This window comes from Trachinotus anak, unplaced genomic scaffold, assembly GCF_046630095.1.
Source record: "Trachinotus anak isolate AG129_WGS33_773 ecotype Australia unplaced genomic scaffold, CSIRO_AGI_Tana_v1 ptg000009l, whole genome shotgun sequence".
NCBI lineage: Eukaryota > Metazoa > Chordata > Actinopteri > Carangiformes > Carangidae > Trachinotus > Trachinotus anak.
This window is the reverse complement of record NW_027273860.1, coordinates 16,912,736-16,984,824: the sequence shown is the minus strand read 5'-3', so window position 1 is coordinate 16,984,824 and position 72,089 is coordinate 16,912,736. Positions and strand designations below refer to the sequence as shown.

The 72,089-nt window shown below is 39.5% G+C and overlaps 2 long non-coding RNA genes across 3 annotated transcripts; one reads left to right on the top strand and one right to left on the bottom strand.

Annotated features, from left to right (window-relative positions):
* Positions 1-16,985: 16,985 nt before the first annotated feature.
* LOC139625751 (uncharacterized) lies at positions 16,986-20,347 on the bottom strand. The gene is made up of 3 exons (XR_011692006.1): positions 19,916-20,347; positions 18,742-18,955; positions 16,986-17,269 (listed from the first exon to the last, which is right to left on the bottom strand). It is a non-coding gene; the product is annotated as an uncharacterized lncRNA (long non-coding RNA).
* An 18,123-nt stretch (positions 20,348-38,470) lies between these two features.
* On the top strand, positions 38,471-69,010 carry LOC139625539 (uncharacterized). Of its 2 annotated transcripts, none has more exons than XR_011691915.1 (4): positions 38,471-40,183; positions 43,369-43,562; positions 55,537-55,751; positions 68,451-69,010. It is a non-coding gene; the product is annotated as an uncharacterized lncRNA (long non-coding RNA). The 2 variants fall into 2 exon arrangements; XR_011691914.1 differs by lacking the exon at positions 68,451-69,010 and adding an exon at positions 58,052-58,771.
* Positions 69,011-72,089: the final 3,079 nt, after the last annotated feature.

The following is a 72,089-nucleotide window of genomic DNA, read 5'->3' as shown; positions in this document are numbered from 1 at the left end:
TGGCCACATGAGACCAGAGCCCCATGCTCTGTTGTAGACAGTGATGTTCTCAAGCCAGCAATGTTGACAAAATTTCAACATGAAGGCTTCACTGCCTGTGGCCTTGGTGTAATCCTCTCTACGGGCAGGACTGTCTTTGAAAAGCCAGGCCAGACAGAGTCTGGTATCTCATTATTGTGCAGTGCATTATGCAGTATGTGTAATTCACATCATCCAATATTGAGCAAAGATTTGTTCACATCAATGAGATATTTGAATTAGATTTTTCCCTCCAGTCCTGCCAACAACTCATCTTAATAATTTGTCAATACCATCGCGTGCAGTGGTGGTGTAGACTGTGTACATACCTCTCCTCAATCCCAAATTTCAACATGGAAGTCCATCTGTTTCCATGGTTCAGTGACTCATCAAATAACACCACATATCTAGATTGTCTCAACATCTCCCTTACAAGAAGAGATCTGAAGTAAGCTACAGTTGAGGTATAATAGGTGGCATTAGTGGTCCCACATGTAAACTGACTTGCAAGCTTGCTTGTGTGGGAACACCTTTGAATGCAGTGCCGCAACAATGAGAAATAAAATGTTTGAATAGTAATAGACCATTTATGAATGATTTACAAGGGCAGTCTTATCATAAGGTGGTACCTACAATCTTTTGCAGTGTGGGTGCCCTGGTTCCCCACCTGGTAGAGCATATGCCATATGGGCTTACTCTGTGTCCCAGCAGTCTGTGGCCCTGTGATGCGTGTCTCTTTTTCCCTTTCACTATGATTGTAATACAGGCAAAAGCCTTGGAAAAAGTAACTTCAAAAAAGGAAGATACTATTGTTCTCATTTTAAAAGTAAGTACAGCTGAATATATATAATATAGCTTAAAATATTGTTTAACAACTCAATACCACCTTATTAGAAAAAAACATTCATTGATAGAATTTACCTGCATGCAGAAAGCATTTAGGTTTATCCCATTTCCTAATTTTCGGTCTTTTCACTTCTCGTGTCCCTTCATCACTTCCCCAGCCTGCACCGCGTGTGGGAGGCATGCGAGGGAGAGGTGAGAAGAAATGAGGATGGTAAAAGAATGGGGTGCACCATTATTTATACAACTCACAGACACTTACATTTAGTTTGATGTAGAGTGAAAACAAATCCACAGGTTGTAAGACTTATTTTCTGCAGATTGTAAGGCTGAACACCTAGAATATGGTTAAGGTTGTGACAGAGACAACAGTTAAATCTAACATTTAAATTACCGCACAGCTTAATTGTAAATAAGACATTCATCTAGATATGAAGTGTATACAGCCCTTTTATAAAGTAAATGGAAAAAAACAAAAAATCCTTCCAATATGTTCCTTTGATATGAATCACTTGATGCTGACGTCTTCCCTTCACTTTGGTGACTGATATTCAGTATGAAGACGTCCTGTTAGACTGTTGTAAGATGATTCATACACACACAGAATCTCAAAATGAAAAATGCTGTTCATTAACAAAATGATCATATCACCAAAAAAAGTGTTCTTATGTATAATGCACTGGGGAGAGAAGAACATCTGTCAAGTGGGAGTTTGTTCATTTAATACTCACAGTAGTCCTCAACTGAGGCAGACATTCATGCACCTATCCTCACAATCTATATGTATGTGATTAACTGTGATCCACCATGTCTTAACTCAAGTGTCTGTGTTTTACTGCGATTCAAAAGGTATCCACACTGTGAAAACTGAATGTTGCCAAATTAAGGAAAACTTAATGACTGGAGCAATATATTTTTATCCGGTTGTGGAGAAGGTAAACTGCATGGACAACGATGCCAGAAAACCACTTCAACTTCAGCTTCCTCTGATGAAAGGATGGACCACTGCTCGCAGGTCTTGCCTTAGACTACATTTTGGTCGTTGTGAGATAGCTGATGAATAGTAACACTTTGGAATTGTCACCACATTCACAGGTGAAAGGATTTCTCAAAGAGCAAGATTTCCCAAACAGCATGGACTGGCCAGCGTGAGGTGCACCATAGAGAAAAATGTGAGTGCTGTGATAGATGTGTACCTCTGTTACCACTTCAGAAGTATGTCCTAGCCATACAAACTCTTTAGAGTCTACTGAAGTTGTAATTGAAAAAGGTGTTTAATAAATAAAGCTAATCCTATTCAATGGTACTGAGAGAATTTTCCCTTAACTTCAGAAATTTGCTTTGTTTTTCCAAATGTACCATTTGCTGCATAATGACTCTAACAGGACTTTATGGTGAATTAGTGAATTAGTGTTCTCAGTGTCGTAATAAAGTAACATATAAAGAAAGCACAAACTCTAATATTTATAAATACAGAAACATTTAAGAATCATATTTAAAAAATCAAACATACAGTTGTGGATGAAGGTCACTGTTCACTGTCACAAGACAATCTGACATAATAAAAAAGAAGTTGAATCTCTAGTATAACATTTTTAGTGACAAACATAAAAAGTGTTGTAAACTATTTCAAATTTGTTACAGCTACAGTGGGGTCCAAAAATCATTGGACTGTACATCTAGTATGGAGGGGGGAGAGTGTCAAAGACCATGAGGTGGTGTGGGAATAAGACAGTGGGAATAGGTGTAGGTGTAGTGATGGAGGAAGAGCATAGCTGATAAGAACAGTGTTATGGCCACAGGTGTTGAATAAAAAAAAAAATACTATATTAAAAAAAAACACAGTCTTCACATACAACACTGTGGGCTGTGTTTGGTGCAAAAAAAAATCCATTAAGATTCGACTTCTACAGCGAACAAACTGTCACAACATTTCACCGTTTCTGAAGTTTTGGCTTTAATGGACTAAGCAAAACTTTTTGAAAATATAATTTCCCTAAGTCATGAGGGAAACTCCATCATGCAAAAATAGCCCAGGAGTGTCAAACCTTATGTGAGGATGAAGTACAAGGCTGCCACTTTAACAATGAACATATGAGACCATCGCAATGCTCACAAACCTGCAGCCTTGACAGTCTTCACCAGACTGCCATCATCCACCTGCATCTCCAGCCTTAGAAGATGGTCTTCATGTGTGGATACTGCAGCTGGAGGTGGCGCACATCCTGCTTCATTGCTGTGACAAGGATGTAACTGTTGTGATCCAGACCATGGCTGGATGAAAAAAAAACATTATAATGGTGAGAAATGTATCATATTGTAGGCTGTATAGAAGAAGGCAAAAGAAACAGATCCATACAGTTATCTCATAATGCATTATCCCCTGGTATAGTTGTAAAATAACAGTCTGCTGTATTGTTTTACATTAGATAGCAACAGAAAAGTAACTAGTATACAATTTGGTGGCTTTGTGTAGGTGTACAGGTCATTGTGGTTCCCAGCTCTCAGTAACGTCACTCCAGTAGGTGTCATGATGCCGATCATCAACTATGAAATAAACAGGACCTGCAAAAAATAGCATACAAACAGTTATTTAACACTAATGAATTATTAATGCATACTCACAAAACCCTAAACTGTAGCTCATTCATTTAACTGGGAGAATACACATTAATCAATAAGTTGTCAATGGTGTAAATGAGCTTATTTTCATCTGCTGATCTACTGGGGGCAGAAACGACTCAGTACTAAAGGCTGCTTCCCCCATCTTCCTAATATCAAAGGTCTTTTGACAAAGCTTGTGTAATACATCCAGCATCTTTATCACTGCAAAGCCATGAAATATTAAATGTATACTTGCCCGACAGGTTCAAACTGGCTAGGTATCCATTTTGGCTGGGGAGAACAGCTGGTGGGAGAGTTACCACCGGAGGCCGGGGTGAACATGAAGGTACGTTATGCCAACTGCTACAGAAATTCAGACCTTCACATCAAAATGTTATGTGGAAGATTCCTGTAACACAGCCTAGTTAATTTCATTACAGACAACAAAATTAAATTCTTTGGCAATTTTACTCAATTTAATGACGTTTCCAGGTTTTTCATGACCATGTCTGTAATATATAGCAGAATAAAATGATTGTATGTCTCCATGCCGGCGATAGCCAGAGGCAGAGGGATACAAACATTCATTAGGACTCAAGAATGAACTGATTAGATTTTGGTGGTCAAAGGTTAAGGTCACAGTGACCTCACAAAACTCGGTTTTGGCCTTGTGAATGCAATATTTTCGTAATGCCTTGAGCGAATTCCTTCAAATTTGGTAGAAATATTCACTTGGACTCACAGACTAAATGATTAGAGGTCAAAGGTTAAAGATCACTCTGACCTTAGTTTTTAGCAATTACAAAAGACTTTACACAGTAACTATGACAAAATTTTACAAAAATGGTTAAAATTTTACATGACTCTGGATGAACAGGGATGTAATCTGAAACTAGTCTGAATGGTGGAGGCATACAGCTGCAAGGCGCTATTCTAGTTTTGAGGATTACTGGATAACCATGCGAGGTAGCAGTTTCAAACTTTAAGAGAAAAATTCTCCACAAGACCGGATAAAGACAGAGCCCTAATTGGGTCTCATTTTATCCTGAGGTGTGAAAAAATACCTCTTGGAGTATAACTAGCTCTTCCCACCTCTCTGTCTGCCTACTGGCTCTCGAGAGCAGCAGAGTGTCCTCCTCCACCCCCTTCTGCTCTCTGCTGTAACCACCAACAGTAGAACCCACATAAAGGCCCAAGGCCTCATCTCTATGCTGTCACCAGATGCCTACACTAGAAGCCTCTCCTGTACCTCCAAAGCTAAATGCACACATGAGGAAACTCCAGGCGTGAAGCAGATGATGAGCCGAGGAGAACAAACACTTCCTAAACTCTCGCTCCACACAAGGGCACACAGACCCTGACCGTAAATCTTATATGTTATATTCAAAACTGATATCAAAAATTTTTTTTTCTGTATTTTCTTTCTTCTATATAAAGTGGTTTCAGCAAACTACATATTACAGTTTTGAAGTACATAAAGTGGTTTAAAATAGTACTCCACTGATGTAGCATTGCACTCCATCAACACTGTTGGCTTCATGACGGACAGTTTAAAAATGGATCTAGACTAGCACAGCAGAGCCAGATATATTGTCTTTTTTACTCTACACATTCTTCCTCCTCATCGAAATCTGGTGCTTGCAGTACCCTAAGATTTTTTTCATTGCCACATTTGTAGTCTCTAGCCCCAACAAATGCTAAACCAACTGACGCCACTTGGGACAATTCATTAAACTTCACACAGCTCCATCTGAAGATGCAAAAGGCTTTACACAACTTCTGCATTGTATCATAACTTTTGATACTGTTCGGCAAAAACATTACCTGGGAAACTCGAAAAAGTCCAGATTTGAATCTGTTCTAATGAAATGGTTTGAATCCTATCTACAAGAAAGGAATCAGTATGCTCTTTTCAGAGTGGCCCATCCAGCCTTGCCACGTACAAGGTGGTGTTATCAGAGGGATATGTAATTAGGCCTCTATTGTACAGATATTATATATGCAGACAATACAGTTTTTTCTTAGTCAGAAAAAAATGAAGCAGAGGTTTTGGAAAAAGCGCTTTAGTGATTCAGAGTCAATAAACTGTCCCTAAACCCTTAAACACCTTTGCCCTCTCAAAACCTTAGATGCACTAGAAATTTCATCGTAATTGGTGATGGGTTGAATATCTTCAAGAAAGTCCTCTCATTCACTTACTTTGGAGCGACACTGGATCTTGCCACCAGTGGGAGCTGCATAAAACCAAGATAATCAAACTTGAATTGCTCATCTTGGTGTAAGCAGAACAAAGATATTTTTTTTAAACAGAAAAGTTCTCATTACAACACACAATGCCATTCTTATTACTCACTTAGATCACACTTCTGCAGCCTAACACAACAGGTTAAGATCAGATTCAGTGAATGAGTAACAGAGCTGGACTTCTCATGGCATGTCCGACTCTGAAGGAACACTTAAACATTGATAAACTCTTGCAGATAACTGGCACTAATAGTTTGGTTTATAGAATTAAATCAGTGTCACTTTGACCCCCTTTACACGACAGAAGTGTTTGGATGGGCTTCACTAACAGCCTCTAATGATGGTAAAAAGTCAGCAGCAATGTTTTTGGAGAGGGGTAATTCCAAAACTTCCAAAAATCCTTAGTTCCAAACATGCTGCGTTCAAGAGCAGCCCCCAGTTGTCAAGATCTGCCCCTAAAATAACTCCCTGTTTGGATTTTGTTGTTATGATTTCCTGTTTTACTTTGAAATCACACACCTTGCCTGTCTCATGGTTGTTTTACTTCCTCTTTTTGTTTCTTCCCGCCTTTGTGATTGTCTGTCCCACTCTGTGTTTCACCTGTGTTCAATTATCCCTGCCTCCCTTGTGTATTTAGTCTCTGTGCTCTCAGTTCGTCTGTTCAGCTCTCCCTGGTTTCTAGTCGTGCTTCTCTCCAGTTTTGCCAGTGCTCCCTGTGTTTGTATCATCAGTTTTGTTCTTTTTTTTTTGTTTTTTTTGTTCTGTTTTGTTCATTATTAAAGCAATTTTTCACTGCACCTAACAGCCTACCTAGAAAAGTAAGTGGGCAGAACAGTCCAACCAGTATGATTAGCTCTCTAATGAATTTGTTTCATATATTTCCAGATTTCAACCAGTGGTGCTGTGGCAGATGAAGCAGCAAGAGAAGGTCAGCGAGGGAGAGTTGTAGCTAATGAAGAGAGAGATGTAGGAGAGGGGGAGGACAGCAGCCAACATGCTGCTGTGGGAGAGCCAGCTAGGGCAGAAGCAACAGGTGAGACTGACAGCAAACATAGGTGGAACTGTATTGTTCAGTTATTTATTTGTCACAATGTACTTGGCAATTAAAATGTTTACAGCTTAATATACAATGTTATTTTATAATTGATTTAGAAAACCCTAGAATTTAATTCAGTGGGAAACAATCAACACCTACTGGACTGTCATGAAAATTTGTACAGACATCCATGTGCCAAGAGGATACGTCATTCTGACTTTGATGATCTTCTGACTTTTCATCTAGCATCTAGACTCTTAGTCTTGCTGCGGCATGTGAGAACTCCCTAGGTATGTTGAATAGATGTTTATTCCTGTCTGCCCAAACCATCTGAAAGCCGTTGATGATGGGATCTAGAAGGACCTTCCTGTTGCATGTCTCCTGCACTCCACTCATGGAAGTACTTCTGATTTCTTATTAGGGCCTGTTGCACATCCATCTTTTTGTCCAGTGATCTCCTGTTGCCCATGGTGATAGACGGGAGATGCAGCTTATATCTCCTCTTCTCCATCAGTCTCTGTTGTCTTTGTTCCTCCTCTGCATCCTCTGCGTATACTCCTCCTGATTTCTGCAGGGATCTCCATTGTTCTGGTCACATTGCCGACTAGCTTGAGTGTGAACAGCAGGTCTCTGGTGTAAACAATACAGCCTTGGAATTGCTGCACAATGCATAGCTGAATTAAAACACAGACCACAATGAAAAGAAAAAAAAAACAGACCAGAATTCTCTGTGCTTGTATATTTGGAGAAGATGCAACATGCTTCATGAGAATGACAGAGGAAGAAATAGGAAGGAAAAATAATAAAACAAGCAGGAGCAACTGCAACTGGCTGCATGTACGCTAATCAGAGAACTATACATTTGCAACTCACATGGGAAATTATTGTAGAAGGAAAAAACATCATAAGAAGCAGCACAGCAAACAAATTCAGCACCATAATGTGGGCCAGTTCCTATCCTTAAGCCCTCTAACCATGCAAGATGTTTAGCTTTGTTCTACTTTGCAAAGCCATCCTTTAAGTGAGAGTGCCAAATAGGCATCAGGGGGCGTCATATGTAAATTCTATGTAAATACAGGGCGGGTGTAATACATTAATTTTCCTCAGCTGAATCCAATTTGTCAGTCTGGATCCCAATCACCTCTCATTTTGATGTTGTGTGACAGTTTTACAAGTCCGATGTGGAGAGTTTCATTCACCCCATCTCCCCATCAGATTTTGATAAATGAGTTCGTTTTGGTGTAACAAATAGAGCTGGATCACTGTAGCGGATACCAAGGCACTGAAGAATAATCCCCTGCATCATCTAAGTACCATGTGTTACCATATGTTCAAAGTGCAAGTGTAACTTTTGTGATGTATTATATTTACAGCCTGCTGACCCACTGAAACTAGACTGGAATCGTCCATTTCGTCCATCCACATAATCTCTTGTATCTATCTGTGTGTGCACTGTGCTCATATGATTAAATGTGCATGCAGGTTGATGGTCATTTATTGGAAACTGAAATATGTAGGCTACACATGCATCAGGAGCAATATGGGGTTCACCGATCTAACCTCTCTCTCTCTCTTTCTCTCTCTAACTGTGGCAATATACACCACTTCCACTGAACACATATCTGACCCAGGAGCACCGACATGTATTGGATGAAGGGAACACATGGACTGACACCATTTACCAGTTTGCAGTACATGACAATAGTCACATAAAACTTTTTATGTACTGTACAGTCTCTTTAAAGGAAAGAGCTTCAGCCATTGTTACATTTACAATGCAACTGGTTATAATGTGCCCTCTGAGAGGTGTTACTTCTTCTGGGCAGCTTGGATACCACAGTGAATCTGGTTAGCTTGCTAACTTCAGTCATGTTACAGTTACATCCATGTCTGTCCAGACTCCTTGAATATGGATAGTGGTGACTTTAACAAAAGATATTCGGTAGAACATTATGATTTAATGGTGACTTCTGACCTCTTTATTAGCGAATGAAATCTTGAGTTATGGCCAAAAACCCTTTTTTTTTTTTTTTTTTTTGAGTCTAAGTGAATTTTTGCGCCAAATTTGAAGAAACTCCTGGAAGGCGTTCCTGAGATATTGCATTCATGAGAATGGGACAGATTGAGGGATGGACAGACGGGCAACCTGAACCATAATGCCCCCGGCTGCAGCTGTTGAAGAAATGGACACATAAAAAAGACAGACCACAAGACAATGTTAACCCAACAGAACATACAACATGCAACATACACAACCAGTGTGACCGTAATTTTATATATGTTTAGAAAATATCCTACGACAATTTCCAACGTTAACAAAATTGACAATTCAAATGATGAATGCCTTTAAGTCCATATTTCATGAAACCGTTATATTCCTTACATTTGTACTACTCACATAGTCTTAACACTGTTTTTTTTTTCCTCTAAAGTGCCCACAGTAGGATGACATGATGGTTTCAGGAACATGACAGTGACTTTACTTTACCCTGGTGACCTGCACACTCTCCACATCTCAAGCCAACAGAGCACCTTTTGAAGTGAGACAGAATGATGAGGTTCACAGCATGAATGTGTGGCCAAAAATCTAAAAGGGGCCCAAGCACAAGATCCACCCTTATCTGCAGACTGTCTGCCTCCAGATAACAGTCTGAACACGTCCAGGACATCCACGCTGACAAATTCAGGCTGACAAAAGGTGTCCAGTCTGGTATTAGGGAGGTGCAGGGAATAAAACGGCCTGATAAGTGTACTCATCATGCTGGTTTTGTCATAATTAAATTTCCAGGTTTACATATGCTGGCTCACAGGGAGGGGGTGTGTCGCAGTTGCTTGTGTTATCTTTTTTTAATTTAATTTTCAGGTTACTTGACACAAAATAATTAAGCACGCCACATTGTTAACTAATTGGGCTATGTTCATTTACAGCTGTAGTAGAGAGAAAGTGTATGTGTGCTTGGTGTTGACACAATAATATGAGCTTTTATAAATGAAGAGCATGCACAAACCTTCACCACAATACTGGCCCGTCCATGACTTTTACCAGACCTCCTCTGAACATACAGTGTATATGGTGTTACAATATTTCACACTATCACACAAGGAAAGAGTCAGCCCATCCAAAGTGTGAAGAGCCTGAGAGTGGCTGGTGAGAGTGTCAGCTGATGGGATGGTTCAGCCAGAGGTTGTTAGCTTCCAGTGTGCTTACAGAGAAGTAACCACTTCATTCTATAGCTCAATCCTCTTCTAGCAGGTTCATTACTGAGAAACTGTGATCCTGTTTGAATTGTGGTATTTGGATATAACACACTCGACAGTCAGACAGGCAGCTGATAAAGGAAAATCAAAGACTCAGTCACCTCTTAATAATCCAGTGTGAATATACGGGTTTTGTCACTGGTTTTACGTAAAAAAAAAATTTTCATGATATGGATAATGTAATCAGAGGGGCACTCAGAGAGTGCAGACCTCTGCTAAGGCCAATGTCAGATAAAATACACCAGACTTCAGAGAATAAAAATCTTAATTTATATTAAATCATGCAGATCTGCCCCAAAATTTAATGGGTTCTTCCCTGATCTATGCCTCATCTGTCCACCAAGTTCAGTGCAAATCAGTTCAGTACTTTTTGCGCGAACAAACAATGCCCTGTCTAGCAATGTTCAGGAAAGTGATAGATGCCATTGTAGTTATATCCTCCAAAAAGCAGGGCGCAAATTTCTGCCAAAGCCAAACAATGCTGCACACGTCAGTCAGATCCAGATTGTACAAAGCCATAGATCTCAACCGGATCAGCACAAAAATACAACGGGTTCTTCCCTGGTCCATGCCCCATCCCTCCATCAAGTTCAGTGCAAGTCGGCTCTGTACTGCTTGTGTAATGCAGGTGACAAACACACAAACAAACCAACGAACAGACACTGGTGAAAACCTAACCTGACCAGTCTTTGAGTCCAGTCTCAAGACATTTTTCCCTACCTTCCCCACCCGCTCTCTTACGGGTGCCTTGATGGGTGTCAACATGTATAATCAGGTCGTATTCTACTTTAATTATATTTCCCACAGTAAATGTTTCACTTGCGGAGTGACACTGGGTTACACAGGTACTATTATGACTGGGTCATATCCTGGTAACTTCTATTTCACCTTGCCTCATTACTGAAAAAACAGTATAATTGCCGTGCTTTTGATGGAGAGCAGTGACCAGAAGGTTTGCAGTGGTGATCATGTCATGCATCGATGTCACTGAAAAGAAGAAAAGTAAGTCTTTTTTCAGGTTACATTAACATATTTTTCACTATCAACAACTTCCACTGTAAAAAAAAAAAAAAATCCTCGATGTTATGGAAATAACACAATCAGCCAGTCACATTTTACAGTCTTAACTTGGTGTCTGCCTGATTAAAACCTACCTCTGCTGACCACATGACAAGGTGAGGCTCAGTGCAAAAACCATGAAGCACATAAATAACATTATTAATCTGACCTCTGTCTTAAAAAACTGGTTTCTACAGCCACTATTTGAGCATCAAGGGTACATGCAAATGGACAAGTCCTTCAAATTAAGTGAAAAAAGTATGTTGTTTGTCCTCACCATCCAGAATGAAACACTAAGCATGTTCTGTGCTCAGCAGGATGAAATCATTTGTCAGTGCCTTCCAAAACCTTTAGAAATTGAAAGCTGGAAAATGAATCTTTATTATGTGGCAACGCTACAGTTACGATTTGGTTAGGTTTGTCTACATTAGTGTACATTGACTAGAGACCTAGAAAACAAGACAACATTTTGGTTTCAAACTAGATGTCTTTGGACCTGTTAACCGACAAAACCTGACAGGAATGACAAATTTGTGTAGATGGACCCTGAATCCCTCTCTGTCTGTCAGCCTGCCTGTCTGTCTGTGTTTGCCCGCTCATCCTAAGTGTCTGTCTGTCTCTCAGCTTCCTGTAAACTGCTGAGGATAACAGCTTTCGCCAAATGCTGAAAATGCTCATGTATCTTAAGTGACCTGTACAATCGCACGTTCTGCCCCTCACCCTCCGTACACACCGTTCACTATTGCTGACTAATGTTGATAAGTGGCCCAGCTGACATTGCTTGTTTGGCTCCTGCCTCTAATTAAAAAACATCCGGGTGTCGGATTTCCCTCCACTTCTTCCCCAACTGGCTGATCCATACGGAATTCCTACAAGATTAAAAATGTTAAGTGGTTGGCTTGAGGCAGCCGCAGAGCCCTCATCACTTCTAGTGGTGTGGTTTCATAAAAGTAATTCAGTTATTGATTCACCAGTCAAAAGTGATATGTGTTGGGAGACTTGAGGGCTCTGGCAAGGTTGATCTATAGACGAGGTAAAGCTAAAAGAGACACGAGTGGGCGATGCAGAGAGACGCAGATGGGAGGGAGGAAAGAGAGGAAGTTCAAATAATTAAGTCACAGATGTCACACTGACGACTCGGCGTAGAGGTGACATGACAGTCGCCTCTCTTTCAGAAAAAAAAATGTTGTCAGCTCCTCTAGCATGAATATCTGATCATTCCTACAGATACAGACAGAGGTGACACCAATGAATAATCTTGTCTCCCGTATTTGAGATCTGGCAGGGTTGTTTTGAGGTGAAAAAAAAAAATCTCTTTTGCCGTGAACTAACTGGCAAACATGAACTTACTGCCTGTAAAGAGCAGTTAAAATCAAGAGAAACTACGTTTGTGGATTCAAAGCTTTATCGATCAAACGTTCATCAAACTTTGATGTAGTCTCCATTTGAGACTAATGCCAAGTTATGAGCAAGAATGCTGTTAGGTCAGTAAACACCCATGGGTATTCAGAAAGAACTTGATGGAAGTAGCAGGGTCAGAGACGATGTGATGTAAATCAGCAACTAGGGTCAGACGAGAAAGTAACTTACACTAAATACACATTTTGAATTAATTTACTGTCACTATCAATTAACCATGAATAATTCACCGCTAGAGTATTTTATGGACTTTCAGGCGTCTGCGCCATTATGTTATCATTATGTTTTCAGGTTGTCCATCTGCCTGTCCTATTCTTGTGAACATGATATCTCAGTAAGGCCACAAGGATGAACTGATCAGATTTTGGTTGTCAAGGGTCAAAGGTCAAGGTCGCAGTGACCCTACAAAACATGGTTTTGACCTTATGAATGCAAAATCTCAGCAACGCCTTCAGGGATTTTCTTAAAATTAGGCACAAACATTCATCTGGACTCCAAGATGAACTCATTTGGTTTTGGTGGTCAAAGGTCAAAGGTAACTGTGACCCCACAAAGCATATTTTAACCATAACTCATGAATTCAGACACTTATTATGACACATTTCACTCAAACATAGAAATGGATAAAATTAATTGATGACAGTTTATATCCAAAAGGTCGAAAGTCAACCAAACTCAACCAAACTCACAGCGTTTTGTCAATTACTGTTTGAGGCCTCAAAGGGTAAAGAGGACATTGCTGGTTACAGGTCTATGTATAGTATCAGGATGAAAAAATTGATAGTTGTTCATCCTGATATACATACTTTATACAATAGCATATCAGTTACAGAGTCTACCAAAGCTAACCCAGCAGTTCAGACAAGTTGTGCTCATTGAAGGTGGAGACTCACCCCACTCAGACTGAAGTCACTGCTCTCAGTGTCCATGAATGAAGAAAACTGTGAGTTGCAACTGTTATGTGGCCATTGTAAACATTAAAGAACAATATTGTTACTGGTAAAAAAAAAAAAAAAAACATGTATCAAAACTAGGCCCTCTGGTGGAAAGGTTTAGGTCCAATGAAAACTGAGGAAAGGTCTGTGATATCACTCCAAAGAGGAGAATCCTAGATCAACCACAATCCCTTGCAAATGCCAGGGCACTGCTTTGATTGGGCATGTTTGACAAAGCCTCTGCTGCATGCTGCATTTGTGCGGATGATGGACGACAAATTCTCAGAAAAGCAGACTAACAAGTGTGGACCTGCCTTTCTGTTTACCCAGTCTTTGCTCCATGTACAGTATTTTTTGGTTGTTTGTTTGTTTGGTTGTTTGTTTGTTTGTCTAGTTGTACTGTACCAATGTGTGAGAATAACAAGTGAACGTTACAGAGCTTTTTGTTGCACTTTGCATTATTTGCAAGTAGATGCAGAGATACCTCAATACAAAGAGTGCACTTGGCCTTTAAAACAAGTGTCAGAATTAACTGTACCTACAGTTCTGTGAATTCTGAATCAACATCCAACGGTTTTCTAGTATTTAACTTGCTGAAATATATCTGTGGACAGGAGGGGAAGACAATGTGAATGGGCTGTCTTCAAGCTAAAACAAAACATTAGACTTTATACTTGGTGGATTGAATGATGCACCCCAGATGGATGGATGGAAGTCAGTGAAGAGTCAGTAAAGAAAAAAATAAGCAGAAATATTTACAGACAGATATGTCAAAAAGGCGCCCGACTGTGACACCAGCCGCATCCATCGACCCGGATTGTCAGAGCTGGTATGTTTGCAGCTCCACTTCCTGATAAGATTGATCCTGTTCTGTGTGTGACTGACATCCAAACGTGAGTCAGTGGTGTTTGGATTATTGATCATTTATGTCTGATAAATAATTGCCAGGGTCTGGATCTTTAGCTCAGGTTCTGCACAGTTTCATTGCACATTATTTCATGCAAGTGGAAAATGATTACATTTTCAGATGCATGTATGGTTTACTCTACAGCCTTTGAAAACACTACTTTGCCTATCCTAGCACAACCAGAGCCATTGTTTTCCATCCATTGTGAATCTGTGATGCAGAAACATGTCTGAACAATAAAAAGAATTAATGTAAAATGCAAAAACATCAACTCTCCTTTTCAATGTTTAAAAGGTGTTTTGTTCGTCCTCATGTTGCAGGAAGACAACATGGTGGGCCAACGCTGCCAGTGTGCTTCTCCTGCTGTGCTTCTAGTCATGTTGTGATGAAAGTGAAAAATAAATAATGCAGTATACTGTTAACCCAAAATTTCATCTATCCCATCTCCATCGTTTCCAGGCTTTTTTTTCCTCCGCCAGACATAAATCTACATGGAGCTGACATTTAGAGATTGCATAAAGAAGATACACCAACAAAGCACCTTTTGAACTGAATTGATAAAATACCCTAGGGGATCAAATATTGAGACCTTTTCTTGGGTGGAAGTTAGAGGAATGATGGAATAGAAAACTCTTGATAGAATATTTTCATTTTTAAGCAAACACTATGTGCAGCTGGTGTGAAATACACATTATTTATAATTTGTTTTGATGATTTATTCTCATATCGTCTAGTTATAGAAACAATATATCCCAATTTAATGAACCAAAATTGGCCAATCCAAGCAATGTTGATCCCTACAGAAAAGAGGGCACCGAAAAGCACACCTTAAGCCTCCATAACTAACCAATCCCCTGCTTACCTAACACAACAAACAACTTCTCCGTCCTGTATCTTGTTGTATTAATCAGCTGAAGCACAGTTACAACACACTCTGCCACTCCTCCCTGTTTGATTTTCAGCTCACGGGTCATCCTGGACATCTCAGCTGGTCAAGAGTCTTTATATTGTGCAGATTCACTGGAGTGCACACAGACAGAAAAGACAATCAGTAATTGTTGCCTCTACACAGGCAATCTCTCCTTTACATTTGGCACAGTGCTCTTTGCTTTTGGTGCACACATCAGTACACAGGTAGCTAAATGCTGTGTCAAGCTCCATCTGAGGCAGTGAAGTCATGTAAAAAGTGATTGCTCTTGTGATTGTTTAGACACTTAAATGCTAAAATCCCTCACAACCCAAATCCAAATCAATAATCTTGTGGTGCAAACCCCAAAAAGGCAACATTCTTTACTGTGTTTACCAATATCTTGATAATATCAATTTTTTTTGTGATTAGAAATAACTTATTCTTCTGTTCACAAATAATTTGCTCTGTTCGTGAGGTTTTACTGCTGTAGCATTAAGGGCAGGTCACACCAGCTGTGTATCTGCAGCATTTTTAATGTTGGTAATTCAACACAGCTCATACACAATGTAAAGACACTGAACAGTAAACAGCAAGGTTGTTTACTATGGGATGAAGATGAACTGGATTATATTATGCATGTGTTGTTTTCCTGTCTATCCCTTGTGTGCATGAAAGCAATTTAAATCCAGTGTGGAATGGTGGACTCCGCCAGTAATGACCAAAAACATATAGAGAGGTACATATGAAATGTAAATACATTTAATGAAAAAAAAATGCATAAACTGGGTACACAAAAGGATGAATCCTACAGCCATATTAGCATCTCTGTGCATTGAGCTCAGTGCTCATTGATATGTTTATCATGTTCATAATCTTCCCGTGCAAACATTTGCTAATTAGTGCAAAACACTAAGTACAGCTGTGACTAATGGCCATTAGTCATGAACCAACATATGAGACTAATTGAATGGTTCACATCATGGTGATCACCAAAGATATTGCAAATAATCCTGAGGGGAACACGAGTATTTGTACCAAATTTTATGAATATCCATCCAAAGTTGAAGAAATGTCACAAATGTTAATGGAGGTAACTGGAAGAAAAGTCAGATGATCACCAAAGTCTTTGGGATTCATCCTTTGTGCAATATGGATATCTCTACCTAATTTCATCACAGTGTATCCAATAGGAAAGAGTCAGGAGATCAACAAAGTCAGTAGGATTCCTTCTCTGGGGACCATGAATATCTGAACAGTCCTAAGGAAATCCACCCTATAGTTTCTTCTTGAGCCATGCTGAGAGCATGGCTAAAAAATGAGCACACCTTGCCAGGAGACTTGCGGCCTGCTGTTTCATATGTGGCCCCATTCCTTCCACCATTAAAGCAACTGACGCAAGAGAATATGAGGAAGTTAACCAAGATAATATTGGGATGTGGGTCACCTTTGGCAAAGATCTGGCAAAGGCAACAAAAGCTAATCAGATTCAGATTCAGATTAGATTTATTTGCCGTTTGCTCAGGTACAGGGCAGAACAGGGACACTGTAATTCTTGTGTGTGTCATACTATATATACATTCTGAGTTTAATAATGAAGAAATAACATAATAATTGCACATAAAAAAGAACTCTATGACATAGATAAAGGTAAACCAGGAGGGTGAGAGGGGATGAGGTATTTACATACAAAAACACAGGCTGTAAGGTGTGTGAGTTTTTGTGAGGTGCCCATAGTGTGAATGGGGGGGGGGGGGTTATTTCCTTCCAGCCTTCAGAGTGGTGATGCTCTCTGGCCTTGTGACTGAGGATCCTCTGTACTTTTCTCCTGCAGCTTTGTGTGCCCATGGACAGGAGGTCAGAGCTGATGATTCTCTCTTGATGACTCATTGACAAGTTTTTCCTTCAGTCTGGGTGGTTCGATGAAGCAGAGATTGTTTGTGTATCTGCATATTTAATTAGGAGATGATTGTCCTGGATGATGCCGGTTGTGAGCTCAGCAGAGACCTCACTTCTCATCCTCACCACCTGTGGTCTGTCTGTAAGGAAATCCAGAATCCAGTTACATGTTTGTGTTGGCACTCCAGGCACTGCCCGCTTCACAAATAGCTTCACTGGTGGAAAGGCGATGAAGGCAGAGCTGTGATCCTGTTAGTGTTCCCGTGTAGAGTGAAGCACCAGGGCCACCACGTCATCGACTGATCTGTATCTGCAGTAGACAAACTGCAGGGGATCCACCATGTGTGGAAGCTCAGAGTTTATGGATTGGAGAACCAGCTTTTCTCAGCACTTCATGGCAACTGGTGTGAATGCCACCGGCTTAAAGTCATTCATTGTGTATCTGATTTTTCTAGGGGCCTAAATGCTAAAATATTGATGGTGGATCCTTCAGCTGTGACACCTACATTCACCTCTACAGTCAGTGAGGTGTAAATCACCTTTCTGCTGTTTTTGATAAACCCTGTTGTGGCTGCAGAGCTCACTCACCTTACTTGGAGGAGTGAAGTGAAACCAGAGAGGCTGAGTGGACTGGTTATATTTTAGATTTTAGATTTGGAATATTTTCACTTTCACTTTCACAGTAGATTCATCAAGTGATGCCAGTAAAGCTAGATAGCTGATAGCTGATAGCTAATGCTATTTGAAGGTGACATCATCAAATGTGTTGTTTTGTCCAAAGTTTTTCAGTTTACCATCATGTGTGCTAAAAAAGAGCATTCATTGTGCTTAAAAATTACAAAAGGATAACATTTCAATATCAGTATCAAAAAAGTTGGTTAGCACTGTTGCCTCACAGCAAGAAGGTTCTGGGTTTAAACCCCAGGCCTGGGGCATGTTGTTTGCATGTTCTCCTCATGTCTGCGTGGGCTCTCTCCGGGTACTCCAGTTTCCTCCCATAGTCCAAAGCCATGCACGCTAGGTTGATTGGTGACTCTAAATTGCCCGTACGTATGAATGTGTGTAGTTGTTTGTCTCTATATGTCAGCCCTGTGATAGACTTGTGACCTGTCCAGGGTGTACCCCGCCCTCGCCCAATGTCAGCTGGGATTGGCTCCAGCCCCCCCCCCCCCCCCCCCCCCGGTTCGGATAAGCAGTATAGAAAATGGATGGAAGGATGGACATCTAATCTCAATTTTTGTTCATTTTAGACCAAATCCAATTTTGTTTATTTATCTGTATTTTTATTTAAATGAATAGTATGGTCTGCTAACCCTAACCCTAACAACCCATCTTGTCCACCCTCTAAACCCCAATTTTTATAAATAACCTACCTCAAACCTATGCCAGTATTCACTAATGTCATAAAATGTCATAAGTCTTAACATGAGAGATAATACTAGAATGACTTTATTTAAAGTAACATCAAATTCAGAACATTCTTCTGCCTGCAGCTATAAGAGCTGAGCTTCATGCATCTTATTACAACCATAACACAATGTTATTGTACCATACACTTGGCACTAAGATAGAGCAATATCAGAGAACTGAGTGCACAACATTTTCTACTTACTGATCCATGAATTACAACCGTTCCCTTATTTGAGTTGTGATGGAGTTGTAGACCTGGTTGTAGACATCTTTCCAACTGTGACTCCTGAGCACAGTTTCTGTGTGAGGTGCCTTGAGGCAGGGTTCTTTCTGTTCTCGCCACACGGCTGCTTTTTCATCTGAACTCCCCGGCCTGCAATAGAATCCTTTTGGGTTGAGGAACTGATGATCTGTACCTGCAATAAAAATCACAAATGACAACCTCCTTATTGATGAATAAATCATGCAGTCATAATATCTGGGTGGTTTATTTCTACCTTTTCTTCAACATTTTGTGGACACTGGAAAACCATGAGTTTCGAATCTGGTGATGTTTCCTATGGTGTGTTGTGAAATATGCTGGCTAGTTTTTCAATGCCGGAACATCTACCAACACTTACTTATGTATACAGAATTTTCAATCATTGTAATTTTACATTCATTACAGACCAAGTTGAAAAGTCTGTTTTTGGACAATCCAATAAAAATAATATCTGTATTTCATCATTGATGCAAAAATCTTACATCCAATATTGCCAAGTGATAAGTGCAGCTGCTGTGCAATATTGCCTACATTATGATAATATAGCCAGAAATGCATAGACAATCTGTCCCAGTCACCACATTTCTATTTCTTTATATTGTCCTATTTCCCAATCTTATCTGATACTACACTGTCTAGTCTGGATAAAGTATTTTATAAGATTAATGACTGAGGGCTACACCAATGTCATTGAATACCAGTGTAAGTAATATATGACGTAAACATAAATAAATAAGATGTAAAACTAAATACAAACTATAAATGAATGCTACAGAGTTGCCAAGGAAATGTATTACTGCAATGATTTTATATCATATTAATCTCCGTTTAATTTATTTGACCCATCCTAGCTAAGTCTGTGTGACTGCTAATCATGAGATAAACGAGTACAGGGAGGCATTGATGGGGGTGAAAGTGATGGGGCTTTATCATAACACGTTACATTCAGTAGTGAAAAATAAGTAAAAGTGAGGTTGTTGACCTTTTCAACATATTTTAAAAAGCAAATTCTTGATCCTCTTTGAAACGGTGCTTTTTAATACAGGTGATATACACAAATAAGTGACACATAAAATTGATGTGGAAAAGTAAGCACACCTCCAAATTTACTCACCTTCAGATCCATAACAATAGAATCAGGAGTTCCAGATTAGGTGCCAACTCCTTAAGGAGTGCAGGTGGAGCCTGTCTTATCTAAACTTCTGACATCTAGGCTCTGGTGTTCCCCTTGGTATTGAAGTGTGTGGGATCATCATCCCAAGATCTAAAGAGCTCTCTAAGGCCTTCAGAACAACATTGTGAATGCCTCTGGGGATTGTAAATGCAAGGGATTTTAAAAGATCTCCACATTATTTGAAATAAATCAATCCACTGTAAGGAAAATCATCAACAGGTGGCAAATTTCAAGCAACTGCCAACTGGTCCAGACTTGCTGCCCCAGCAAATTCAGCAAAGGAGCAGACTGTTTAATGCAAAAAGGAGTCTTCAAGAACCACGAAATTTCATCACATTATCTGCAGGTAACTCTTGCAGCTGTTGGTGTCAGTTTTTCTTTAAGTTTTAAGGACCAGTATTTAGGATTCAGTGGTGTCTAGCGAAGCCTGTCACAGGATGTGACAGTATTGTTTAAACAAAGAATTATTCCAATCGATAACAAAAAAGAAATATGGTCCCTGCCTTGACTCTCATGGGTCCAGTCAAGGAGGTCAATAAATCCCATACTTTCCAGGTGATTCCCAGCTGTAGCATTCACTGATGTCACTGCGTTGGCAGAAGAGTTTGTTTATCTTGGGTGAGCTAACTTAACACTACTACACGGCTAACAAAAATAAGAAAATAAATCTGCTCATATTGATACAAATTTAAAAAAAAAAACATCTCTGGAGTAGGGGAGCCTTACCTTGTAGCTTTTTTTTGCTTCACTCTTGGCTGACATGTGGCTGTGGTGGTCTGTGGACCAGATCTGGCAAACAGGAGTGCATATAAAAATGCTACCATTCCATGCAGCATGTGGACAATAAAAACATAATGTGTTTGGGCCGGCTTCGGGGTTAAATATAACTGTGGCCCAGATTAGGGCCAGTCTGGTTTATTTGGATATTCTTGGTTGACATGCAGAATTGTTATAGCTTGCTTGTGGAGGAGCAGAACAACCAAGTGCCAACATCCAACGCATTATGTTGGCAAGACGAGGATATGTGTTGTTTGCCAGAACAGGGCCAAAAGAAATTGGACCACCATGTGGGCCATATAAACATGACATATTTGGGCCAGTCCAGGGTTAGAATAAAAAATAACTGTGGCCCTGACTACAGCCAGGTCTGGTTTATTTGGTTTGTTCTTGGCATTGCTATGGCTGACTTGTAGCCCAGATCTGGCAAACAGAAGTGAACCGCCCAAGTGCCATCAATCCACACGGTATGTGGGCTGGATGAAAGTGTAGGGTGTGGGCCAGGTCTGGGCCACAGGAATTATGGTATCTGGGAGGAGGGAATTCAGTGTGTCATTACCCTTAAAATGTGTTTTTAAGTTACATCTCGCTGCTGTTTGATGACAGCAGAGCATTGATTTGATACCTGTGACAGTCATGTGGTGCATGCCATATGTTTCTGAAATGAAGGCACTGTGAAGAGGAGGAATGGATGCTAGGTTATAAGAGCTATAACGTGTTCCTCTGGCTGGTATCTGAGAAAAAAAAGGAGAGAATTCATGTAGTATTGAAGCTGATATCACTGGAAATGGGGTCTGAAGAGTCGACAATTAAAACCATCTCTTTCAAAGGCACAGCTTCAATCAATGAGCACTAATCAGAGCTGCCGGGAACCCTTCATGTCACTGAGACCCCGCTGCCTTCAGTGTGGCAAGAGAGATTTATCACTTGAAGCTGGTACCTGCCTTACCATATCTTTGGACAAATCACAGGCTAATAGCACACATGATAATGAACAAAGATGTGAAACAAGAGAAAGAGTGGTAAAAGAAAGTCAACTCATTAGTGATCAGAGCATGGCTTTAGGACAGTCAGACAGTGGCGGCTTGTTAATTGTACACTCACAACCCCAGGTACATCCTCACTACCCCCCACTGAGCTAATCTGATTCATCCCTGCCTCTGTGTGTCAGAGCCTGCTGTTCCCAACTCTCTATCATGCTGGCCCTGCCAAAAGTCTTGCCAGTTCTGCCACTGTGTGTCTGTCTGTGTATGCATGTGAATGTGTCTGATGCATGTGTCTATGTGTCCCCTTGTGTTCCCTACCCCTAATCAAGGCTGTACACTGTTACAAGGACAACTCTGTTATTACACAAGACAATCATGTGTGTGTGAGTGTGTGTGTGATATGTCTATGTGTTGTGTATCCAGGTATCTAGTTATCTAGTCTTAATGCTAGCCATAGGAAACTATTAAGACCACATTAAAGGCTTAGTTCCCCCAAATCACACACTCTTATCCAAAGAGATATCGAGACATTCAAATCTGTTTTATATGATTAAGACTGAGATTTTTGACTTCAATTACATACAGGTGAATGGTGAACTTTATTTGTGGTGCCCAATCCACCAAGACCTGCAATAAAGACTAAAGACGCACTGATTGAAATTTCCCTGGCTGATTCTGAAGTCTGACCTGTTGTTTCTGATTTTGGTTGATTCCGATTTTCTTACATAGAACTACAGTTGAAACTTTCACAAACATTTTGTAACTTTCCAGCAGCAGCAGTTCAGTGAGACAGACGTCATGTGAGGTTTTAGCCGCTTTGCCTTTGCTAGCTTCTTTTCTACTGCTACAGATCTGTGTAAACCTCTGTGCCAAATTATGACAATAAAAACCATAAAATATAAAAAAAGAAAATTGGCAAGCCATGATGTTAGATATTAGAATATTAATTCTGCATCAAGTTTTTATTAGTTATATGATTCACTTTAGTTAATTTTGGTATCATATTTAAACTACCCAAATTTAGGATGTGGATGAAGCGAGACTCGCTGTACATGACGAAAGGTCAAGACCACGCATGAATTTCATTGAATGTCACAAATTGTATCTGGCACATAAAAACAAATCTATTCATAAGAGTGCTTCATGAATGAGACATGTGCGTGTTAACATCAGTTTTAGCAGTTACTGACACACAAACACTTCAGAAATTTAGGCTGCTTCAAAGCTCACAGGTGCGATTCGAAGTGGACGTGGAGCACACTTTAATTTTGCGCTTTGCCTTTTTGACGCTGGCCAGAGTGATAAAATGTAATGTTCAACTCTTCATACTATACCACTGGAAACATTTCTGGAGAATCGAGAATCGAGAGTCGAGAGCCTGGGAAGCAGATAAACACACTGGGTGAGCTGACTCTGACAGCAGGTGGGTGCCGACCTGCTGACATACAAATCCCGAGAACATTAATGCGAGCACCTTGGCTGACAGATACAGATACAACTTCCCTCTAACTAATGTCAACAGGAGGATGTTTTTTTTTTTTCTGCGGGGTGGGAGGTCAAGCTTTAAAGACTGAATAGATTATTAACCTCAATTCACTTGACAGCATCTATTCGGCTTATTCACCCATCTGTGTTTGAGTGCGTATTGCAGTGTATACATGAAGCAAACGAGCACATGAAGCTCACTGGCTGTGTGAGATTGTCAGTGGACTGCTCACTGCATCCTGCCAATATTTACAGAAAAGGAGGAAAAGGGAAAGTGGGACGAAAAAAAACGGAAGAAAATAAATAAAATAAAGGAGAATTAAGCAACCCACTAAATAAAAGCTAACAAATCAATATAAAGCCGAAAAAAGCAAATGTGTTTTGAGATGCTTTTAAAACCACAGATTTGGTTTCTTTGTGACTTTGTGGGAGGCTGTTCCAGAGTCGAGGAGAAACCACAGCAAACATATGATTAGTAGAAAGCACCCCTAATTTTTCAGCCTCAAACTTTGAACAGTCAGCCATCTCTGAGGCTCCTTCCACAGGTCAGAGGGCAGACGTCTGACCTTGCTTACAAAATTTAAAAAAATGCTCATCTTTTAGAAATTTATATTTTTTAGTAACTGTACCACACCTATCACTGCCTCCTAAAAGAATTAATACAGCTCTGTCCTAACTGCCGTGACCTTCCCTGTCCTAACAAGCCAGTAACCCACCTACAAGAGTTTCATTAGTGGCTCTTAAGTCTTTTAGGCTCCAGCCACACAGCAGCTGAAAAGTGTCCCAGTTCTCAGTCCCTTCACATGTGACACAGATCTGACGGATTTTAATCAGTGTGAGCCGCAAAAACCTTCACTGAGTTTTTCTTTTTTTTTTTTTTTTCCAAATTCCATCTGGACTACACGGATATGTAAGACACGGTGCCAAATCCGATCCCCAAGGCAAGTGGCCTACATGCAACTTTCATCTGAACGCTTCAATCATAATTTGTAAGCATTACCATGACAATAAGTAATTCTTACATCATTCACTTGGGGCAGCTGGCGTACTCCGGCTCCTTGGCTGAGCTGGCATTAAAGACACATCAGTAAGAAAGCAAATACATACAAGATGTCATTATTTTGAAAGACACCTCCAGCCATTTTGAAAACATCACATACAAATTTAGAATATGGAAAACACATTCTGTTTTACCCAAAGTCAAATTCAGTAAACGCCTGTACAAATATCTGCCCATTCTGTACGTAATTTAACATTCAGTGTGAGTTCCATCATAACACTTTTTCAGACTCATTTCCACCCTGTCAGGAATAAAATTCTTGGGGAAATACTGGTGTATGTAGAAGTGAATGCATCTGTGAGTGGGAGAATTTGTGTGTATGACCATATGTGTCTACAATGCAGCCAGTGTAAGGCAGCCAGCCAAGCTAAGGCAGTGCTCAGCCCACAGCAGCTGCTTGGCAAACAAGCAAAATGCCACCGCGAAGCAAATAAATAATCCATGCTTTTAATTAGCACCCCTACTACCACCACCGCCGCCACCACCTCCTCCTCCTCCTCTTGATCTCTTGCCTTTTTTGATGTCAAGGGCCGGAGACAGGATTTAGTTTTCAAAGAGAATATAAGAGCTGCCACCTCAGTAGTTCAAGGGTGATCATAACCCAGAGCCCTTAGCCTCTTCTGTTCAAGGGGCTGTAGCATGTTTGGATCCAACGCGGAAGAAAAAGTGTCAGGGTTGTCAAGTGTTGCAGTGTGAGGCAAGGCAGGGGGGGACCACAGCCCTGGGAAAAGACTTTGTAAATGATTGCAGTCGACAGCATTGTGAGGGATGAATGATAGTATCAAAATTTTATTGTGATGGTGACACTGTGATTTTGATGCTACTGTAGATTAGAAAGTGAAGCCAATTCCAAGGTTATCAGTAATAACAAAAATGAGACAATGAGACTATTATCAATGGAAGACTGAGTTGTTGCAGCAGCTAAGGTCACAGGCAGGGAACAGGGGAACATTAATATTTTGCAGAATATCAGCATAAAGCAGAATATGTACCAGTATGAGAGGTCTTGAACATCTTGAATCTCTAATTTTAATAATACCTGGTCCTTGGTAAATAAATGGTAATATATTATATTCCTCATGAGTTGTACCTTCTGCATTTAACACCTTAGACTATAAAGAAAGATGGACAAAGGCTCTGTGACATCACCCATAGGTTTCTAAAGAGTGGTTTTGAAGCTGAGAGTGGGCTGCTCCGCCATTGCCATTTTGGCAGTGCCGGATTTTGCCTAACTCCCGGCTAATCCAAAAACAGGCAAAAAGATGGGGCAGGTGTGGAGCCGAGATGTCAGTACATGCCAATCCGTGGTAAGTAGTAGCACTCAAAGTGGCACACCCTCAATAATGTATAACGTTAAGCCTTAATAAAAATGAAACGTGTGAGTTGTAGAAAAATTCACCCCTCGTACAGTTGTCATGAAGGAGGAGTTTAGCTATAGAGAGTGAAACAGTTTTTTGTGCCAAACTTTTTTTCACATTTTGTTATGTTGCAGCCTTATGCTAAAATTGTTTAATATAATTTTTTTCCCTCATCAGTCTACACTCAGTACCCCATAATGACAAAGCCAAAACAGAACTAGGGAAATGTATTAAAAACTAAAAACTTAAATATCATATTGACATAAGTATTCAGTTGATTTACTCAGTACTCAGTTGAAGCTCCTTTGGGAGAGATTACAGCCTCAAGTTTCTGGGGTATGAAGCGACAAGCCTTTCACATCTGGATTTGGGGATTTTCTGCCATTCATCTCTGCAGATCTTCTCAGGCTCTGTCAGGATGGATGGTTTCATTGGGTTCAAGTCAGGGGTCTGGCTGGGCCCGGACATGTCTCTAATCCACTCCTGTACCATCTTGGCTGTGTGCTTAGGGCCATTGTCCTGTTGGAAGCTGAACCCTTGGCCCTGAGTTCACTGGATCAAGTTTTCATTGAGGATATCTCTGTACTTTGCTCCATTCAGCTTTCACACAACCCTGACCAGTTTCCCTGTCCCTGGTGCTGAAAAACAACGCCAGAGCATGATGCTTTACCACTGAGATAGTATTTGGCAGGTGGTGAGCAGTGCCTGGTTTCCCCCAGAGGTTAAGTGATGGCATGTACTGAATTTAGGCCAAACAGTTTAATCTTGGTTTCATCAGTCCAGAGAATCACTGTCTGAGAGCCCTATAGGTTCTCTTTTCAAAACTCCAAGCAGCTTTCAATTGTTTTTCACAAAGGTTTCCATCTGGCCATGTTCTCTGCAACGAAGCCCTGGTCAGTGGAGCGCTGCAGTGATGGTTTTCCTTCTGAAGGTTTCTCCCATCTCCTCACAGAATCTCTGTAGTTCAACCAGAGTGACCATCAGCTTCTTGTTCACCTTCCTTACAAAGGTCCTTCTCTGATTGCTCAGTTTAGCAGGGTAGCCAGCTCTAGGGTGAGTCCTGGTTGCTCCAGATTTATTCAATTTAAGAATGATGGAGGCCACTTGGAAACAATGCAGCAGCTTTTTTTTGTAGCCCTCCCCTGTTCTGTGCCTTGACACAATCCTGTCTCTGAGCTCTGCAGGCAGTTCCTTCGTCCCAATGGCCTGGATTTTTCTCTTGATATGCATTGTCAGCTGTGAGACCTTCTATAGTCAGGTGTGTGCCTTTCCAAATAACACCCAATCAATTGAATTTACCAAAGGTGGACTCCAGTCAATGTGTGGAAACATCTTAAAAATTATCAAGAGAAATGGGAGACACCTGAGCTCAACCACAACATTAAAAAATGCAGCTTAAGCGTGAATGTATCAGTAATAATCATCCAATAACAAGATGTATAAAACAATATAACTCTCAGAAAAAGATTCATTCTGCAAGATTTTTTTTTTTTGGTAATTGATGTAAATTTTTTAATGATAATACTTTTTCTCAAATAAAATTTTGTATCTATGCAAATCATGAATTCACTAGAGTTTTTCCTTACATTATAGTGCCAGTACTTTTACTTAAGGAAGGGAGTCATTCTTCCATCACTGGTCACCACTAGGCTTGGACCAACATTTGATAATACAGAATATCACACTACCTCCTCATTTACGATATTTTTCCTAATATTGAAATTTTTTATTTTTACCGTCCCTGCTGCCGACTCCGACTCTCATATCACTGCTATGCTCACTCTACACTGCACCGTGGCATGCGATTAATAAAACTTTGAACTGCTGCTTGAAATTGGTACTGAATGCAAACAATCTGTTCTCCAGAGCCAGAGATATTGTAGACATTGTTTTGTTTATTACCAATCTAAATGGACTTACTATTGAGAGGGTCTCACAGTATTAATACCTTATATCTGGTTATATCTGGTTAGATCAAGACCTTAAATTTCACATTGACATACTTGTCAGCAATCTACGAGAAAAAATTGTGTATTTGTATAGAAAGAGAGCTAATTTTCCACTGTTCTTCTTGTCTGTCCTGTCATTTCGACCTGAGTTTATCAGTTAGTTTAGTTTATCATTCAGTCCTAAGTTTCATTATTAATGACAGCTATTTTACCCATGGTTGCCTCTAAATGGTAACATGCCATCACACATCACGTCCCTATTAAACTGGTCTCGTCATTATTTGACCTGCTCTAGTGATTGGCTAATGCTAAAAGTCCCACGTGCAAAGACTCATTTCGGGAAAACTGCTTTTAGTTTTTTCTGCTGCACACACTTGGAACATTTTACAACACAAAGTAAGACCAGACACAATTGTACCGGTGTTTTGCTGCTGTTTGTTTTTTTGTTAATTATTTTTGTGTGTATTTATTCTGTTTTCAGTCTACTAAAAACCTGACGGCCTCAATGATACACAAGGTTAAATGAATGAGTGAACTACATCTAAGCTTTCTTCCGTTTTTTTTTGTGTGTTTTTTTGTATTTGTCTTCTTACAAAGCTTGAATCAGGCTAGAAACTGGTACAATATGTAGAGCCCATTGAGCTATTATGTTGTTACAATTGCTACCTGTCTGTATACATGATATATATGTAAATATCTGTCATATATATGCAAATGTGTGTATAAAAATATTGTTATGCAAATATAAAGAGGTGTCAATATGAAAACAGTGGATCTCTCTCTCTCTCTCTCTCTCTCTCTCTATATATATATATATATATATATATATATATATATATATATATGAGTATAAAAAAATGATCATCAATACATGTATGTATGATGCATAAAATCCATGTAGAATCTATGTAGCATATGAATTGCAGATATATGATGACTCAAGAAGGCAGATATGTCAGATTTACAGTCTTATACAGTAGATGAAAATGTGAAACTTCCAAATCTAAACAATACATTTGAAACTAATGTGTGATGTGTAATGATTTTATTTTAGTTTATTTGTATGATTATATACTACTGACGTCTTGAGTGGCAGACTTCCATAAGTGTGGCAAATTCTTCCAGGCATGGCTGCGGAATCCAAATTGAAACAGTCTGCAATGCCTCTGGACACTAAGTTCATCATTTGATCATTTGAATTTAGCAGACTGCTCCTGTCTGCACTTGTGTGAGATTTTATTATTCAAATCCATTCATGAACCACCCTATTGACTGTAATTTATTTTTAAAAATGCTATTAAAGTGTTAAACTTTCCCCAGATATTGAATATTTGTAAGTATATGTATAAAAAAATTAAAAATAAAACCCTTTTGTGAATAATTAGGAGAAAATCAAGTCAGTGTCACGTATTTCAGAGAGATCACAGACTACATAAGAAATGACAAGGCTTTTTACGGAGCACCACAGAGCCTTCTATATCTAAATCCCTTGTGCTACAGAGATTTAGCTTCTTCCAGTTCAACCACTGTTCCCAAACACATGCACTAACCCTATCATGGCCCATTTCTCCAGGTCTCTCCATCTGACTGTGTCTGTTGCTGATTTATTATTCCAACTCACCAGTGTCAACCTGTGGTTGGCTGCTCCGTAGGGACCATTTGATGATCGATGGGAGCCCAGAGGTCACACAAGGCTGGGGTGCCAAAGAGATCTTTGGTATTCAACAGACTTCCTGAAACCAGCTAGATACTACTGAAATCATGCTTAACTCAGAAGAGAGGAGTGTAAAGGTATTTATTATTTATTAGTTCCTTCCTGCCAGTCCTACTTGCTATTCTATCCTTGTGTGAGGTAATTTACATGTATTAATCACTTTTTTTGTTGCAAATGTGTGAATGGATCATAACCTAACTTAAAAATTGCAACCTTCCCAAACTTTCTCGGTTGCCTGTAACGACCTGTGGACTGATTTCCGGGAGAATCTAAGGTTGTGATGTTTATGCTCACAGCACAAACAGAAAAATCTTCAAGAGAACAAGATTTTATGTGCATTACCTCCAGTATAACATTATTCATCCTGCTCCTTTCATCTGTTTATAACTTACCCATTCAGAACAGTAATGTCACATGACAACATAAAAGGTCTATTCTTTTATGGTGTAACACTGGGCCAGCCACAATCTGTGTATCATTCGTTCATTCGTTTTTTAAAATAAAACCAAAAATAAGAAAACGAAAAGAACAACTCTTTTTCTCAGTATTCATTTCCAAAACTAAAAGGAAAAAATGGATAACGACTTGTTTTTTCAGTTTTCGATTTTATGCTCAAATGAATAATGGAAAAAACGGATAACGAGCATTTCCCGTTTCATCCAATTTTGATCTGAAGCAAGTTCAATGAGCCGGAAATGACCGTGACCCGGAAGTGGCCGTCCCTGCCTTTACTGCGAGAGCAGTAGAGGCAATTTTTCTCCGTGGTCATGTCGTCTGTTTTTAGCATAACCCTTTTGTCTGCGCGGAAGAGGATGTAAATGTCCATTTTCCACGCTGGCTCTGCTGCTAAATTTTCTGTTTGAATCTTCGGTCAATCTCCCCGGCGCCAGGAGACTTCCGGGTCACGGTAATTTCCGGTGTAGGTACCAAATGTGTCTGCCCCATATAAAATAGGTCCACCCGGACACATGTGGTACCTCACTGACAATTGGATGAAACGGGAAACGCTCGTTATCCATTTTTTCCATTATTCATTTGAGCATAAAATCGAAAACTGAAAAAACAAGTCATTATCTGTTTTTTCATTTTAGGTTTGGAAACGAATACTGAGAAAAAGAGCTGTTTTTTTGTTTTCTTATTTTTGGTTTTATTTTGAAAAATGAATGAACAAATGATACACGGATTAGGCACCCACCTGTCTCCAATTCAGCTAGCCTCCAGCCTTCTTGAGCCAGCTGACACTAAGCCTGTTCCCAAGTCTGTTCTGAGCAGGTTGAGCATATTCCTGGTCCCCACTCAGCAGCAAGGCTAACACCTGCTCTTCCTGGTTCCCATCAACGTCCTGTGTGTACCCCAGTCGGCTGGCTACATGAGCATCACCATTGTCTCAGCCAGTGACCGTCATCCAGATCATCAGGCTGCCTGCCCAATACTTCAGTTACCATCCCCTATTGCATCTGGTTCTGAGCTTCTCCTGTCGGTTTGTCCAGCCTCCTTGTCACTCACCCCCTACTGTGGACCCCAGTATCCTGTTCTTCCTTCAGAGTGCCTGTCAACACACCTGCCTGTTTGTTCGTCTGCCTGTGAAGCTTGTTATTTTGCATTACAAGTTACTGCATCGGCCTGACTTGTGATTCTCCATCTCCCTGCCTTATCAGCATGCTGTGACAATTTAAATCCATCTTGATTTTGTGCAACTGTTGAACTTGAATTAATCTGAGAACAGACTGGCCGAACACAATCCTTGTTCAACCAGACCCTGATTAAAATGATGTATGTAGCCCATGTCTCAGATTTATGTAGTGTACCTTTAAGTTTTATAGGTTGTTTATCAGCCACATACTCAGGTCGAAGGTAGCAGCTTCTTTTCCCCCCAGGTTCCTCTACAACATGAGGAAGTGCACCAGTGTGGAGCCCTGCAGCTTCAAGGATTAGACTGATATATGAGGCCAATACTTTACTGGCTTCCTGTCCAGAGGTTTCACGGCTCCACTGTATATCATCTCAAGAGGTTTGGTTTCAGCAGTATTTTCTTCAGACTATGAGGTTGCACAATCAAGATCAGTGACCACATGAAAATCTTCTAAGCAGTGCATTAAAGAAATTATTTCCAAAAATCTAACAATTTCTTCATGATTCTAAAATGTAAATTCAAAAGTGTAAATCCAGGCTCAAACCAATGTATCCGACCTCTGATGTTTGTGTAATGATCAGTCATTGAGTTTTACATTAAATTGATGCACATGTTGTTAACCTGTCACTCTCCAATGAGACTTTTATTCACTATACAATTAAACTTTATATTTCTGACAGAGTGAAGACTGGTTTGCACAGCCAGCTTGCTGAGCTGTGTTCCCATGACTATAATTTTTCCAGCTCTCTCAGCATTGTAGTGGCGAGGCTCTCCAGACTGCAATGTCAATCTGTCAGTATGTCAGTCAGTCAGTCCACTACTTGGTCCAGAGTGAAATATCTTAACAACTAATGGATGGATTGCCAGTAAATCCTCTATAGATATTCATGGTCTGGAATTCATCTTCTGGAGAGATACTTGATGGTATTCTTATATATATATATATATATATATATATATACATACTTTTATGGTATTTTGGTAAGATCCTGACCATGACCATGAACATCTCAGGATCAAGTATGGCCTTTATTCTCACTCTCATGTTTCCTGTCAACTCTTTACAGGCACTCTCTATTAAAGACATATAAATACCTCTACGACTTCCACAGCAACTTCACAACAGTTCCTTTTTTTCCTTTTCTATTTTTTTATTCTTTTTTTTTTGTGTGTGTGTATTTCTTCATGTTCCATTCAAACTATGCGATGGCTTATTGGACTTTGCCATCCAAGACTTCTGTAGGACTCAATTGTAACCAAAATTAATTTATCTAATGAGTTAAAATAGATAATACAGGGGCAATTGAGGATCAATAAAGTAAATCAAATCATCTGCATCAAAATAAGTAAATAAATAATACATAAAATGCAAAACAGAGAAACCAAACTAATCCAAATAACTAAAACAATTCAGTTGGGGTGTACCTCCCTGACACTCAAATCCCTCTATAAAAAGGGTTACATTGATATGATTTGGTGTTTAACACTTTTATCTTTTCATCACTGTTTGCTTAAGTGTGTCCACCAGCAGCTGCCATATTAGCATAGTTAAAACAGAGAAGAAAATGTAGAAAGTCAGTTACAAACACATCACACTTGAGCTGGCCCTTGATCACAATAACAGCCAAATGTCTGGACTAAATTTTTGTCCTCAAACAAAACACATGTCCGTGCTTCATGGAGCAGGCATTAATGTCTTTTTTGTCACTGTTTGTCTTTAAGCTCCTCTTTGCTGGAGTGTTTGTTTCCATTAGTTGCTACAGTAGCGAGAATGGATAAAGAAAGCGTAGTAAATTAGCAAAGAGTTGTAGACAGGAGGCACTTGAGCTACCCACTTAATCACAACAATAAACTGAAAATAATCATATCCTGAATGCTTGAGTGAAGCTATTTACTCCATTAAGTAGCAAATATGTATTTGTCAACATGTAATCTTCCTCTTGAACTGAATAATAATATTACATTTAAAAAGTCTGATAACATTATGACAGTATAATGTAATATGAATCTTAACACATTAAAAGAACAATAAACTGAGAAGTGGTTTCATCAAAATCTGTTCTTCCTCATTATTATGTAGATTTATGCAGCTAGGGTTCTTAAATCTAATTAAATAATACTCTCCATAGGAAGGTTGAGTAGTGCAGCTTCTGTGTTGTTGAGTTATGGTCACAAGAATGTGTTCAAACAGACAGATGCCCCAAAGATGACATTACAGCTCACTGTGGAGTGGCATAAAAATAAAAGAAGTAGCTGTCAGCAAAATGTGCTTGTCTTTTAGGCTTCGGTAATATCCATAATTTAATATGTAATATATGATATTGTCCCCGGGATATTTTAGTCATTTCAAAGTGTTATTTTTTACATGCCAAGGCACAATGCACAGTAAGCAAAGTAGTGAAATGAGGGCCAGACTTGGCATTATCAAATTAGTTATCGAATATCAGCCCAAGCCTATTGTCTTTGAATAATAATTATCTTAAAGAAGGAATTCAAATAATGTTTCTGAAATTCTATCATTTCTTGCTATTATTGTAAAACTCTACTACTCTATGGATAACTTTTATTTGTTCAGTGACTAGAAATGTGTTTTTGATATAGATAAAATAAAACAATCAGTCAATTTTCCAATTCAGTTCTTTTATCGTCTAATAAAAGAATAAACAAGAACATACACACTCCAGCAATTACCATTACAAGGACATTAGACTACATTGGAATTGTTTGACATCATTACAAATGAGATTTCAAGCTACAGAGATTATTATTATGGTTATTTAAGAGGTGGCATAATGAAGGAACAGGTCTCCTTAAAACTTCAGTGGATGTCCTCACTAGTTTCAAGCTTCACACTGTATTAAAATGAAGGCCTATCAAGAAGTTAGAGAAAGACGCACGTTCACCACCGCTGGAGCCGCAGAGGCTTTTGTCAACAAACACCTCGGCCCGGACGTCGGAACCTGACCCAGATCGGACCGGTGAAGGCTTGGACTGTTCCCTCATCTACAGGGGGACGTTGTTGGTCCACAGACTTTCACCCAGCGTCCTTCCATCAACCGACAGCTTTGTCCTGTTACCGTAATGTACAGTTACTATTGCCATGACAACTGATCACTCCCTTATTCTCAGAATTTATTTTAAAGAATTTCATTTAGTGTGGGAGTTTCTCTGCCAGTGTGTTTTTTTTTCATTCCTATGTCACTCAGTTGACTAAACAACTGAGAAGGGAGGAGATAGGGACAAAGTTTATTTGAGACGTAAAAGATACTCTTTGCTTTCAAATTTATGCTCAATTCTGTTATTATAATATTTCGCTTTTGTTCCTTTTCTACGTCTTTCCTCTTTACGGGTATATTGATATTCAATTTGGCGTTATATGTTGATCATGAATACTTGGGAGCTCTCCTAGGTAAGGTAGATAGCTCATCGATGGTTACAAGGAAGTTATGTGTTTATCACAGAAGGGAGGGAGGGTGGGGGAACACACAGGGATGTTGCGGATTACTTAATCACATGTCAGGATTGCATCTCGTCTGATCAGAGGTCTTCTAGATGGCTAACTACACTATTCTATCCCTCAATGTTAGAGGATTAAACTCACCATTTAAACGCTCAAAAATTCTAGAATTACTGAAAAGGGAAAATGTCGATGTAGCTCTCCTATCTGAGACTCATTTAGAACCGACTGATGTCCGTCGTATGCAGAATAAACACTACAGAGTGGTAGCATCCTCGGGGGATGGATCTAAAACTAAGGGGGCAATGACTCTAATAAAACGTAAATTAAATTTGGCAATTGATAAAATTAGCTCTAACAATTCAGGGAGATTGGCTTATTGTGGGGTTTCTATTCAAGGGAAAAAAATTGCTTTCGCAAGCATATATGCACCCACAATCTTTGATCCATCATTTTTTCCTTGGTTAACTAAGGAGTTATTAGCTCTCGCTAATTATTCACTTATTGTAGGATCGGACATGAATACATTTTTCGATAGCAGTCTAGATAGATCTAATCCATCCATTACACATTCACAAGCATTATCCTCCAACGCTCTTGCCAAGGACATTAATTTAGTGGATATTTGGAGGATTCAAAATCCTACAGCTAGAGACTACACATACTTCTCTCCACATCACAAAATGCTCTCAAGAATAGACTATATGCTAGCTACACCAAGCCTGATCCCGACTGTAGATAAGGTTGTATTCCTACCTCGTAATATCTCTGATCATAATGCAATATTAACCTCATTTAATCTGGATTTTCTACAGGGCTCCCCATCCAGGTGGAGGTTCAATATAACTCTTCTCAAAAATGAAAAATACCTCTCACAAGTTAAAACCAGATTGGTAGAATTTATTAACATTAATAAAGACTCAGTCTCAGATCACGCAATGGTATGGTCAGCAATCAAGGGCTTTCTGCGCCACAATGCGATAGGTTTTTCATCTTATCTTAAAAAATGTAGATTGCAAAGGATCTCACAATTAGAAAAGAATTGCAGTGATTTAGAGAGAGAGATTAAGGACAATTATAGTAATGAAGTTGAAATAAAACTTAAGTCAGTGAGGGCAGAATTAGATGATATACTTAGGCAGCGGGCGGAATTTATCATGCACGCCACCAAACATAGATATTACACGGATAGCAGTGAACCAAGCCGCCTCCTTGCGTTAACGTTGAAACGGCAAGAAAACCAATTCAACATTCCATCTATTAACTGCCCGGTGAAGGGACTGGTCACCAAAACGGCCAACATTAATAATGCATTCAAGTTATTCTTTGAGAGTCTGTACTCCTCAGAGGACAGGCTCTCATCAGAATCTTTCGATTCTTTTTTTGATAAACTTAACTTACCCACATTATCTGATAATGAATCTAGGGAACTGGATGCCCCGATAACTCTAGATGAACTACACAAAGCAGTTAAATTGACCAACAGGGGGCGCTCCCCAGGAATTGACGGGATCCCAGCTGAGCTGTATTTGGAGCTTTGGGATATTTTAGGGCCGATCTGGTTAGACACTATTAATTCCGCGATAAGAAAGGGCTGTTTCCACAAAGATCTAAATACAGCGCTTATCTCAGTGCTTCATAAGCCTGGCAAGGATCCCCAGAATTGTTCAAGTTACCGTCCTATATCGCTAATTAACGCAGATATCAAAGTTTATTCCAAAGTGATTGCTATGCACCTGGACAAAGTTGCGGGGAAGTTAATAAATACGGACCAAGCTGGCTTCCTTAAAGGACGGCTGGCATCTAACAATGTCCGGCGGCTCTTACACGTTATCGCTAATGCTAAAAAGACAGGTTTGCCAGGTGGACTCTTGTTTCTTGATGCGGAGAAAGCGTTTGATCGCTTGGAGTGGGGATATTTGTGGAAAGTCTTGGAAAAATTCAAATTCGGTCCAAATTTTATTAAAATGATACAAGTTTTATATTCTAATCCCTCTGCTAGGGTCGTCACAGCTGGACAGCTCTCTGATCTTTTTAACATAGGTCGCGGCTCTAGACAGGGATGCCCAGCATCTCCTGCCATATTCAATTTGTCACTCGAACCGTTAGCCCAATTTATACGGCAAAGCACATTAGTTGCTCCAATCCAAATAGGGCCTACATCACACTCAATTTCAATGTACGCTGATGATACACTTATTTACCTTTCCAACCTACAACAGTCCCTCCCAAATGTGCTGAAAATCATAGAGCTCTTTGGTACACTTTCCGGTTATAAGATTAACTACTCCAAGTCGATCCTACTATTGTTGAATACAGATCTGAAGAAACTAAACATCCAATCCTGCATACCAGTGGCGCAAAAGGCGGTATATTTAGGTATAGAAATCAGTACCTGTATCCAGACAATAGCGAAAAATAATTATTCATCTATCTTGAAGAAAGTTGAGGAGGACCTTGAGAGATGGGCAGCACTCCCTTCGTCGATGCCTGCCCGTGTAGCTACAATCAAAATGAATGTGCTCCCACGCATAAACTTTGTAAGTGCTATGCTCCCTCTACCAGCCCCAGCAGGGTTTTGGAAGAAACTTGACTCAAAGATTAAAAAGTTCATTTGGAATGGCAAGAAGCCTCACATTATATGGTCAATACTACAACGAGACAAACCCCAGGGTGGTTGGGCTAGCCCAAACTTTAAGTTATATCACTGGGCGTTCGTGCTGCGTTCCTTTAAGCATTGATTTGATGCAGGGGTAGCTCCACCCTGGAAGGCGTTAGAACAGGAGCTGGTTCATCCTTTAAGACTCAGGGATGTGGCTTTCTCTGGACTCAAACATAAGAAATGTTACTCTCAATTTGGCCCGATAGTATCATATGTAATACAAACTATGATAAATGTAGAAAAACATATGGGTTTTAACTCAAAATGGCACACGCACTCCCCTATCTGGCATAATGCCAATCTATTGACGGGTGGTGAACCGTTCATATCACAACTATGGGCTCAAAATGGCATTTGGACATTGGGAGATATCTCGGGCCAGAATGCTATATTGGATTTTCAGGATCTAATGTCCAACTTTAGTATCTCAAGAAACTCACAGTTCCTTTATTTTAGAGTAAGGTCAGCACTTAATTCACTCAAGGTTCCTTGGGGGGCTGAATTGAGGACTCACCCTTTAATATTATTGATGGAGAGAGCTCCCCAAAAGAAAACAGTCTCTTATATTTATAATAATCTTTTATCATACATCCCTGTAGAATCCCCCGAATGTAGATCTTGGGAGACAGATATACACCTAGAAACCGGTACAATTAACTGGGATACTGTGTGGGAAAATGTCTTTAGATCATCAAAAAACCCAAATCACCAATTAATCCACTACAAAATTTGTCACAGAACCTACTTAACACCACGTAAAAGACATATGATGGGCTTGGCTCTCAATCCTAACTGTACATTCTGTAATCAGGGCGTTGTGGGAACATTGATGCATGTCCTGTGGCAGTGCCCAGATGTACAAAGCTTTTGGGTTAAAGTTGTGGATAAGGTGTCTGTTCTGATAGGGAGGAAACTCCCACTGGAACCAGCACTTCTCCTTTTGAATGATGACTCCAGGCTCAAGATTACTGAGGTAAAACGTAGACTCTGGTTGGCTGGTATGACAGCTGCAAAAAAAAATATTGTTTTAAGGTGGCTTCCGCCACACCAGCTATCAATAAAACACTGGCTACAAGCTCTTCTCGAGGTGATGTACCTGGAGTGGTCATCAGCTCGCATTAATAATTCTAATCCACGAACGCTGGAGATGTGGAAAAAAGCTGCAGAAGACGTTAAAACATTATTGGCATGACTCTTGAAGACCATCCGTATCTCTGTATGTTATGTAATCCTGTATGTTACATCATCCTATTTGATTGTTTTGACTCAGATTTTGTAAAACATATGACTGTGTGTCCCGTGGGGAGGGAGTTGAGGTGAGGAAGGGTGGGCAAGGGGGTGGTTCTGTGTTTTCAGTGGGGAGGGGTAGGAGGGGAAGAGAGGGAAAGGATGGAGGGGTGTTCTGTATGTTCTGAGGGGAGGGGAGGGATGGGTACGGGCGTTCTGTGTATTCACTATTCAATGTATGTGTGTTTATTATATTTTCAATGTTTTGAAACTAATAAAAAGTTGATTACAAAAAAAAAAAGAAGTTAGAGAAATAAACTAGCGCAACCTTAACCAACCACAGAACTTAAAGACCTCTTCCGATGAAAATCAATTTAACCTTGCTAACAAATCTATATGGTGTTTTTTATATATAATACAAAACATATCATGATAATCAGTCAACACCATGACTGCATGTTTCCATCTTGTAACTCTAGTAAACCAATGACAGTCCCGTCAACTTGTGGGGATGGGGGATGGGCAAAATAAACATGATACTGTGTCAGCCACTGCCAGTTACAAACTAATAAAAGAACATAAACAAATAAAAGATGATAACCATGTTAACCATCGTGACATGTCTGCTTGTCACTGAATTTTGTGCACCTGAGTCTGACTGACGCTCAAATGTGTGGCTGAGTCTCTCCATTGGACCAACCCAGTCAACCTTGCACAAGCAGCGGTGGTGGGCGGGGCACAAGGTTTGATCCAGAGTTTCTCCACAAGGAAGTGAGAGTAGATGTCCTTCCAGCCCAGTTTTCCATTTTGACTGATTTTTTTATTTGGGAAAACCATGTTACAGAAAATATTATTCAAGGCAGAGTATTTTTACATTATTTAAAACATGTCGGGAGGAACTATAAATGCAACATACATCAATGCATCAGTAACAACAATCTCCCTTGTGTGTATTTAGTCTCTGTGCTCCCTCTTGTCTTTGTCAGTTTGTCTGTTTTACTACTGTTGACATAAGTTTGGATTAAAGTTCCCTGTGTCTCTTGCTCCCGTTTCCCAGTGTTTTGGGATTTTCTGTTAGGCTCCAGTGTTCCCTGCTTTTCACTCAGTGTCATTCCTGTGGACTTCTGAAGTTTCCCCTGCTTCCCCTTTTTGTTGCTTTCATTTTTTTTACATTTTTTTTAGTTGTTTGTTTGTTTTTTGGCTGGTTTTTGTAAGTTTCTTTTGTTATTAAAAAAAAACCCAAAAACCAACCAAAAACCCTTGTCTTTTAGGTCCTTAAAATTGTTCATGTGACAGAATAAGCTGACCAAAGATGGACCCAGCACACATTCCTTCAGACCCCTCTGAATGTTTTCATTTACTGGACTCCCTGGTTTGCCTGTATCAGGTTCGGAAGGGACTCCAGGAGTGAGAAAAGAGAGGCTGTTCTGAGGGTTGAATGCGGAGGTTTAAAAAAAAGCCCAATTTAAAGATTGTCTGCCTGACTGGCTTAAGGTCTTTATTAACACCCCTGTTTCCCACTGTGCATTCAAGTCAGCTAGCATCAGGTCTGATAGCTTGCACCCCAGTCTCCTCACTTTGAGCCAGCCTCCATTAGCCTTCAGTCAGTTTCCTGGTCAGCTAGCAGTGAGTCCACAGTCTCTAGGCCTCTCTGCCTTTTAGCCAACCCACTGTCAGATTCAGACATGAAGAACACTGAGCTGTCTCCTTTCTGAGGAACTCATCTTGCCTTTCCCGGCAGACTTCTAGCGTTTGGAGCTTCTAGAAAGAAGGAACATCACAGAGACACTAGTTCCTCAGCTTCCAGGCTGAACCTCAGCCCCAGGTTGCCAGTGTCCGGCCCAAGCTACAGGTCCAGCTGCCCAGCTAACCAGAGTAAAGAGAAAATACTAATTTTAAGGTAAGAAAGTATTTTTTTCACTTAATTTATTTTTGTGATAGCATTGTCTTCTTTATAGTTAAACATGTGTATGTATCTGTTTCGGTATCTGTGCAGATATCTTTCATGCAAGTTCGCAGCAGTGGCAGGCAGTGGTAATGTTTTAGCTGTTAGCTGTAAGGTAATCTGGTTTATGGCCACAAGAGTCTGGGTTAAATGTAACAAAAACACACACACACAGACACACATACACAAATGTTCAATCGTTGAAGCTGGTGCAAATTTGCATATTATGTTCAGTTATATCATTTTGTTCAAATGTCTTATTACTGCTATGACTGACAGTAATTAACATAGTTGCCTCACACACAGACACACACACACACCAATTAAACTCATTTCTGTGTTGAATAAAAAGCTTCAATATAAAGTTTTGTCATAAATCTTATATCATGATGTTACATTTCACCCCAGGACATGGTACAACTAACCCAGACTATGGAGTGAATTGTAGTATGTCACCTTTTGTGATCAACACCATGCATTTTCTGTTTGTGTTGCAGAGATAACCCCTACACCAGTTAATAGCAGACACGTGTAACTTGTTTGTGTTACATTTTTAATGCACTGGCTTAAAAGAGCTCCAAGATACAGACAGAAATGTCCAAAATGTTACAACCATCTATGGTCTCTGTTACAAAACAGCCTTTTCTCTGGAAAACAAAAAAAATGTGATTTTTCAGGGGCAGTGAGGCTTCAAATACATCATTGGTGTGAAGTGTTTTGGGGGCACTGGCAAGAGCCAACCTGCCACTGGTGTAGGGGTTGTACATAGGAAATAATTGGGGTAGCTGTGTTTTGGCCTTTATTTTTTACCTTGCTACTGTCTCATGGCTACCAGCAGTCTGACCCAATGCTCAGCTCAGCCTCAACTGTGGCTCTGCTCATTTAAGAGTCAATATTATGGTAAATCATAAATGTTGCAACTAATGTGCAGTGGATTTAGTGACTAAACCACTAAACAGCAATCCACAGTGGTGCATCTTTCTGTATACTTATCATGAAAACTATTTGTTTTTTGTTTTTGTGTTTTTATTTGTTTGTTTTTTGTTGAATATCTGATGTTGTTCAGCCATCGTTTTTCTTCCCAAATATATGTCAAAGTGTATTTCTAATGTGTGACTTTACAATTATTTTTTGTGTAGTTCATTGCTGTGAACTGCAACAGCAACTGTGAGCTCAAAATGCGAGCAGCAAGAGCAATAAGTCTCCATAATGATGAATTAAGGCCACCTCCTCAGTGGCTTCTTCTGGGCTCTAATTGAATAATGGGGCTCCATCAGAGACCGTCTGAGTCAGCACGTACAAAGGAGGCTGCAAGCAACATTTAAACCTTTCTCATAGAATATATCAGTGGTTGGCTGGGAGTGATTCTCCTCTCAGCATCCAGATGTAGCAGCTGTTAAAGGAGGCTTGAAAATCCTATCTTCATACTCAGTGTCCTCTGCTTTCTCCTGGTAGGTCTTGCTCACATCATCTGGATTATTACCTCCTTCATTAAAGGCCAGTATGAGGTGGCAGGAAGACCTGCTGCTACCTCAGATCCTGCCATTGCAGGACATCAAGTGTGACGATAGGATGCCGTTTTTAAGCCTCCTTAAACAGCTGCTACATCTTTATCATGTGATGAGAAATACTTGGAGTTATCAGTGTGTGTTTGATTTAGTAGAAACAATATTGTGAAAAATCCATCCATAAAAACCACCATGGGAGACATCTGGTCAAAAGTTTTCAAATTAATTAATATGAAGAAAAGCTTCATGTCAAATGTCCTCATTCCTCAAAGTCCTCATGGAGTGACAGAGTTTTCAGTGTGTGCATCCTAAAACGTTTAGTCGTTTGTTTAGTTTTTCCATCCATATTAACACCCCTGGAAAATTATTAAACTTCCTGAATGTAAAAGTAACTTAGGCAGCTGGTCACATGGTCTGCTTATACCTGTAGCCAAACAAGGTTGGATGTTCACTGTGTGGAGTAACATGCATAAACCGTGATCATTATTCGACTTCTTTAAGGAGAAACATAGAGTATCTGCCAGTTAATATAAATATTGTCCTTGCATCTTAGCCTGAGCTCAAACACTGTGAACTTTCCCAGCAATAGATTTAGAGTGACAGCTAGAAATGAAAAACTATGATGAGTAATATGTGAATATGTGTATGTTCTTCATTAAAACAGAGGATAGAAGAATGTCTGCAAACTCTATATTGTTGGACAGTAAGTGGCAGACAAGTGTCACCACTGAAACAGAGAGGCTCATCAGGCCACATGTGAATATAAACCAGTGATAATGATCTTTTTTTTTTCTGTTTAATGATGGCAGACTCAACCTGCTGTTAACATCCTTTGCAAGGCTTTTCAAGAAAACCTCAAATTTCTCCACACAGCAGCCTAGTTTTGTGTCAGTGTCCATTTGCATAACACAACAAGTTTCTTCTGGCAGTGCACTGTACGAGTAATACAGAGTCAACTAGGTGAAACAAGGATAAATCCAGCCTGCTGGATGGAAAGTGGGGTAAACAGAGGGAAGGACAAACAGGAAGAGAGGGCAGAGCGAAGAGGACATGAGAGCCAGGGTTGAATAATGATGCAGAACTCAACAGTCTGTTTTCTTTTGTTTCAATAAATGCAGCACTTACAGAGCAGCACTGCGTGTCCTACAATCTGAATGAATTCACCAGTTGACGGTGTGAAAACAGTGACTGGTCATTTAGTCAAATCCTGAGAATAAGAGACTTTATCAATGTGAGGAGATTATTGGTTCAGCATAAATTTACGCACTGAATCTGATGCATCAAACAAATTACCAAAACCAAACTCAAACAGGAAACTGCATAACTGGTTTAGGTTTTAATGTATATTAAATGTAACGATCAGTTCATCCCAATTACAGAAAACAGATTTTGTCACATACCCCTTGCTATTCTGATAGCAAGGGGTATGTTCATTCCCCTTTGTTCATTCAGAAAGTTGCCTGTGAAAACATACTTCAAGAAATAACGCAACTCATTGTTTTTTGTTTCTGTACGCCACAGGTTAATTCTTATGCACCCATTATGACTGTGCTTGGACTTTTGTTTATTTCCTGTTTTATTTTGAAATAACTTAACTTGTGTGTCCTCTGTTTTACTTCCTGTTTTGTCTAGTTTTCCCTCCTTTGTGATTGTCTGCCCCACCCTGATGTGTTTCACCTGTGTTCAATTACCCTAACCCTCCCCTGTGTATTTAAGTCTTTGTCTTGTCAGCTCATCTGTTTCCCCTGTGTCTGTTTGGATTACTCAAGTTGGGACTCTTCAGAGTTGCTGTGTTCCTGCCTGATCTCCAGTTTTTCACCTTTAAAGTAAGTCTTTTGTGTTTTCCCTTTGTTGAATAAGTTTTCAACTGAACCGGCCTTCGTGTTGGCATTTGAGCCCAGAAATCCTAAACTTCATGACCTTAATTTGGTTTCTTTTCATTTGAGAACATGTGTTTTAGTCAGCTGTTCTGTCAATGCTGTCAATTTATGTTGTACATTTGTTCTGATTCATATGTCCAGGGTTGAGTGCTTTCTTCATCAAAAGATCATTTTATTAGGGACACCTAGCTAAACATAATGCAGTTCCATTGAATATTTCTGCAATAAATCATTCATGGAAGTTATAATGTCCAGTTTTATTAAATGTAGTATTTCAACCTTATGATCATTTTAAAGGCAATAGATGTAGGGGCTGTTAAACTGCACTGCATTATAGCTATGTTTCTGTATAATGCCTGCATTAGTTTCAGCTAGGTGAACCTGCCAAAACTGCATGTAGCTTCTAATACGCTTATTCGCTTTCTTTAAAAGTGAGATGAGGAGATTGATACCACTCTCTCATCTGCAGGATAAATATGAGGCAGGAGCCATTTAGCTTAGCTTGGCTTAGCTTTAAAACTGGAAGCCACCCTGGCTCTAGAGCAGCTCTAACTTCTAATTTGTTTAACCTGTACATAAATGGGCTGTATTTTACTCCAAGTAAATGTCCCATAATTTCAAATGAATTCTTTTCACTTTCTCCTGTTGTGCCTGTTTATGCTTTGGCATCTGCCAAGTCCTTGAGTCTTACTGCTTGGTCCCTGATACCATCTTTGAGGTTTCTGTCTCCACTCTAACACAAAGGCAGATAGGGAGCATTTTGTGTGCTTTCAGAATTGAAAAACGACATTGGAATAGCTAAAAAATAACATGTTTTTCCAGAAGCAGTGTTCATGTTTGTCTCCAACACCCACAGACCTCAGTGTCAAAAGTTTTCTGTAGGTTCAATTTACTAGGTGGTAGAAGAAATCTTGAAGACAGACCTCTAAAAAATGTTCAAATAAGGGCAAAATTATCTGGATAAACTGATAACGCTAGAGGTAAAGGTTTTCTTTTTTTTTTTTTTTTTAAATGTGTGTAATCTGGGTAATCTGATCCTTTATTAGCCTTAAGGCTGGCATAAAGACACACTACACTTCATCATATGATGTGGTGCTTTTCAGCATGTATTTTAGCACAGGACAAATGTGAGAAACAATACAACAGAAGAGAGCATTATGGCCCATTAGGTATTTATTATTGATGTTTTTCACTGATGGTGTGCTTACATGTGGTGAAATGTAGAGAGGAAAGTGTAGACAGCGGAAACAGAGCAATAACTAAATAAATTGACTACACGCAGATGCCAAACAGAGGTTGCTGCCTCCCTCCAGAGCTGCTTGTCCTGGGGTGAGAGCTGCCCCTGACTCCACTTGTTAAAAACAATTGGTAAGATTTCATGTTGACAGGTGTAGAACACCATTTGAGTCCTCTGTTTTGAATTGGAAATTCTGTGGAGTGGAGTAATGGTTGTGCTTTGGCGACCATCTAATCTGACTGAACCTATTGATCCGCATTATAAGATGAAAAACTCCCCCTAGAGGTTTTTTTAACATACATATATGTATGTGTACACACACACACACACACACACACACACACACACACACACACACACACACACACACACACACACACACACACACACACACACACACACACACACAGATTAAATTCTGGCCAAAACAGAGCTTGTATCATAAAGAAGAGATCAATAACACTGATTCTTTTGAGATAAGAGCTGCAGATTTAAGTGGTGTTGAACAGATGGAGGACCCGGCAGCACTGAATCATTTGCAACACAATGAGAGAAGTTAAGAAAGTTGAGAAATGGTACTGATGTCAGTGTGCAGGAGTCTTTTCTCTTCATGATCCACTGTAGCAAACAGTCAAATGGTTTTGGAGGCTGTGTAGCTCAAGCGGAGGCTGGCTGAGGTTGCTCTCTTCATCAGCTGCCTTTTCTATCTTAACAGTGGCAGCCGAGACTGATACATGATGCCTGGAAGAATAGGGAGCAAAGGGAATTCAGCTGTCACAGAGACCCCAAATATAACCTGAAGAAAAGCTCCATTCTCCGATTTTTCTGCCTGCCTCTGTCGTTCTGCCCCCCACCCTACTCCCCATTCTCAATTGTACAGCCTCTCATCCTAGTCTCTCTTGCTCTTTCCAGGTTTGAAACTCACTTGCAAATGCAAAGAGAACCATTCATTTTTATGCGTTTGACAAGATCCCCCTCTCTCGATGACATGCGGCTGAGATGGTGAAAAGCTCACCTATGCAGCTGCCAGTGTAAAACGCTTCCTTGGATGCTGCTCTCACATTCTGAGGCTTTTTAATGGGAAGCTTGACTTTCTTCCATCTGCCAACTTTCTCAAGCAGCAGATCTTGAATAACAAAAACACCAAAGAGAGGGACCGGCGGGGACAATGCTGATTATTTTTGCTTTCCCCATCAGATTTCTCATTTTTGTTCTTCAATTCATGCCGTTTTTTTTTTGTTTTTTTTTTTAAACACATCGATGTCACAATTTCTATGGTTGGCTTAACTAAAATATATTAATATAATTTTTTTTTTTTTTAAATGAGAACACAACTGATGGCTTTAACTTCTTGTTTTCACTGCTGCTGTGACCTAGTTGCCAGAATAAAAGCAAATTAGCTGTATGTTAAACAAGCATGCATTCAATTTGCATATGTTAGCAAACAGGTGTATAATCAGCTCCCCGTGTTGAGCACTAAGGAGTGCGCTATAGCTGTACTCGCAATATTCATTGACACTTGTGCTCAGTGCTGCTTGCTCTATGGAGAACCACTAATTAGTCAGCCATGAACAGTGGAGCTCGTGAGAGATTAAAAAAAGGTTAGTTTGATCAAACAGAATTCATATGGGAGAAGCAATATTCATATACACTAATCCTCACTGCCACAGCAACAGTGGCAGGATAAAGGGATATAAAATTATATTGTTTATTAAACACCATCCGTAAATCTTCCTCATCTTAACCAATGAGCAGTGATGCACAGTAAGATCTGCTCTTAAGATCACGACAATTTGGAGATACTTGGGTTTCGCAAGACAGTGACAGACATTTTATATGTACTGTACACGCTGTGAAATACATTGCATATTTGGTTCATCGTGTATCATAGCCACAGGAAGTAGGGGAGCTGATGGCAGCGCAGCAACTCTTCAACAACTTTGAGTTTATTTTCTTTAAGTGTATTTCTCTGCACACCTCACAAGTGGTGATACAACATGAGAACATTCCTTTTTTAAATGTTGAATCATGAAAGTTAAATAGCCAGCATCAAGAAAATGTAAAGGACATGATAGAGTTTAAGAAGTAACAAGTCTGGAAATGCAGAAAGCAGCTGGTCCATTTTAAAGCCTTATAAATCAGAAGGAAGATTTTGAAATCAAATGTACTATTGTCTCTACCAGCTACCTACCTTCATTATAGGCTACATGTGTCATTGCACCTGTGATATGTTAGGTACAATGATACATTGCAGGCAGAGGGTTACCTTGATATTTTTGTTTCATTATACTTCACTCAAGTTTTCCAGACAGCCTTTTCTGTATCAACTGGGCAACAGTATTATTCAAATAATACCCTCTCCTCAGCAAGTACCTTTTTTTATTTCTTTCAATGCCATTTTGTTTTTTGTGTTTTGTTTTTTGTGCTACAGAATACACCTTACTGTGCATATGTAACAGGCAGTTGGTCTTCAGACACAGTGTGTTTAACAGCTGAATGGCTTGGTATGAGGAAATATAACCAATGTCACAGCTTTCCTGATGGTTTCTTTAAGTCTTAGTTTTTCAAGTATTTCTGAAAGCAACAGTCAGGTGCCCATTTGAACACGGCTTGTTTGCCGTAGTCACTGCTCCTGTTAATACCTATCCTCCTAATGCATTTCCAATTTACATGATGGGGGGACAAAATCCTCAGTGGAGAACGGTGCACTCGCAACACAAAATACATTCCCCTGGCTCACTGCCTGGTAATGTGTGCCTAGGCATAATTCAGGTATTTACATATAAAAAAAATCAGACAGTCAAGTCTTAATCTTTCCCAAAAAATTCCTGAGCTGAGGTCCATTTTCAGTAGAATACAGGACTCAGTTTACAGAACTCTCACTTATTTGCTTAAAGTCCTATAAAGCATGTTAAAAGACTTTGGCCTTTGTGGGGTCCAAAGGTCTTGAAACATCAGAGGCAGTGCTCAGCTAGTTCAAGTTAAAATCACCTAAAATGATCATCTCTGAATTTATATATGGAACTAAAAGATCAGCTACCTAATCAATAGCTGAGGAGGAAGCAGGAGGTTGATACACTGCAGCCACAGTAACTGAAATATGTGCAATATTTACTTTTAGAGCTATAAACTCAAAACATTGTTCAACCGTGACTAAATCCCACTGGGTGTATCTGTTCTAAAAAGGTTAAAATCATCTAAAGATAAAACAATATGAGGATTCATTAGAGATACCAGCTGGTCCAGTTTTTCATGCTGAGTCGTTTAAATGAGCAAATTCTAAACCTTTCTGGCAAAAGATGAGTCATCCTTCAGCATATTCTCCACAAGTGGGCAAGTGCATGTGTGGTGTGGAGCTAGAGAACAGTACAGCTTGACTCCTTCAGTGAGGGGATCCTGTGGCTCTGTGTTGCTTTGGGGGGGGGGGCATTTTGCTGGCATGACTTCGGTCCACTTGTCGCCTCAGAGGGGATGGTCAGTGCAAATCAGCAGAGTTGTTCTGAGTGACGATGACAATGCCCCCTTGCATGGGGAGGTCACTGAATGGTTTGAGTATGAAAATAATGCGAGTAGTAGGCTGTTGCTCTCACAGTCACCAGATCTCAACGCTGTTGAACATCTATGGGAGATTTTGGATCGACGTGTGTAACAGCGCTCTCCACCACCAAAACACCATCATCAAAACGCCACCAACTTTAGGCAAAGGTAATACTTAACATTTGTTGTCAATGTTGTCAAACAACAAATAAAACTCTAATGTAAATGAAATTCCACACAATTAGTTCGTAGAGGAATTTGCTCCAAAATGCAATTCATTAATTACTCATCATATCCTCATATCTTGGGAGTGGAAGAGAGGTGGGCTGAACACTTATCAGAAGAGGTTAAAAATGAGCTCTCTTCCTTTCAGTTCACACGTTGCCGTGACCTTAAAAAATGAGCAGCCATCCAGCCTCTCAGAGCAGCTCTTTAGCCTCTTTACTGTAAAAGCTCAGCTATCCTGTGTTATCACATCGGCTATAATTGCATGAGCTCACCTCTGTATTCAGTGGTGTGGCTTTTACTGGAATATTAGTGCTGAACCATGAGTTTCGCTGAACTTCATTTAAACTTGATTTGCATAAAAGCATTTGATTTAGATATGGTGACCAACAGGACTCGTATGAGTAAGTGGGTAGGTCATGACCATCAACACAGCCTGCACAGCTGGAAAAATACTGCATGTGAACTAGGGGTGGGAGATCTGGCCAAAAGATCATATCAGTCTTTTTTTTTTTAGGTAGGATTAGAACCCACTATCTGAATGGTGAGTCTCCCCACAAATTTAGAACTGGTGATCTCATGACTAGTTGTGTATATGTTTGCCAGGACACAAAGCCTGTCACTTCAACTCAAAGACCAGTCACAAATCTCTGCATCCTGTTTATGATCTGATTTTATTCTGAAAGTCCCGACCAGAAGATGTGATTCGTATCTTTCTGCCACTTTGACGCTTCTTTCGAATGTTTGTTTGTTCGCCACTATTCTTCACCCTGCTTCGTGTTTCTCCACCCTCCGACTTCACCACCTTGACCTGCGGTACTTCTTGTTCTGCATCAATGGGGAACTGGTGCATGTGGCGCTACTCTGAGGCAGCAGAGCACAACTGGCCTTTAAATATTAAATATCTAAATAGAGCACCTATTTAATGGTGCAATCTGTATGACTCATCTGAACAGAAGATCATAAGCCAAAGTAAGATTGTATATGATATACTATAAGAATGTCAGTTCGCTCGACCCCTAATGTGAACAAGTTCTTTTCAACAGGTCAGAGATGTAGGTTTATGACATGTAGGAAAGGTACAAATGTTTGTTTGACGGCCTGTTGAGCTAAAAGTGTGAATTCATTTGGTGAAATGAGGAAGCAAGACAATCAGTTTAAAATCCTGCCTTGAAGCCCATAGAGGCTGCTATGTTCACTACTACTCACAATAAAAGGAGCTGAAATGTTAAAGTTTAACAAGTGAAAATTTGGCAAATTCAGTGGTGATCCAGTCAGTGGAAGACTGTTTTCCCAAGAAAAAACATCAGCCCCTTGTTCAAATGTCTAACCACTGAGGTGCATGTATAATTGACAAAGACCTTTTAAGCAGTTGTGTGTATTGTTATAACTAATTTGTCAGCAGTGAAGGTGGAAGTAGCTTTAAGGCTCAGTTTGGTACAAAGTGGACTCAAACACATGACTCAAAGGCAGGCAAGCTGACTTTGAAGTTTTACTACTTCCATAGTTCAAAACAGGAAAACAGTTGGTTCTAACAGGCAAACAGCAAAACCTTAAGGCTGGATTCTAAGACAGTATCCATAACAGAAAATCAAACTGTTCCTTGTACCCGCAGGATGCTGGAAGATGTGCACAGCCCATCAGTCACACTAATGGTCAGGATTCTCACTACACATGGAGAAGATGCAGACTTCACAGCTGTGATTTGGCGTTTCAAACATCACTGTTATTTCAGACAGCTTTGTAATCAGTTCATCAGGTGCTGTAATGTTTCTGGACCACTGTGGTGTTTTGGTTTTGGTCATCTCAGCACTAATATGCAAGCATGAAAGCACACTACTTAATATAAAAGATTAAGAATGGACAGGGGAGAAAACACCATGTACTGTACCAGAGCTGTGATCAGTCACCGGCAGAAAATTAATAAACTGTTCTGATAATCAATCGTTTCCAAAAAAAACAGCTATTCAAATTTGAAGATTTCCTGCTTTTCTGTTTTACATCATGAATTTAATATATTTGGATTTTTGACTATTTACAAGACACAGCAAAGAATCTGAACACATAACCTTGGACACAGGGAAACTGGGATGGATATTTTTCATATATTTTACAGATAAATCAGTAATTAAAGTCATCATTAGTTGCACCCCTGTACTGTACATATGGTGTGGGCACACTTATAAATGTGGAGGCATTATGCACAACTTACTTAGACGCAGTACCAATTGCAGAGTGACTAATTAATTGGTTTAAATAAATATGACTCATTTTTGGCTGGACTGCAACAGCAGGGCCAGCCCTTTAATCGCCAATGTCCCTGACTGGCTGAGTGAGTGATGGTATTTCCACCACTGCTCAGGAGCACTTGTACACAATACACTAAGCCTAACCTTCGTTACAGCAAATAAACTTTCATTACATGTATCATTACTAAGGGAGACAGAGGAATAACTAAATGTAAGATATGAGAGAGAGAGAGAGAGAGAGAGAGAGAGAGAGAGAAAATCAATAAGAAGGATTCATACTAACCACTATGACCAATTCTACATATCAAACTGAGGAAGTTAGACATAAACAAATAATAAAAGTCTGTGATGTTCTGGAGTTGGAACTAAATAAAAGCTAAACTATTGTGGATTTCTGGTGGAGGCTGTGAGCTGTGTGAGAGACAAAATAATAATTAAAGTCACATTCAGAGCATGTGCCTTGCCAACTAACTTGGTAGAGTGTTTGCCATTTGGGTCTAGTTTTTGCCCCAGCGACATGGGTTCGAGTCTGGCCTGTGACCTTTTGCTGCATGTCTCTCTCGCTCTCTCTCCCATTTTCCCATCTCTCTCATTATGATTGTAATACAGGCAAAAGCCTGTAAAAAAAAAAAAAACTAAAAAAAACATAGTCTGTCTCTCCTAACTTTCTGAGTGATCATTTTAAAGGTGAATACAGCTGAAATCACAGCCCCACCTTTCTCTTTCATTCGTGTTTGGTGATTTTTGTCAGTCAGGATTTGACCACAGGCAGTCCAGCCACATACTAGGTTTTGACGTAGTCTTGTTCTTATTGTATGAACATATGTGTGACCTTAAAGTTTTTGGGGTAAATATGAAGGTAGTTACTTGCACAACAATGCAATGTAACAGATAATCCTTCTGCATGTGTACATGCACATCTCCACTGTGCATAAATTGTTACCTCCTCCCCACTTTGTTTTTTTTTACCATCCGTACAGTATGTAGTATTGTTAATGTGACTGCTATTTCCATAAGTTAAAACTGAAAGAAATATTATTCCCGAAAACACTGTGCTGTCATTAGGCTGTAGCTCTCTTGCCACCAAAATATTATTTTCAACCTACAGGTGACATTGTGTAATTATCATATTCTGATGAAGACACTATGGAAGCGAACATTAGAGATGACAGAGGATGTCACTAACAATGTTCCCTCTAAGCTGCGCGCTTGCGCAATCGCGCACTGCTCACACATTCTCAGCACACAAGAAAATCTATACAGCGCATAAAATAAAATTCAACATAAACTGTAAATTAATTAGAGCAATAACATTTTTTTTCTATAACTTTTTGCAGTGTAACACAGTGAGTGACAGATGTCCAGCCAATGATACGATACGGTTCACTTACGCTACACAGCCAATCATAGCATTGACATTGCTTGCGTAGGTGCCCTTCCCACACGTGCCGCGGCGCCGTGCAAGTTAGCTAGCTAACAACAGTGCATTTCATTTTAAGTGGGCCAAATCACTTACATTAAAAGTAAACGAATGGAAATTGCTGCTGTAACTTGATTCTTTTAATAAGCCATGTAACTTGCTATGATCCCAGGTGTTGATCAGGTGTGATACTGGTGTGTGGCCACAGAGTGCACATCTGATGTTGCTCACAATGGCCCTCGGTGTGCTCAGGGAGCTTCTGTGTATGCCAAGACACATGAAAAATTTGAGGGAACATTGGTCACTAATGTAATCAAACCAACATATGTTTCATATTTAACCTTTGTTCGAATTTAAGAAGAACATTTCTGGAATCTAACATAAAATCATTTTTTCACATCAAACCTGCAACTTTATTTACCCTCATCAACATTTAATTGAATGATATGAATTGTTGGTTTGAGCTTGTCTACTTGCTGTATTCTACAGCAGGTTATTGCTGCAAAAGTGTCATCGAATAAGTTCTGTTTTTTTTTTTTCTGGAAAAAAAGCCTAGAGGCTGATAGCACTGCAGAGAGGCATGATTTTGTTGCATTCATCTGTGGGTTAGAGATGTCATAGTCAAGTTAGCAAAGTGTTATTCTACAATCAATAAGTGATGAAGCAACAAGGTCATACAAATCAATGAAAAGATGATACTCAAGTGCCTCCTCTGCAGTGGATTTTTTTTTTTCACAGCTTGGGAAAGAAGTTGTTTGTTTTTTTTGTTTGTTTGTTTTTTTTTTTTTTGTTTGATTCTAAAGAAACATCGGAGTAATTATTTACAATGAGACATGCAAACCTAAAGAAATATGCTTGAGTTTTTTTTGTTTTTTTTTTTATTGCAGCTAATACAATAAAGCTGCAGTTAGCAGAATCAAATCCTTGTTATATCACACTTGCACACAACACACACATGCACATGGATGTGTCTGCATGTGCATATGCCTAGTAATTACTTGACACCATCTGTCCTTCACAGCAGTCAAACACACTTAGTATATAATGGTTTATTTTTTAATCTGTGCAGAGTCTAACCTGCAGGTCTTCTTAATGTGAAAATGGTGGAAATGTAAATGGTAAAACAACCTCATAAAGGAGAGAAATAAAAAGTGAATTAATATTCTCATTCTAATTCAAGGCTGTTTCAAATCAGTCATAGGCCTGTTTTAAAAAAAAAAAAGAAGACCAAGAATTACATCCCCTGCTTTGGTCTTATCAGGTTTGAATTTTATTCGAAAATTGACTAATTTCATGAAGTGAGGAGCTGAGGGCTTCAGTGCTTGAAGACAAGATTTCAAACTTATTTAGCTGTGAGAGCCATTGAGAAGCTTTCAAAAATGCTTGAATTCATTATAAGAAATGTTGTTCTTCAATACCACTGCGTAGTTGCCGTGTTGTGACATCTGTCGTTTTTGGTTCCAATCATTGGTTGGCTCCAGTCAACGCAACAGTAGAGTCTGACTCAGTTCAGTGTAAAGGTTTCCAAGGACCCAAGGCTTCAAAACCTTGGGAGTAGCCCACAACATCACAAAATAATAAAATAAAAAGGTGGTGTGTACACTACAAAGTTTCAAGGACATTGCTCAGCAGCACTGGTGCTATGCACCATCGTATACAGGTGCTATACTAGATGAGATGCCACCAGATTAATCCTACAGTTTTACACTTTTTTTTTTCTTTTTTTTGCAAACTATCTGTGCACAAAACCAGAAATATGCACAAAAAGGCACGCGTACACATCATCCCGTTTGATAAATCTCACTCAGTCACAGAAATTTGGCTCACGTGCACGTGCCTCATTTCTACAATTAGCTACAAATGGATGAAGACACTCCCTTGATCAATGAGTTTATAGACAAGAACACTTTCTGTGCCACAAGTTACCAGGCGTGGCAGGGCACCTTTTGTCAGTAAACACTGTCAAACATTTACATCTATTATGTATACGCAGTGATTATTCATTTAAATGGTTCAGTTAGGGCTGTGTATTCTGTAAAATGTCTACTTGTCGTGTAAATCAAGTTATCACAGCAAGTTTCTTTTTAAATTTTAAAAAGTAACATAGACGGTAGCTGACTGTACTAGCTGAGTCCTGACAGTCCTGTGAACCTCAACACGTCCAGTCAGTAATAATCCACGTCACAGTTTACTTGACTGTCATGAGTCACGATGGCAGGCTGACTGTGGCTATCCCCTCCCTGATCTAAATATGGCGTCTACCTCAGAGCTAGACTGATAAAACAATGGGCACTGATCTGAGCTCTGTCTGTTGAGGAGATATCTCTGGCTAAGAGGTGAAGCCATGGAAGTCAACTGAACAGTGTCTGACTTCTACTTCATTCGGTCTGTCCCTGCCGTGTAGCGAACACTAGCTGCAGGCTAAACAAATTAAATAATGATCAGTTTTGGCCTGGTCTGTGCTCTAACTTATCACTAAAGTGGATGTATCTACTTAGTTGACGGTCCATGTGTAGCTGTATGGATTAGCATTTTTAATATGCTAATGTAGTGGTAACATAATTATGATGTGTGTGTTAATGCTCCTAGATTCCTGTAAACACACCATTCACAGTTGGCCCCTCCTCCTTGGTTCAACATGCGAGAGAGAGACTTAGAGCAGCAGTGGGCGAGCGAGCTAGAGCGTGAATGATGAGAGGCTTTAGCGAGAACAAAGCAGTAAATCAGAAATGTTATTTTCTGATTGTTTCAGTTATGCACTCTATAGCACAAAGAAACACACCCCCACCTCCACACAACGCCGTGGAAAGGTCGCATTTTGTGTGAATCCAGCCAAAGTGCACACTCTCTCCTGTCTGCAGTGGCCTCTCTGCTCTGTGTTTCAAACAGACACACAGGGGTAAAGCTTTACCCTTCCTCTATTTTACCACTACTTTAAACTGTTTCTAATTGTTGCTTTTGCTTTTGTTGCTACTTATTCCACATCAGTGTCAAGTTTATATGGACCTAGATTCAACTGTATACAGCCAATCTATGAAAGCATACCACCCTCTAAATCTACAGCAGATGTCATTAAATTTATATTTAAGTTGTTTATTTCATCTATTTGTCGATTCCTCTCATTTCTAATAGTCACGGTTTAAGTTCAAACAACACAATTGTATGATGCATAGTCATTCTGCTGTTTTTTTTTTTTTTTCTCTCCTCCCCTGCCCTCTTTGCCCTCACTTTCTCCACCTACGTAAATGTTAGGTGTGAGTTGCCAAGCCCAGCTGACAGATGTGGAAGTGCTAACCATCTCCACTTTCACACCATTCCTCTCCCATCCTGCGGGCCCTTGGGTGACACGACGAGGCATGTGGGCTGCAGAGGGCTGCCTGCCACAACCACTCAGCCATCAGCCATTAACACAGAGATGAAGCCGTGTCTCTACTGCTTGGCCGGGGAGCAGGTGGTCACTCGTCCAGGTGAGAGATGGCTTAAAGCAGAGCCTGCTTTCTGACAGGTATTAGAAGCAGCGCGAGAAAACGTGCAATGTGGAGCAGAGCTGAAACACTGCTCGGCACTAAATCCACCAAAACCGTCAAATTATTTCAACCAAACAAATCCACAAAATCCAGCAGTGTTGTATCCCTGACAGACTGACATGGCTGCTGCCTTGTTTACTTTCACAGTTTTTTTTGTTTTTGTTTTTTTTTTTTGAGAATATATTGGAGGATTTGTTACTTCTTTGACCTTTAATTGACAACACTATGACAAAGACTGGACTGAGGCTGCAATTGGGAAAAAAAAAAAAAAAAAAACCCTTTTGCTTTTGAAAATATTGATTGACAATGCAGCTGAAACAAATGCTGTTATGAATAATGCTCCTTACTTAACACACTTTTGTAACACAGGGAAGCACATCGTTTTCTCGTCTTTTGCCAAACACAAAGAGAGGGGCTTTGATTGAATAGTCCTGGGAAGAGTGCAGTAATAATCAAGAAATGTCCACGTGCACCGTCTGTTCCAGAATGAGGGTTCTTCACTCACATCAACACACAAATTGTGATAGGCTGTGTTTTTTCTAAGCTCAATGTTGGATAAACATTAAAGACACTTTTGTGTATGCTAACATAAATTTTAAAAAAATCATAAATGTTCCATATCACGGCATGATATGGCTGGCACGCCAACCCTGGTTATTGGTTTATAATGATAAATTTGCATCCTTAAGCACCTGTTTTTTTTGTTGTTTTTGTTTTGTTTTTTTGCCATTAAAAATGCTGTACAGGACTTTCAAATTTGCCAAAGTTAAATACTTTGATTTTATGCCATACGATAAACCTAGTTGATCAAGAAATCACAGCCCCCAGTGTCTGTCCTAAATGACATTTATGATGCTCTTTTATTTACTCTATTTACTGTATCCATTTCCCCTCCCATTTAAAGAATTAGGGGCTGAACTGGTCTAGTCTAGCAAACCTGATTACTGACCTGTCCTGGCCATAACATGAGGCAGAGTAAACTGCTTTGTAGCTCAGGCTAGTCTACATCCTGGGACAGACTCTAGCCGTTGGTGGGGAGGTTAGAAAAAGATGAGTAACAGGAAATGAAAAATTTTATGTTTCAACTCAAATTACTGCAATTCCTTCTACATAACAATATCGTTATTTTTTAAATGGAGTCATGTAAACAGAGAAAAAAAAGACTACTACCTTACTGGCAGTGAGGGAAATATTATTACACACATGTAAATATTGCTGGACAGAGGAGGAAGGGTTTTGGAGTATTGGAAGAATGTCTATGGTGATGTTGAATAGACATCTATATGGAGTCATGATGTGACCATTGCCCCCTTTGCCCCATGAGATTCTGCTCTTTCTCTTTATATGTACTGTAATAGGTGAAATGCTGCCAGCTGTAGAGTTAAAGAGTTCAGATGAATGAAGTCATTTTAAGCCAGGTGTTTCATTTAGAAGAGTCGAAGCGAATGATGGCTCACTAAATGAGCTATTTTACTACTTTTTGTCTGCCGCAGCATGACTTCCAATCAGGAACTGAATTGCTCCCAATGACAGCAACTGTGGCAATGGAAGGCAGCTGAATAGAGAGATGTTCACTGGTGCCTTTTCTTGATGTGTGGAAATGAAATGGAAAAATGTGATGAGAACAGACACCTTCACATAGATGTGGCTATTTATAATAACTATTACATCCAGTAGGTGTAATTGTAATTTAAGAACAATCCCAGGGACTTGTTTTCCCTGTTTTCTTCACCTTTTTTCCACTTTGCCACTTCAGGAATGATAAATACTATATTCTCTAATAATAATAATCACGTTTCTTTTCCTCATGGAAAATATGAACTGTAATGGGTACATCAGAGACCTTTTGAAAAATGTGCATCTTAAAATATCTTGCTCCATTTTAGAAAGCTTGAGTTTCCCTTTTTCTTTTTTTTTTGTTAACTCCATTTCACATTGTAAATGTCTCAACCATTTTCATAAAAAAACAATGTCAACACATCTTAACTGAACAGCTTTCACATGTCATTTTCCCCTTTACTCTCTTATATCGCATTCCCCCTGTTTCCCCACTTATTTCTCCAACTACTTCTCTCATGTGTATCTCACTCACTGACATTGGCTGAGTAGCATCATGTGAGAAGTTTTACAGCGTTGAATTAGGTCTGTGAGTTTCCTGAGCTGCTAAAGCAGGAAGGGCTAGAAAAGCTGCGCCAGTTAAAAAAGAAACACAAAATTTAATAACTCTCAATAATTTATAGGTTGGAGGTCCAGGTCTGGATATGATGGAGTCTGGGTCGCTGTGGAAGGATGACAGTCCTGTCTAGCTATCTGAGACTAAGCTAAGTCAAACTAAATGAGTGGCCAGCAGCTCAGTTTGGGGTTGATTGATGTTGCCTTATTATTCCTTTGGTAATAAAATAAATATAAAGTTTTACATCACTGAGAACGTATGTAGAATATGTAAAGCAATGTACCCTGCTGTCTTCATTGAGATGCATACCAAGGGCTGCAGTGAGAAGTATGTTGTCGTCTCATATAGTTGTGCTTTGGTGCATTACAAATTTGCCTTTTTCATTGGATACACACAGTTCATTGCAAAAGTTTGCATTTTCCTTATTTTGAAATGATACAAAATATTATGAACAATCTATTCTAATCAACAAGACAGTTAAACGGCCACAGGAGGCAATATACATTTTAGCACAGTTACTAATGAGTACACAGACTTTACATTACTCCTGACTGTTGTTCACAACACATTATTTATGACTTTTGGGAAAACAAAAAAAAAAACAAAAACATTCAAAAGTTGTGCTGTGGCATTCTCAGTCTCTAGGCTTGAGTATAATGTGAAATTTCTCATTTGACCGTACAGTCTGAGTCAGCAGACACATGTAAAACTGAAAGCGTCCAGATGCTGCCATCATCAAATAAAAAAAGGGGTTGTTGATAAAATTTCATTGTTTCATCCTCTTATTCAGGGTTTTTCCTGCATAGAAATCATGAGGCAGCCCCCTCTGTTGAATTTTATGCTGCTCCAGCTCTTGACAAACTGTGACAGGTTATTTTCTAACAAGCTTTTCACTCTGCGTAATGCTGCAAATACAGTTAGAAGTGACCAACCACCACAATGTGGTGATGCTGTATTGTTATCAGCACAGTCCACTGGGAAAGGCACTGCTAAAACTGCAGAAGAAGAAAAGAGCCGCAATTTTCCTCGAGGAAAATTGTGGTTGTACAAACAGGTGAATATTGTCTCTTGTGCATCTGTACTCACTCATCAGTGGCGAAATCTGCATTGTGTGCATCTGTGATGACCATTTTATGTTTAGTTGACCCAGAAGCCTGTCAAATGTCTATATGTAGGCGTGGTTCTCGTGAGGATATTTTCGACAATGCCCTCCCTAAAGCAACGACACTGTCCATTGTGTGCAAGTAATTGATGACCATCCCCAAACTGCTTTACATCATCTACACTGTACGTCACTGCATAGACTGTTGTGGGCACCTGCGTCACTATATTCCCCTTGCTTTACTTAATTCAGGACTGGCTGGCTGTTCCAGTTTTACAGCTTATACTAATGTGAACTAAACTATGATATAGACCACAAGAGCTGGACCAGTCAGAACGAGCACGAGCCCTTTTACAAAAATGCTCATCCAGGCCTTTTTTACTAGTAACACAACTTAACACAATTCAGTGTCAACAATTTCACTTATGTGATGATAAATGTTTTTGATTAGTGAGTGCTCAATCTGTGGCAGTGCAGTGATAGGTGTTAGTATGAAATAATTGGGAAAAATAGTTGAGATCGAGAGTATAAAAGTATACAGTTATAAGTGTACATGAGGAATACAAGCTGTAATTTCCAGTGTGTTAGTATGTACAAGCCATCAATGCAAGTATGCACTGATTTAGCAGTTGTGCAGCCCTTCATTACAGCATTAAGTGATATAGGCATAAAGTGCAGTGCAGTGTGGAATGAGTTGGGTGATTTCTTGCCGGACAGTTATTTATGGGTGTTATTTGGCAGCCTTACTGCTCGCTGCTCTGTGAGTCATGCAGTCCTTCGTAAGGGATAAAGTAGATGAAATTAAGAATCTACACTCACCCATTCTGCAATGGCTGCAGTGCTCCTTAAATGAAAGTTCAGCTGAAAAGGTGGAACAACATCACATTCATGACCCATCTGGTGGTAACTGTAATTGCACTCCTTGATGGGTATGGCCAGTTGCATCAAGCTGCTGTTGCAGGTAATGCGCTCAGGCTGGTCAAAGAGGTCACCTTCAGAAACAACTTGCTCAGGGCCAGGGAAGGGGGGCATGTCACGGGCTGGTAGTTGCTCTCAGTCATCAGGCAGGTCTGGCTTATACATGTGGTCATGTAGGTCCAGTATGGTTTCATCAAGCCCAATACTGGGGAGCTGGTCAATGACATTCTGTGATACACCACCAGCTCAGTGTCGGCGGAAAATATATATGAATATACATAGTCAAGAAGAAATGAAAGTTATCAACGATATATAACAATATATTACTACAATACATACTACACACAGAAAGGTGGGACACAGACAGCATCTGAAAAATCTGAGCCAGTTCATCCTACAAATTCATAAAAAAAAAAAAAATAAATAAATAAATAAAAGCCTTAATATTCTGTTCCACAGACAGAAGAGGGCTATTAGCACTAAGTTCCCCAGACTCCTTCACCTTTTCACACCTGAGTGTGAAACTGACCCAAGGACCCAGTTTCCAAATACTATTGGTGGATGTGTGGCAGGTGACCCAGGATGTCACAAGGCCAAGAAAACCCAGCTGTGCCCCCTTCCTCTTTCTCTTCATGTTACCGTGTACCACAGATGAAGCGGTCTATGGCTGATTATTATATAAAACTAAACCAAAATGAGGAGCGAGGGGAGGAGGCAATGTGGTCCATCCACTGCAGGCAACTCGAAACTTCTCACCAGGTCAACACAGTTGAAGCTCAGAGCTTTGAAGTTGCACAACAACACAGAGAAACACAAAACCTGCAGGGACCTATCATTTCGTCCTTCCAGTTTATAATATGTTAACTAAAAATATTTTTACACTTATGATAATGCAATTTGGGACCAATGCATCACTCAAAACACAGAGCCACTCCTCACTTCCTTCCAGGAGTTAGTTGACAGTAATTGTTCTACAGAGGAGAATGAAACAACCAAATCACGTGCTGGTGCGACCAGCTGAGAAAGTTGGTAGGGGTGTGCAATCCTTGAAAGGTCAAGCAAACTATTTACCCTCTGGTCAGTGCAGCACACTGTGGTATATATTGGTCAGAGCTCACCCCAGGTCTCTCCAGAGTCTTTCAGTTCTGGAAGGAGAGTTTGACAAAGATTAGATATGGCTTACATAAATTTATACATCATGTTGTATAACAAAATTGTTTTTTGTTTTTCTGCCACTGCCAGAACTAAAAGGTCTGAAAAGAAAATTAATTCTCACAATTAAGTGAATAATTTTTTCTTCTTTAGTTCCTCCTAAGTTGTTGATCCAGTCATTCTCTAAAAGGTGCAAGTGAAGGACTTGAATTTAAATGTTTACACAAATTGTTCTCTCCTTAATTCATTTTCTAATTTTATTTTCATTCCAAAGGCCATTGTAGATGCTCTCAGAAGTTGGTTTGGGAAAGACAAAATTAGTTCCCCACAGTGACAAATTCAGAGTAACCAAGTGCAGCACCCATTGAGTCCCTGGGCCAAAATCCTTAGTGCATATACTGTAGACAGCAACCATAAGCCAATCCATCATGTAGAATATGATGATCTGCACTATTTAATACCAAAGCATGTTGATATTAATAGTGTCCTACATATAACCATGTAGAATATTTGTTACTTGTTTTTTTTTTTTGTTGTTGTTGTTTTGTGTTTTTTTGATCACACCTGTCTTGGAAAAAAAAACAAAAAACAATGAAAAAATGTTGTGGGTCAGTTAAATGTTACAAAACCATCTCCAAATCTCTTCACTAAGAGTGCTGTGATGTAAATATAAGTCAGAAGAAAACTGCATATAATGAGAAAAATGGGTCCGACATATAGAAGTGGGACTAAACCTGCCTCCACCTGCTGTTGTTCCATATTTGGCCATGAACACTCTGAGCCTCTTAATCACTGCAATCTTGTCAGTAATTCAGAGTTACATCAACATGTCATGTCACCTACTGTTGCAGACTTTTGTCATTCATTATTCGTGTTGCTTTCACTGCTGGTGGTCGAGGCTGATAAGACCCAATCAGGGAGCCACCACAGGTGTCTACGTCACCGTTTCCAAAAGTGTCTGTTTTTGCCCATCCAGACTACAACACTGCAGGTTTTAGGTGCTCGAAAACTCCAGATGGACAGCAGGCTAAATGTAGCAAAAGTGATGCGTTTTAAAAGTAAAAGTTTCCATTTTGCTAACCCGTTGGCTGTTCCTGATGCGTTACAGTGCTCTCAGCGCTGGAGGATTCAATGTGTGTTTTAATTTTGTTAATTTGTTTATGAATTAGAAAGTCTGGCTACTATTTGTGATTTATTTTAATAAATTATTCAACATTTTCCTACACAGAAGAGGCAGTTCTGCTGGCTGGTGCCTGAGGATTTACTGTGTTTTGTTTATAGACAGTCGTCTGTTCTAAATAGTACATGTTAACCATGTTGGTTAATGGTTGCTTAAAAAGTGTCAGCAATCGGGTCAGATAAAAATTTCAAAATAAGTGTCCTTATCTTTACCTTTACCTTTAACCATACCCAGCATGAGGCATGTGATTTTTAATTTCAGTCACCAAATGGTCCAACTCTCATGTGTGGGGACCTGACTCTGTCTTTCCTCAACAAGCAGCTTGTGTAGCTTTGTCAGTGCTTCTACTGTAGCCTTTGGGATGAGAAACTGATCATAGAGAGTACTAAAGAGAACAACCTTCTGAGAACACACAAACTCAAGGTAATCTGGGTCAAGTGGCTGCGGAAGGACAACAAGTAGAATTCATGTATGGAGCCTCTCCAATGTTGTACCAGCAAATCCTGAAAAGGGGGAGAAAAAGGAAAACGTCAATGCTGGTGTCTCCTTCACCATGGCTCACAAGCTTCTATATTTTACAGGGAATTGTCAGATGACCCGTGTGTATTTGGAGAGCCTATATTATGCAGAAGCTGATTCCAATTTACCCTGATGGAAAATAATTTACCCTGATGGAAAGTAACTGGTTATCTGGTTATAGTATCAATGAATATACATAATTTTATTCATTTTGCTGCACTAAATCAAATCATGACCTCTGTTAAGACATTAGCATGAAATGGCACTCTTCTTTAAAATTAATAATTTTACTGTCATCTATGCTGGGTTGATAGGAATAATAAAACAGTAAATGTTGCTCCAGATGGAGGTGGAGTAACATTATGGGAAGAGTTCCTACCTCGTTTCTTGTCACCCGGGACGACAGTCCTGTACCTTCGGTTTGGCTTCAAGTGTTTTTTGTCTTTGTAGGATATTTGTTTCTGAGGAATGTTGTATTAAAAATGTTATTTCTTTGACAGGTATGTTTTGTACTTTAAAACAAAATGCATTGTTTTGTATTTGCAAACCATGCTATGTTCGTGAATCTTAGGGCATTTGTAATTGTTGGCATTTTAATGGCATTTGTTTTATTTAAGTCTTGGTAAGAAATTGGCTCCGTAAACCACACAGCAGTTGTTATCTCTACCATGTGATAGTTCTGTGTAGCTGCATATGCGCATGTCTGTAAGTATTCCTCTTAATTAGCCATGATAATTGATTAAGAAAAGAGGCAGTTACCACACTGCATCCTTGCTCTGCTGGGAGGGCATTATACACCATGGACATATTCCACACACGCATGCAGGTGCACACACTCACACACTGCAAACAAATGAAATAATAGCGCAGCAACTGATATGAGCCTGCACAGATATCAGCACTAAAAAAAAACTATTGGTTGGTTTAACATCTGTAATTATAATAAAAATAATAGTTCACAAACAGCTCTGTGTGTCTTTGTGCATGTGGGCTTGCAGCTGTTCATATGGTTGGTAATTGTTGCCCTGACAACAAAAGCACCATAATCATTTCTTCCTTCCTAATATGAATGAACAGTATTATTTTTTTTTTTTTTTCTAAACGCTATGCAAATACTCACAATTAAGCTATGCTTACCACACGTAGAGCAAAAATAAACTCCTCATTTTCCCATCCAGTGCCCACATTTTGATATTAATGGATGTTAGATCTGCATCCATAAGATGCAGACAGACTGGGTGGGACTTTCTGATTTGGTTTAAATGATATTTAGAGGATGGGGACTACTTTGTGTCAAGTAGGAATTATGAATCTCAGCAAACAAAAGTCACGTGTGGAGTTCCTCAAGGGTCCATTCTCTGGCCTCTTCTGTTCATGCTTTGCTCAAATTATGGAACATTGTAACATCTCTCATCATATTTATGTAGATTAGACACAACCTTATATAACAGTGTGACCAGGTAAATACAGTCCCTTACATTTGCTGACCAAGTGCATTGTACAAATCAATGGGTGGATGTGTCAGAAAAGAAAAAGAAAGATTAAAAATCTGTGCTCACCTTGAATCCATGACAAATCAAACTAGGAATGGACCCAACAAATCCCACTACTTGGCCTATAAAGCACTAAATAGTCTTGGGCCTAAATACATCTCTGATTTACTTGTACATCACAAAGCACCCAGACCAATCGGGTTACTGGGGGACAGGTTTACTCAGTGTTCCCGAATCAAAACCAAGCAAGGTGGTTTAGTTTCTATGTTCCCGACATGTGGAACAAGCTTCCTGAATACCTGAGGTCTGCTGAAACCATCAGCTCATTGAAATCAGGGCTTAAATCATTATTGTTAGCTGCAGCTTGCTAATAAATAATATAAACATAACCTGTTTTTAACCTGTAACTATTTATTTTCTTGCTTTTGCTTTTGTTTTTATTGGTTTTTAAATGTAATTTTAATGTCTTCTTATTGTTTTATTTTAAATGTTTTAAATTATTCTATGACTCTGTGAAGCACTTTAAATTACACAGTTTTTATTTTCTTTTAAATGCAATTTTAATGTCTTAATGTCTTATTTTTAATGTATTTCCATACTGCTGTAAAGCACTTTGAACTGCCTCGTGTCTGAACGATGCTTGCCTTGCACAGTTATTTTCCACCACTGCTACTGATAGATGAAAACATAGCAGTGTCCTTTTTATGATGGTGATGATGATAAGCAGATTCATGGATATTTATTTGCGATGAACATCAGAGGTATATGATATCCTCAGGAAGTGGTATGATATCTGTGTGTTCAGATTTGAACAAATTATGATTTTTTTTCATTCAAATTCACCCCATGTAGTGTCTTTGCCTTACGTCTCTCCTCCCATGCCTCCCTGTGGCTTACTCGTCCTGTGCATCATCCATGTCTGTTACAGACCTATCCTATAATTTCCTGATTGATAAAATGCCACCAAAGATTAACTTAAATTACAAAGAAGCCAACAAGTCCTCTGACCTAATCCACCATATTGGTTACTTGTTTGTACCCTGAGATATGACCTGTAGGAGCTACCAGACGTTTGCCACGGCAACAATAATAAACATGCAGTAAAGACTGGGGAATGGATGTGGATGGGTAAAATAAATAATGCTGGTTATTAGTTTCACACAGGAAATGAAAGGCAGTCTCCTGTGTGAAAGTCCTGTTTTGTTGACCTATGCATCCCAGTCATGTCAGCCTAACACTGATACACTCCTCTCTCCTCTAACTATTGAGATTCTGAACCAGTGGTTCTCAAACTTTTTCACATCAAGGACCTTAGGGGTCCTGACTGACGGACACAAATTAGACCACGGACCAACATCTGAAAGATTTTTGCTTTCAGATGTTTTATTCCAGAAAGTGTTTAAACTCGTGACCAAAATACTCATACATTCTGTCACTGTGTTACTATGGATGGAGATATAGTGAAAATAAATAATTACGGGCTAATTGTGGACCCACAGGAACCCCCTCAAGGACCCCTGGGAGTCCTCGGACCCCACTTTGAACCACTGCTCTAAGGATCCGGTGATCCAATCTTTGCGTGTAAATGCTAGTTCTGAACAGGGTCAAAGACAAAACCCTTGAAATCGATTGAGAAATGTAAACATTATAGTGCTTTTTATTACCTGTATTTGTTTACAGGCCAGTCTTGCCAGGTCCAATACAGTAGCAATGTTGACGTACAAGCCAGTGGTCAACACAGTGTTTTGTGTTGAAAGTGACCAATCAAAGGAGCGGAGTCACTGTCTCCGCCTCCAAAGTCTAAAGTATTGAGCTGCTGTGAGCGCTCCTGACACGTGAACTTTTTTTATGTGCACATAGACTTTGATACTCCATATATTGTATAACCTAACTCCTGTCTTTACTGCCATCATAATTCTGACAGCAGTCTAACAATAAAAATAATTATGGGTTGTAATACTCTGCTTGCATAGACGACCTATGGGGTCATTTTTCACAGGGCAGTCTCTGAGTAGCACAGTAAATATTTCATTTCCCAGTTTCCCCTCTAAAATGAATCCTGTTTGAGTGGGGCTCTCCCACTTTGGTCTCAACAAAAAGCAATCATTGAACCAACAGCTAGGACATAATTACACAAATCATTTGACCATAAAGCTTTACTCTCCAGAATATTTTTTCTGTCTTTTAGCACAATAATAACAACATAAAACACAATTTAAAGGGTAATTAAACTTTGGATTACTATAGTTGCAAAGAAAAGACAGCTTTGTGGAGCCATTTCAATTTGAAATTCATTCTGTTACTGACTCTGACCCCGCCCATATTTATCACTCTGACATGAAATGGATGGAAATTTGATCAGAGAACACACTACACCCACCCAGCCTTTTATTCCATCACTCAGTCACCCCAGCAAACATTTTTCAGCAGTGTGTAGTGAGGAGAGACGGGCTGAAACACTAGTGTGTAATTACTCTTAAACAAGACAGGAACATGTAACCAGAGCCATCTCACAAGCACTCAACCCCTTTACCAGCTTTTAAAACCGGCTGTGATCAAAGATGCTTTATCCACACTTGCTCAAAAATCTGGAATGAGACCTGCTTTCATCTCGGAGCCTGCACTTCAAACAACACATAGAAAACACCTGCTTCAAGGACAGAAGTGTAACAATTGAGTCATGATTTCTAATTCATTTGATTCAAACATGCCCTAGCTCAGCTCTTTAGTCTTTGTTGAGTTTCTCATGTCTGTTAATGTTTGATCTTGATGCTGATATGTTATTTGATATATTGATATTTGATGTCCAGATGTACCACTGACATAAACCGCTCCAGTAGAGCACAAACAAATTTTCAATACTTTCAATATGAATGTAGTGACGTCAACTATCAACTGCATCAACAAGACCAACTGCCAGCGAGCAAAGTTACATTACAGACTAAAACAGTGACTGGCTACTCGTCTCATGCCTGTACAATACATATGCTGCTAGTACCAGCAGCCAATTAGCTTAGCATAAAGACTGGTAGCAGGGGGAGACCACTAGCCCAGCAAAATCCACCTAAACAGCACCTCTAAAGCTCAATAATTAACATGTCAATGTGATCTCTCAACTCGTTACTTTAATCTGGACAAAAACTGAAGTGGAAAAATGACAGGTTGTAGTTTTTTATTGGGGGGGGGGGGGGTCATGTGTCCAAACTGATAGGCTGAGCATAGTAACAACTAATATTTCTTGTGGTGAAAAACTAAAAACAACTAACCTTACCCAAGAGAAGAGGTTTCCTCTGGTTCTCTGAACCTTTGTGAATCCCAGTGAACATATGGTATTTCAGGTTGTCTAATTCTGCATCATTTAGTTCATGGTCCCCAGAGGGTTATTCCTACTGACTCTGGTTAACTTTGTCTCTAATGCCATCAGCAAGTTGACTGTTGAGAGAGTTTATGGCCATATGGATGTATTTATGGCTCCCAGCATGAGAGGCATTCAATGGGCTTAGTTTTAGTCTCTCTACACATACTGGTATGTTGACCTTTTAACCTGCTTATTCATCCTTTTCAAATTTAGAGATCATCTATTTTGCTAAACTGGGATCATGTAACCATGTCATGTTCAATCACTGACTACTGGAGGTATATATCCCTAACAGTGTAGGTATTTTAGGTTGAATTTCACCTTTGAGCTTTACCCTAAGACAAAGACAATCATTATCTTAATCCTGAACTCGATTCCCAAACGTATATTAACTCTTTATTGAGTAATTTAACTAATCAATTTGGCTCAACATCTTACAGCATAAAAAACAGGTAGAAATGTACCTCACCTAATCTAATGTCTCTTTGACACTTTGATTTGACTGTCTGCCATCAAATGGATTTCACCATGGATTCCCTCCCTCTCATGCATTTTATCTTGTTTAGAAATACATCACATTACTGAAAATAAAAAATACAGGTATGTTAATGTTTTTCATGGCATTTACCTCCAGCAAGCCATCTTAACAACATAGTCTTTGTCAGATATTTAATCTTGTTTACTTCAACACAATATTAACTTAGCTTGTGTCCACACTGGATTTATTTAATCTGTCTTTTTCAGTTAATCATCTGAGGAAACTGATGCTGATAGCTTCAAGCAGAGATGAGGAGCGGGCTACAGGGGTATGCTAAGCTCATTTCTTTCCTGCTCCACAACCCCATTCATTGATTTTCAAACTTGTTATCCTAGACACCGACTCAGGTTATATCAGCTGAGGACAGTTATCTGACCTCACAGCACCCTCTGGACATGTGTCTCCAGCAACATTTTCATGTATGCTGTAGTACTGAATAAACTCAAGGTGAAAATAAGCTTTGTTTCAACTCAAAAAGTTGAGCTGCACAAGTTGTTTAACTAACCACTATGTTACATTATCCATTCAAGAAAACAAATGTACAACTCCACACTATTTCAACTCACACTTTCAAGTTAAGTTCAACCAGCCTATATTATTTTTCTTGTTATGGAAAGAAACAGCCATTACATACCTTTGCATGTATTACAAGTTTATATCATATCTTTTCTCCAAAAGAGTCTCTCCAGAGTTTAAACTCAAGCAATGCATGCTGGGAAGTCTGTTAATATGCTAGTTTAGTTTCTTTAAAAAAAATCCATTTAATGAGTTGGGTGAACTTTCAGCAGGTCATTCATTCATCTCATCATTTCAAGTCAAAAGACTTTAAGTCACAGCAACTGATGTTTAAAAGTTGTAATGTCTGAAAATAAAAACTAGAAATTCTAAGTTGAATTAACTTAGTTAACTTACATATTTACATTGAGTTAACAAGAAAAAAGTAGTTAATTTCACTAAAATCCTCAGTGATTTTTCTTTTTTTTTACAGTGTAGTACTGCCCAACAACTGGAAGCACAAATTAATGAGCTCAGAGCTTCCTGTAGTTGTGTGTGCACAGTTTTCCTGTACAATAAAGAATTATTCTCAAAATTTCATGTACAACTTTCAGGTTGACCTTTTAAATAACAGGATTAAACAAATCTATGGTTGGCTTGTTTAAAACCTGATTATGTGGCTTTTTGTGTTGGACCTGTCAACTCTGTTTCCAGATCACTACAATTACTTTGGTGAGTGCAATTTTGTCATAATTCTAAGAAGTGATGGCCAAAGCAACCAAAGTAAAACCTATGTTGTAATAAGTTGGGGGCTTTAAACATGTATGTGACTGTCAGGTCTGAGTGTGCAGCAGTAATCTTGTTTAAAGTCAGAGGATTTGAAGTAGCTGCTGATATGCTGCATTCAAGGCCACTATGAACAAGGTTACAGCTCTACAGAGGATAGTTGAGGATATCAGGACTTTCACACTCTACTTCCTGCGATTAGTAAGTGATTTCAGTACAAATGAGAGGCCTGTGCAGTTTGTCCTTGAACCTCCAATCACCACATTATTACTGACTTGTTCAGACGACATCAGCCCATACACTGGTGTTGACCTTTAATGATTAAACACACTGTAGTGTCATGTATAGACATGATGGAGTTTTGCTCATTATATATTTATTGCATAACTGATCAATGCTAAAGCTTTTTATGAGATGAGCTTCACCTAAATTGATTTTCATCAGGTTTGTTGATTAGCTCCAAGAGGAAGGGGGCGGGGAGGGCTGTGGTAGAGCAGGTTGGCTGTTGATCGCCAGCTCCCCCTAACCTAGGTTGCGTCTGGAAGGGCGTCTGTTGTAAAACCTAAATTAAATCAAACATGTGGACAGAGAGCCACTGTGGCGACCCCTCACTGAAGCAGCCGAAAGACATGTTGATTTGGCTCCACATGTATGCTCATTAATTGTGAAGGAAATGATCAATGCTTGTGCAATGAATAGTGACATAAAACACCAGTTATTGGCAGCTACAGCACGAGAAAATATCAGTGTCACCTTCAAAAGTCTTTCACGTCCAGCTCTAATTCCCTGAGCTCTTTGGCAAACTGAGGCTTTGGATTGCTGTGATCTCTCCGAGGGTGTGTACAGTGTACAGTACGTCAAAATAGTTGTTCTCTCCATCAAAAAACATCCCAGGTCACGCCACAGTTGCTGGTTTTCACTCACAGCCGCCTAGCTCCATCTATTGACTGTGATCCTCACAGGCTGGGCTATGGGTGAGGATCACAGCAGTGAGAGTCCGAGCAGTGTTGCAGAGAGGAGACAGTGTTGGGATTCTTTGATTGGTGATAGATGGGGGAAATCAGTCCTCACTGCCCAAAGATTCTCACAGGAATGCAACTTTTGTTCTGCACTATTAGGTAAAAATGTTTATTAACCTTCATAACCCCAAAAATGAGTCTGAAAGAAGAAAGAGGTCAGGCAGGGACATTCAGTGGGAGGAGGGATGTTTTGAAAATACTAATTACGATGAGCTTATTTAAATTAGTTTTTAACAAAAACTAAATTGTGACCGATATAGTTCAGGATTCAAATGAGAACATTAGTAACAGGAATTATTTAGGTCTGTCCACCAAACGGTTTCTATGCCCAAGGAAAATAATCATAACTGGTGAAACATTTGCAGAATTACATGTTATTAGTACTACCTTTAGGAATAGGGGTAAATGCATTTTAACAGCTGTCTTGATTTAACACTTATTTCATCTGATTGTTCGGAGAGCTACAGAGGTGTCCCACCCAGGTAGCAGATGCCAGGTGGGAGATAAAACATGAGACGACATGAGATGAAAAATGTTCTGAGAACAATTGATGACGGTGAGCTTATTTTAAAGATAATTTTGACAAAGCAGAAGCATTTTTGCTGTTTCTCCAGAACCTTTTGACTTCATGCTTTTTTTTTTTTTTTTTTTTTTTTTTTTTTGCGCTGCTTTGCAACAGTGATGAATCTGTCAGAACCAACAATGAACTCCAGTGAATTAAGCTTTGAGGAAGGCTGGGGCCAATCCCAGCTGACATTAGGTGAGGGTGGGGTACTCCCTGGACAGGACACTAGTCTGTCACAGGGCTGATATATAGAGACAAATAACCGGTTATGCTCACATTCACGCCTACAGGCATTTTAGAGTTACCAATTAACCAAATGTGCATGTCTTTGGATTGTGGGAGGAAGCTGGAGAACCTGGAGGGACTCCGCGCAGACATGGAAAGAACATGCAAACTCCACACTGACAGGCTTTTTCACTCTTATTTATTATTATTCATTCATTTATGTATTTATTATTTGTTTTTTGTGTCCATATTGATTTTACCAAGACTGGGTGACAGAAAAGAAATTAATTTTCCCTCACCTATCAGACAAATTATAAACTTTTAATGTAATTTGTGCGCGTGCACACACACACACACACACACACACACACACCTACCGACTAGAACTACCAAACCTATGAATGTAAAAATACTTTTCAAGTTGAAGCCCTGTATTCAATATAATACTTAAGGAAAGGTACAGAAGTATTATCAGGAAAATGTATTTAAATGATCAAAAGCAATACTACTCACTCAACAGTAAAATGTCCCTCTGTGACACATACAGTATATTACAAGATCAGATTGTTAATTTCGAAATTTTTTGAAGAGTTCCCTTTTGTCAAACTGTTAACAAGTCACTATATGTAAACTCTTTTTCTGAAAATTAACTAGTAACCATAATGTCAAAGAAGTGTTGCAGAGTTAAATGTATAGTATTTCCCTCCAAAATGTGAGGGAGCATTTGTATAAAGTAGCATAAAATGTAAATACTC